Source organism: Labrus mixtus, chromosome 2, assembly GCF_963584025.1.
Source record: "Labrus mixtus chromosome 2, fLabMix1.1, whole genome shotgun sequence".
Classification (NCBI taxonomy): Eukaryota; Metazoa; Chordata; class Actinopteri; order Labriformes; family Labridae; genus Labrus; species Labrus mixtus.
In genome coordinates this window covers 30,639,499-30,702,975 of record NC_083613.1, presented here as the reverse complement: position 1 = coordinate 30,702,975, position 63,477 = coordinate 30,639,499, and the positions used below count along the sequence as shown (strand labels likewise).

Below are 63,477 nucleotides of genomic sequence, written 5' to 3'. Positions count from 1 at the left end.
ACAAGAGTTTTAAACAGGTAAAACTCAGGACGCGACGGTCCAACAAAGATAAAAATTACAGTTTCTGCTTCAATCAATCAATTGTTAAAAACACTCTCTAAAGCTAATTCTGCCCAGACCTAATTAAGCCTCACTTGTGAATCGCTTTGCCTGCGATCGGTGAAGGAAAAAGGAGTCCGGCGATAAAACAGATCTTCTGTCTGTCCTGGTGCAGAGGCGTCTGATGGCGGCGAGGGTCCCTTACGGCAAGAGCGGCTTTGTTGGTTCTCCGTCGAGGGGAAAGATGTCCGTTGATGTCCTTTCGTTGCAGGACGGAATAAGACCGTTATCTTTCTGATAATCTGTTATAGTCTGACGCTCTCCGAGAAACTGAGATGCGTTCACTGGACAATCCGAGCTCGGAATTTGGAACACTGCCGGCCGCGGATTACCTGCGCGCCAAAACTTAAAACAAAGGAAGATTGTTGCAGAAAACAGGAGGTGAGCTTTGGTCTCCGAGCACTTCAAGTCAGCGCGTGGTAAGAGGATGAACGAGGGGAGTCTCAGAGTTTTATCACCTGGCCGCCTTCCTGTGGGGTCTCCCTCAGGTTCCGGTCCCCCCTTTACGTCACACGTAGGTGTGAAGTGCCGCAGGGAATTCTGGGATAAAGAGTTCTTTTAGGCCATCTCAGTAAATAACTCAAAGTCCATGGTTTGACTGTCCTAAGCCTGCGTGGCCCAACAACTGAGTCAGATGAAGGTCTTTACTACTGTGGAACTGAAGAAAGCAAAGTGAAGGGAAAGGAACACATAACTTATAAAAATGTTTACAGCTACAGCAACATCACAACAAGGATCATATTCAGTAAGTACGCTCTGTCTTTGTGTGACTGTGATTTCAGTGGATTCAACCATTTGAATATTACAAATAAATCATTCACTGAAATAATGATGTCAGACCAAAACATCATCCGCTAAGTTCATCAGACATCAAACACATTCATTTTTTTGTAAAATTAATTATTAATTTGCAAAGAAAGTGTTGTACGGGATGATGATCACCAGATCATCAATGACCAATATGACTACAACTAACTCGAAAGAGAAGTGGCAGAAATACTATTAACTGAAATGTAATTAATATAGCTTAAATAAATGGGCGATCAGGAGGTATTTGAGAATTTAAAAATTATCAGAGTAAAAAATCAAATACTAAAAAAAAAAAAAAAAATTTGAACATTGACTTTCTCATGTTGTCGATTTTTTTTTGGTCAAAAAGTTGTCATGTTGTGTGAAAAGTAAACAAAACTGAATGTGATGAATTTAAAAATATTGAAACCCTGAATTTGTTTGAAATAAGCACAAGACAACATAACAGATGTTTACAGAAAATGATACGCCGTTTTGAATTTAATGCCAGCAACACTTTTCAAAAGTTGGGACAGGGTCATGTGTACCGCTCTGTTGCATCACACTTTTCTTTAAACAACACTTTAAAGTGTTTTGGGAACTGAGGAGACCAGTTTCTGTAACTTTAAGAGGGTAATGTTTTACCATTCTTGCTTAATGTAGGATTTAAAATGTTCAACAGTTCAAGGACTCCTTTTACACCTTTCATAATGCTCAAAAACACTTTCAATGGGTGACAAGTCAGGACTGCAGGAAGGCCAGTTTAGCACCCGGACTCTTTCTTACAGGGCAAGGCAAGTTTATTTATAGAGCACATTTCAACAACAATTCAAAGTGCTTCACACAAAACATCAAAGGCATCATGACAGAGGAAAGAAAAGAAATATTAAAATAGAAAATTTAAAAATCACTGAAATTATTAAATCTGAAAATATGTTCAAATAAAAATAATTCAAATAAAATTAATTGAAATCAATAAAGTAAAAATACAAAAAGAGTTTAAAAGTTACAGTGCAGAGTTAAGATTTCAAATCTTATTAAAATTGTTTATTGAAAGGCAGCTGTAAACAGGTGTGTCTTCAAGCTCGATTTAAAAGAGCTGAGAGTTTCAGCAGACCTTCAGTTTTCTGGGAGTTTGTTCCAGATGTAGGGAGCATACAAATTGAACGTGGCTGCTACGTGCTACATCAACAGTAGTTCAATCTGTACACTAGTGTGTTTATAATTAGATCAATCACACTTATAGTAATTATTTATTTAATAATAATAAACTATTTTCTGATATTTTCGGTCTACCCTACCACGGCCAAGATCCTTCTTCTCACTTACAAAGCTCTAAATGGCCAGGCACCATCTTATCTTAAGGAGCTACTAGTGCCGTACTACCCTTCGAGAACATTACGGTCCCAGAATGCAGGCCTGCTAGTGGTTCCTACAGTCTCTAAATGTACTATGGGGGGTAAAGCCTTCAGTTATCGGGCTCCTCTCCTCTGGAATCATCTTCCAGCCGGGGTCCGGGAGGCAGACACAGTCTGTATTTTTAAGAATAGACTTAAAACTTTCCTTTTTGATAAATCTTATAGTTATGGCTGGCGCTGGTGTAGACCAGCTCTTAGTTATTAAAAAGCTCTTAGTTAAACTGGGCATTTCATTTTCCAAAAACAATAAAATATCCCAGTTTCAACAATTGATACGTTGTCTTTGTGCTATTTTCATTCAAATATGGGGTTTCAATGTTTTTTGGATTCTACACATGTCCCAACTTTTTAGGAATTTTTCTGAGGATCAGAGTTAAATGAACGTAATCAACACAACTTTTTACACAACTTTCATTTAGATGCAGAACCGAATGCGACCTCTTGCCCCAAGATGCCACAGGACTGTAATGAGTGCTGGATTCTGCTCTTCTGTCTGTGTCCAGTTTTATCTATTGTCTCCTCTCTCCTCTCCTCACTTGTGGTCTATCACTGCTGTAAGAAGGGTAACTACCTCACTTTTTCTAGAATATGTATCCACTTAATTGTTTTTAATCACAAAGACACCTTAAAGTCTCTTCCACTGTGTGAGTTTCATTGTCCTGTACTGATGTTATATTTATTCCTGCAGCTGAAGAACATCCTGTTGATCAGCAAAGACCTGACACTAGAGGTCATCCAAGACAGAGCCAGGTATCTATCATTAAAGTGTAATGTCTCAAAGCATTAAATATGTTCAAGTTTGGGCTTCTAAATGACAAATATCCAATCTTAGGATGACGATGTGTGCTATGCTGCTGTGGAAATCCGTCAGAAATCAAAGAGACCAAAGAAGAAGAAGGAACCGCAGACTTCTGACTTCTGCACCTATTCTGCTATTAATGCATCTAGGATGTAACAGGCCTCAGACCAGAGGAACAAAATAATAATTTTGTAATGTTGACATAAACATCACACAAAAAGTAAGGACATTTGTGTTTGGTAGATTTATTACTTTGTTGTAACAATGCTTCTTGGCAATAAATCTTATACTGTTGGAAAGACTGTTTATTTCCCTTTTAAATGGTGCCACATTTGTAAGGAACATGCACTGTGGGATGAGTAGCAGAGCTGAGTATGTGGGTTGCACCCATGAAAAACTTGAAAAAACATTTTAAAAAAACAGCTTATTCGTTTATTGGATTGGATGATTTTTTTTTATTGAGTTTCTTTATTTTGAGACACAAACAGTAACAGCAAAACAGAAATTGAACCAAACAAAAAACCCACCCCAAGCTAACTGATGATTAAAATCTGAAGAAACAAGACACATTGGCAGTTTAACAATTTATTGATTTGACAAACAGGAGCCTCAGTATCGTGTGGAAGGCAAGGCTCTGTCTGCTCTGAGGTTGCCCAACTTAGATTTGACCATATTTTACCCACACTGTGTAAAAAATGACAACCTTGAATTAAGGTTCTCATGGAATCAATTAGAATTTCTGTTGAATTTTGTCATCAATCTTATCACTTTTTTGTGGCTCCTGTTGGGCTCAACCTTTCTTAGATCTGCTTGACCTTTTAACAGAGATACACCAACAACGTACTTTGATTAATTTGAATATTTATTACAAATAGATGGTGAAAATAATATCCGTGTCTTTGAATGTACTCTGTGACTCCACAAACTCTTCCCTAACAACGTGAATATGTCTGAAGACATTGACAAATTGGATCATAATCAGCCATCGAGCGTCGTAGTAGGATGATTAAGGTCATTGTGATAGTAAACAAGGGTCCTGAAAAGCTGCTTCTGCTGAACATCTGACGGAGAACTAATTGTTAATTCATGAGCACAGCTGACCTGGTGGTTGGGTTGCCCCGAATGTGAGAAAGCTCTGGTCCTCTGGGTGGACAGGTCTGGGTTCCTTTACCACATGTCATTCCCCCCTCTCTCTTTCCTGTTTACTACTCTATACATCGTCTTATCAAGTGAAAGCAAGAAGCCAGAAAACAAACAAACAAACAATTAATTCAACACCACTATCTGACTTTCTGCCACCATTTTGACTCCGCCCCCAAAACACATCATCACTGTGTACAAATATAACAGGTCTTTAAACTCGGACTCTAAAGACTTTGTGAGAAGTTTGAAGTGGAGCTTGTGTGATGTCCGCTCAGTCAAAGCCAATCTATTTGTTCCGTCCATCGGCAACCAAGAACACAACTCTGGTGAAACATGCGTCTTCATCCTGAAAGGTAATCAGACACAGTAACATGAGTGTCATTAGTACAGAGTCTCTACTGCTGCAAAGATCTCTAATGGTTCTGAGACCATGAAAATCCAAGAAAGTCCTTACCTGATTCACTGTACTTTCCTCTCCCATGTCAGGTCTTCTCTCAGTCATTTGATCTTTTTCATCTGTAGAAACATAAATAAAAGGTTTCTTGTTAGACAACGACTTAATTCTTTCAATGATCCATCACAATAAATATGATTCATTTGTATTTAAGACGTTTCAAAATGTCTATAATTAACAGGTAAAAAGTGATTGTAGTGTATTTACCTGCATTCTGACTGCAGAGATAAACAAAAGTCAGGCACAGGAAGGTGGAGAGGACCGTGATGGCTGGACTGAACACCATCAACCAAGATACACCAGGCTCAACATGGAGCGGACCAATGGAGTCACCAGAGTCACTGGAGGCTAGATCAAATATAGAATGTGGATTAGATGTTTAAAACGTTGGTTTTCAATGTATCAAATTTTTCTCTGGTGTGCAACCACAGCCTGTAACAATGAATGGACTAAGCCAGAGTGACATCACCCGTCTGTTACTGCAGGGGGCTTTGGAGTCCCATCAGTGGCATTATAACCACTGACAAAACATTGGAGCTTGTAATGATAGTCATACAAGTGATGAAGGAGAGAGCTACGAGTTTGATCAGATCTACTGCACGTTTTGATTAGCAGAAGAAAAATGAGCCACTGCACGGAAACATTTGACTTAATTCACAATGTGAAAAGTACTCAGATATTTAAACATATTTGTTCTTCTTATCTCAACATATCTGCATTAAATGTCTTTTTTAACTCATCTCTCAGGTACCTCCTGTTGCCCGCCCACTTATTTAGGCTTTCCACATTTCCTGTCTTTGCTGTTGTTGTAGTCACTTTGCTCATTGGTGATCATCTCTCTGCTTTACTCTGTCACATTGTACTTCTATAGCAGCATATAGAGTAATGAACACATACCACAGAATCTGTACATTTCTCCAACTTTCACATTTCTCTACCAAAACTCCATAGAGCACCTTTAAAAAAAACACAGTATAAGTGTGCTGATGATCTCAGCAGATGATGTTATGGTCTTACATGGGTGTTTCAGTATGCCGAGAGCCTCCCCTTGTGTTCTTTAGAGAGTGTTGCCTGTGGATAGACATTTTCTCTTATTTTATAAATCTTTTTTAATAAATATCTTTTTTCTTGTAAATGATGTGCAGTTTAAGCTCATTATTGCAACTACTACTTTGTGCAATCTTTACAATCTTTGTCTCCATAAACTCACGACACACTAAAATACAAATGTTGGTTGTTGGTCTAAGACCAATAAGAAGAAACTGCCTCATTAAAAGGCAGAAATCTTCGGCCTGATCCCCGGCTCATGACGAAACAGCCTTCACAGGCCTGGACTGCGCCGGGCTTGGAAAGGGATAGGGGGAGAGATGGGATAAAATGCAGGGAGAGGGATAGGGAGCAAGGGGGTGGGGGTTGGGGGGTGTTGTTCTGGCAGGCTGTCAACCAACAATCTTGAGGAGCCTAACCCCCAATTCACACATATTCCGTGCGTGCCGCGGTCCTTTAGCGCCACGGTTTTGCTCCGTCGGACGCCTCGCGCCCATTCACACTGGATCTGTTTCTGGGACGTCAGCACACCCATGACACATCACAGGAGAACTACAAGATTACAAGAGTAAAACATGCAAACAACATGTTGCTTTGTCTTTCTGAGGATGCATTGTGGTTAATTCGGTACCTGTTTTGACGTAATGTTGATAAAGTGATGAAAAATACGATCGCGAGTCCGTATATTGTGTTTTATTTTGAAATTGACCGGATGCTCTGTGCGGTTCCTTGTCTGACTTCCTGTCCGGGCTGTCATATTCTGTCCAGCTTGACGCGTGCCTGCAGCGTACTCCGGCGAAAACAGACTCGCTGCCAGAGGTGTAAAGAGTACTAATATATTCTACTCAAGTAAAAGTATCAGATTAAAAATGTACTCAAGTAAAAGTAAAAAGTAACTTGTTTAAAATGTACTTTAAGTAAAAGTTACTTAGTTACTTTTTTTAACAACGCATCTCTCGTGTCGTGAAAAAAGGACGAGAGGAAATTAATCTCAAAGTTTTTTTAATTAAAGGCAAATCTTAACAAAGATTTATCTTTTCAGATAAACATTTTCTTATAGCCTAAAAACAAAATATACATAATGATGGATAAATAATCAAGGATTATATGTTCAAGTAATCAGCTGTTTTATGAAGGGAAATGTTTAAACTATTTAAGAAAATACTAAAAGGGTCTTTGTCTCAATCATAAACAGTGTAAAGAGTATTTTAGTGTTTTTAGTTTTATTATTCTGAGGCTGGTTAGTCTCAAAGACAGCATCAATTGATGATTTAGCTGCAAATAAACCTGAGATGAAAGATAATCCATTTATTGTTTTAAAATGAGCCTTTATGAGCTTAAATATTAAATGTCTTAGTCACTGTTTGTTTACCTATTAGTTACTGAAGCTTCTAACTGAATCTGTTTGAAGTATTTATTTTCACACATCTCAGATGTGTTAAGTTGCAGCAGCTTATAACACCCACTTTCCTCATACGTCTGTTTCAAAATAAAAGCACATCACAGAGATGTCAATAAGGGACTTTTATTGTGAAACACTTTCCGGAACTAAATGTGTTCGCTCGGAGCTGCAGCGGCGATTGTAGTCGCGAACGCTGCAGTGAGAAAAAGCATTCACAGCCACTTCTTTGCCCAAGAGTAAGAACCACAGCCAACTTATTTAAATCATCTTGGACTCAAGACAACGAGACATCAGTTTATAAACACCTTCAGCAGGTAGACCCGCTAGTGGAGGAGCTTATCCGTGCTGCACTAACTGAAGTGACACCGAGCCAAGAAAAGGCTCTCTCTCTCTCTCTCTCTCTCTCTCTCTCTGTCTCTCTCTCTCTCTGTCTCTGTCTCTGTCTCTCTCTCTCTCTCTCTCTCTCTCTCTCTCTGTCTCTCTCTCTCTCTCTCTGTCTCTGTCTCTGTCTCTCTGTCTCTCTCTCTCTCTGTCTCTGTCTCTCTCTCTTTGTCTCTCTCTCTTTCTCTCTCTCTCTCCCCCACTCTCTCTCTCTCTCTGTCTCTGTCTCTCTCTCTCTCTCTCTGTCTCTCTCTCTCTGTCTCTCTCTCTTTCTCTCTCTCTATCCCCCCCCTCTCTCTCTCTCTCTGTCTCTCTCTCTCTTTCTCTCTCTCTCCCCCTCTCTCTCTCTCTCTCTCTCTGTCTCTCTCTCTCTCTCCCCCCCCTCTCTCTCTCTCTCTCTCTGTCTCTCTCCCCCCCTTTCTCTCTCTCTCTGCCTCTCTCTCTCTCTCTCTCTCTCTCTCTGTCTCTCTCTCTCTCCCCCCCTCTCTCTCTCTCTCTCTCTCTCTGTCTCTCTCCCCCCCTTTCTCTCTCTCTCTGCCTCTCTCTCTCTCTCTCTCTCTCTCTCTCTCTGTCTCTCTCGTCGCTCCGGTGCAATGAGGGAAAATCATTCATAGCAGGCCTTTTTTTTTTACTCAGTAACGGATGTGATTTAAAATGTAGCGAATTACAAGACTTAACAGAAAACCTACTTAAGTAAAAGTAAAAGTACAGGTTTTAAAAACGACTTAAAAAGTAGTAAGTACACCAAAAAACTACTCAATTACAGTAACGCCAGTAAATGTAATTCGTTACTTTACACCTCTGCTCGCTGCATATTTGAAACGGAGCAGAGCGTGGTGCCGTTGGTGGCGTGAAAAGAGAATTACAATAATCCAACCTGGAGGTAACAAATGCATGAACTAGTTTTTCTGCATCATTTTGCAACAGGATATTCCTGATCTTAGATAAGTCCAGGGCAGAGAACCTGAAAGGGTATGTTCTTTGGCCGCTAGGTCCGTCCGAGCCGACTCTAGTTTTGCTAAGAGCCATCGAGCGAGAGAAGAGGGCCGTGGTAGGGTAGACCGAAAATATCAGAAAATAGTTTATTATTATTAAATAAATAATTACTATAAGTGTGATTGATCTAATTATAAACACACTAGTGTACAGATTGAACTACTGTTGATGTAGCACGTAGCAGCCACGTTCAATTTGTATGCTCCCTACATCTGGAACAAACTCCCAGAAAACTGCAGGTCTGCTGAAACTCTCAGCTCTTTTAAATCGAGCTTGAAGACACACCTGTTTACAGCTGCCTTTCAATAAACAATTTTAATAAGATTTAAAACTCTGCACTGTAACTTTTAACTCTTTTTATATTTTTACTTTATTAATTTCAATTTAATTATTTTTATTTGAACATATTTTCAGATTTAATAATTTCAGTGATTTTTAAATTTTCTATTTTAATATTTCTTTTCTTTCCTCTGTCGTGATGCCTTTGATGTTTTGTGTGAAGCACTTTGAATTGTTGTTGAAATGTGCTCTATAAATAAACTTGCCTTGCCCTGTAAGAAAGAGTCCGGGTGCTAAACTGGCCTTCCTGCAGTCCTGACTTGTCACCCATTGAAAGTGTTTTTGAGCATTATGAAAGGTGTAAAAGGAGTCCTTGAACTGTTGAGCATTTTAAATCCTACATTAAGCAAGAATGGTGAAACATTACCCTCTTAAAGTTACAGAAACTGGTCTCCTCAGTTCCCAAAACGCTTTAAAGTGTTGTTTAAAGAAAAGTGTGATGCAACAGAGCGGTACACATGACCCTGTCCCAACTTTTGAAAAGTGTTGCTGGCATTAAATTCAAAACGGCGTATCATTTTCTGTAAACATCTGTTATGTTGTCTTGTGCTTATTTCAAACAAATTCAGGGTTTCAATATTTTTAAATTCATCACATTCAGTTTTGTTTACCTTTCACACAACATGACAACTTTTTGACCAAAAAAATCGACAACATGAGAAAGTCAATGTTCGAAAAAAAAAATTTTTTAGTATTTGATTTTGCAGACAGGTTTTTTACTCTGATAATTTTTAAATTCTCAAATACCTCCTGATCGCCCATTTATTTAAGCTATATTAATTACATTTCAGTTAATAGTATTTCTGCCACTTCTCTTTCGAGTTAGTTGTAGTCATATTGGTCATTGATGATCTGGTGATCACCTTTCTACGTTTCCCGTTCAAATTTTATGTAATGTTCCCTTTCAACACTTTCTTTGCAAATTAATAATTAATTTTTAAAAAAGTGCAAGTGTGTTGCCTGATGATCTTTGCAGATGATTTTTTGGTCTGACATCATTATTTCAGTACTCTGAGAGAGTTTCCTTGTGTTCTTTAGAGACATTCAACAGACAACAATACAAAGGTAGAGGTTGGTTGGGCGATCAAGACCGTCCTAAACACTCAGAATACACGAGGTCCTAGATGTTTTAGAATGATTTTGCTTATTGTTGGTTCATGCGTATTTTCAAACAGTATAAATAAACACATTTCTAGATGGTTCCTTTTTTTGGTCTTTTGTATAAAATTCTCGTACATGATTTATTTTTTATTCAAATGGTTGAATCCACTGAAATCACAGTCACACAAAGACAGAGCGTACTTACTGAATATGATCCTTGTTGTGATGTTGCTGTAGCTGTAGTAAATATATCTAGAAGTTCTGTTTCCCTTATCCTCCAGTCTTGGTTCTTCAGTTCCACAGTAGTAAAGACCTTCATCTGACTCAGTGATGTTCTGGATCAGCAGGTCGAAGGATTCAGAGGACTGGTTCTTCAATAAATGGAAATTAGGAGGATGCCTTTCTTCCCATAAATACGTATTTGCTTTAAGAACAAGTGAAGGCTGGTTCTCACGAGAACAGGTCTTGTACCACACGATGTAAACTCCAGATGATGTTTTGCAGTCACAGTAGAGAGTGATGTTGTCTCCTGGTCTGACCGTCACCTTCAACTCTGATCCACAAACACAGTCAGGACTCAAGGAAACCACTGCTGGAATTCAAACAAGATCATAACAGCAGTTTAAAATGTGCACAGCTAAACAGGAAGACAAAATGACAAGGGCACTAGAACGTTAGTATTCTTCTTCTTTTAATGTAAAAACATTCTTGTATTAAATCATCCAAACTATTAATCAAAAGAATTACCTGAGACCAGGAGCAGAACAACGTGACGACCCTCCATGAGTGACGAGGTCTGAGATGTGAAGACAGAGACACAGGTCTCACTGACATCACACCCGTTTAGATGTTTCCATTAAAGGAAGCAGACGCTGTGATTGGTCAGTGAGGTGGAACTTTTTTTTTTTTTTTTTTTTTTTGCAGATTCCACCCAATGTGACATTTTGGACTTTGATGTCTTATTCTCTCATTGTGTCTTTCCCTAACATCCTCTATTAACTTGTAATGCTTTTATTTATTTTCATTGAGTTGCTCTTATTACGTGTTTAGTTCTTGCACAGATTACAAGACACCATGGACAGTCAGAAGCCCTTCAGAATAAACTTAGAAGCAACTTCTAAGGAGACAAGTGTTGTTTAAGATGATGTTACATTAGCAGATGTGTTTTCTTGATGAAAGTGCGACCATGCCTGGTTTTGAATGTTGGTTTAGGCAGGAACCTGTTCTCCCCTCTTTCCAGTACTGCGTACTGCCACTGCATGTTTTACATTTAGACATGAGAATGCAGACGAAAACCCCACTGAACATGTGCTACACTCTGCTTCATAAGTGCAACCAGAGCTGACCTCATTTGATCTCACAAAGGTGGGACGTGGTCACCCATATGACATAGATTCAGATATATTGATTGACTGATAGAACGTTATTGTCAGAGAAAACTCTGAATAATGTTTTGCATATCTCAGGGGCTCCATTTACAATATAAATAATTAAAGACAAGATACAAATATGCAAACATCTGACCCAACATTCAAACACCAAACAAGTATTCAGAAGCCTTTAATGTGACTTGATCTGAGATTATTCTCTATTTTTAATTTTAGGATTGACTGGTGTAGTAAAGAGTGCACTGTTCATTCCTTAAAACTGACTGGTGAACTCCTGCATGTGTAACAGAGTTAGAATCTACCTCTATGTTGAATTTTTACAAAACAGATAAGGTCTGTCGCTACATGGTGGTTTAATAGAGCAACTGTGAGCTGTATTGGTAGGGTCACTAGCTGTTCACACGTAGCTCAGCAATGGAGAACTCTCCCCAGCTGAAGATGTGAGTCCTTTGCATTTGCATGACACAGTACTGATTACTGTGTTCTGATGATTTAAACACCAGAATAAAAAAGTGAACCAGAGTGAGAGCATGTCGTGAAACAACACTCACTACTATAATGAAAAGTTATGGATCCATTTCAATGAAGAAATGTGAATATAAAGCTGTTACATTTTAAGTGCCAGAAACATTTAAATTATAGACTGCCAAATAAATGACAGGCAGAAAAGTTAAATCTTTCTTTGTATAGCGCCAATTCATAACAAGTGTTATCTCCAGACACTTTACAAAAAGCTGATAAAAGACCTTACTCATTGCTATATTACAAACTAAGTCCCAATGTTAATCCACCATTAGCCTAGCACTTTAGCAACATTTTAGCAAAAGTTACAGCGGCAAGAAAACTTTCTTTTAATAGGCAGAAATCTTCATGAGCAAATCCAGGCTCAAGAAGAACAGCCATCCACCGAAACTGTGCCATGCTTGAAAATGGGATAGTGGACGATGGAATAAGATGCAGGAAGAAGGTTAGGGAACAAGGGGGTGTTGGTCGTTCAGGCAGGCCGTCCATCAAATGATCCAGAGCAACTTAAGAGAGCAGTTAAGAATGGTGGGAAGGAAAAATGTAAATTTGTTTCAATGCTTCAAAGGGAGACTGGACATTCATGCTAAAGCTAAGCTAATTTCCAATATTAGTCTCCCAGCAACCACTCTTGCACCAGCAGGAATTGGGAAATAGGAAGTGAACTGTTCCTGATTTAAAATTGGAGGATTAATTTCCCCTCCTTGGTTGTTGTATGTACAGTGTTTATAATACACAAGGGAAGACATGTTGGGCTCAGAGTCCAGACAGAAAGAGGGACCACTCTGATACTCAAGAGTTCAAGGTCAAACTTATTTATTAGACAAAGGTTTTACTATACTTTTGTCAGTAATGTTTGTGTGTGTGTGTGTGTGTGTGTGTGTGTGTGTGTGTGTGTGTGTGAGAGAGAGTTGATGATGGAAACAAAGTGTGGTTGCCGCTCTGACACAGGAAAAGGTACAACAAGACAAACCACAAACAAGCCACCAGCAGAATGGTAGGCGTTGTGACAACATTACAATCATACAATAAGTTATTTTGAAGTTCATCAGTAATGTTAAAAATATATATTACATATAAGTCACTGTGTGTGTGTGTGTGTGTGTGTGTGTGTGTGTGTGTGTGTGTGTGTGTGTGTGTGTGGATGAATGAGTATATGTCTACAACACATTACAATACAAACAATTGCTGACGGCAGCCTGGTGGCCAGGGAAGAGTTGAGAGGACTGAGCAGGTCTGCTTTATAGCATCCTGAAACCAGCATGCTCAGGTGTGCTGCATTACAGAGTCGTCTCAGACTCCACCCACATCTACCTGCAACAAGGAGAACACAGCAAGCAAAAGAGAGAACAAACAGGTAGAGAGGCCAACACTGAGGCCGTCAACATTTCTGTACTAAGGATCTCAAAAGAAGATTTCTAACCTTCTGTCAGCCATCTTGAGAAATGTCTGGTACACTTACAACTGCTGGCCAGTGGGTGGCAGTGTATGGATTGACTTACCAACGTCTGCTAAAGTGGCTGATGTGAAACCAATCTATTAAACTATATTAATTAATTAATTAATCCTCCATTTTTAAATAAGGAAAAGTTCCCATGTTTCCCCCAACAGTTTCCTCACGTTTCCTGATTCCTGCTGATTCAAGAGTGGTTGCTGGGATCATAACTTTAGCATACATATCTTTTTCTTTCTCACCATTCTCAACTTTTCTGCAAGTCATTTATTTGTCTGTCTGTAATTTAACTGTTTCTGGCACTTAACATGTAACAGCTTTTTATTCACGTCTCTTCATTGAAAGGGATCCATAACTTTTCATTATAGTAGTGAGTGTTGTTTACATGCAATTTCTTGTTTTCTCCACCACACAATTCCAAGAACGATCAGATTGGTTCACAGGAAACCCAAAGTGATGAACACACCCTCGTCTAACTTGACACTCTGCTGCAGAAAACGAGTCTGCTCAACACCCTTTGTTGAAGTGTTGTGTGTCTGGGTGTCTAAAGTCAAGCAAAACCTCAGTTGGACATTCAACTGCTCTGCAGACACCACAGCTACTTCTAGACAAGCAACTACACAGAAGTTGCTTCTGAATACTTGTTTGGTGTTTGAATGTTGGGTCAGATGTTTGCATATTTGTATCGTGTCTTTAATTATTTATATTGTAAATGGAGCCGCTGAGATATGCAAAACATTATTCAGAGTTTTCTCTGACAATAACGTTCTATCAGTCAATCAATATATCTGAATCTATGTCATATGGGTGACCACGTCCCACCTTTGTGAGATGAAATGAGGTCAGCTCTGGTTGCACTTATGAAGCAGAGTGTAGCACATGTTCAGTGGGGTTTTCGTCTGCATTCTCATGTCTAAATGTAAAACATGCAGTGGCAGTACGCAGTACTGGAAAGAGGGGAGAACAGGTTCCTGCCTAAACCAACATTCAAAACCAGGCATGGTCGCACTTTCATCAAGAAAACACATCTGCTAATGTAACATCATCTTAAACAACACTTGTCTCCTTAGAAGTTGCTTCTAAGTTATTCTGAACGGCTTCTGACCGTCCATGGTGTCTTGTAATCTGTGCAAGAACTAAACACGTAATAAGAGCAACTCAATGAAAATAAATAAAAGCATTACAAGTTAATAGAGGATGTTAGGGAAAGACACAATGAGAGAATAAGACATCAAAGTCCAAAATGTCACATTGGGTGACATCTGCAAAAAAAAAAAAATGTTCCACCTCACTGACCAATCACAGCGTCTGCTTCCTTTAATGGAAACATCTAAACGGGTGTGATGTCAGTGAGACCTGTGTCTCTGTCTTCACATCTCAGACCTCGTCACTCATGGAGGGTCGTCACGTTGTTCTGCTCCTGGTCTCAGGTAATTCTTTTGATTAATAGTTTGGATGATTTAATACAAGAATGTTTTTACATTAAAAGAGGAAGAATACTAACGTTCTAGTGCCCTTGTCATTTTGTCTTCCTGTTTAGCTGTGCACATTTTAAACTGCTGTTATGATCTTGTTTGAATTCCAGCAGTGGTTTCCTTGAGTCCTGACTGTGTTTGTGGATCAGAGTTGAAGGTGACGGTCAGACCAGGAGACAACATCACTCTCTACTGTGACTGCAAAACATCAACTGGAGTTTACATCGTGTGGTACAGGAACTGTTCTCATGAGAACCAGCCTTCACTTGTTCTGAAACGTAACAAGGGTTCATGGACAGAAAGTCTTCCTCCTAATTTCGACTTATTGAAGAACCAGTCCTCTGAATCCTACGACCTGCTGATCCTGAACATCACTGAGTCAGATGAAGGTCTTTACTACTGTGGAACTGAAGAAAGCAAAGTGAAGGGAAAGGAACACATAACTTATAAAAATGTTTACAGCTACAGCAACATCACAACAAGGATCATATTCAGTAAGTACGCTCTGTCTTTGTGTGACTGTGATTTCAGTGGATTCAACCATTTGAATATTACAAATAAATCATTCACTGAAATAATGATGTCAGACCAAAACATCATCCGCTAAGTTCATCAGACATCAAACACATTCATTTTTTTGTAAAATTAATTATTAATTTGCAAAGAAAGTGTTGTACGGGATGATGATCACCAGATCATCAATGACCAATATGACTACAACTAACTCGAAAGAGAAGTGGCAGAAATACTATTAACTGAAATGTAATTAATATAGCTTAAATAAATGGGCGATCAGGAGGTATTTGAGAATTTAAAAATTATCAGAGTAAAAAATCAAATACTAAAAAAAAAAAAAAAAATTTGAACATTGACTTTCTCATGTTGTCGATTTTTTTTTGGTCAAAAAGTTGTCATGTTGTGTGAAAAGTAAACAAAACTGAATGTGATGAATTTAAAAATATTGAAACCCTGAATTTGTTTGAAATAAGCACAAGACAACATAACAGATGTTTACAGAAAATGATACGCCGTTTTGAATTTAATGCCAGCAACACTTTTCAAAAGTTGGGACAGGGTCATGTGTACCGCTCTGTTGCATCACACTTTTCTTTAAACAACACTTTAAAGCGTTTTGGGAACTGAGGAGACCAGTTTCTGTAACTTTAAGAGGGTAATGTTTTACCATTCTTGCTTAATGTAGGATTTAAAATGTTCAACAGTTCAAGGACTCCTTTTACACCTTTCATAATGCTCAAAAACACTTTCAATGGGTGACAAGTCAAGACTGCAGGAAGGCCAGTTTAGCACCCGGACTCTTTCTTACAGGGCAAGGCAAGTTTATTTATAGAGCACATTTCAACAACAATTCAAAGTGCTTCACACAAAACATCAAAGGCATCATGACAGAGGAAAGAAAAGAAATATTAAAATAGAAAATTTAAAAATCACTGAAATTATTAAATCTGAAAATATGTTCAAATAAAAATAATTCAAATAAAATTAATTGAAATCAATAAAGTAAAAATACAAAAAGAGTTTAAAAGTTACAGTGCAGAGTTAAGATTTCAAATCTTATTAAAATTGTTTATTGAAAGGCAGCTGTAAACAGGTGTGTCTTCAAGCTCGATTTAAAAGAGCTGAGAGTTTCAGCAGACCTTCAGTTTTCTGGGAGTTTGTTCCAGATGTAGGGAGCATACAAATTGAACGTGGCTGCTACGTGCTACATCAACAGTAGTTCAATCTGTACACTAGTGTGTTTATAATTAGATCAATCACACTTATAGTAATTATTTATTTAATAATAATAAACTATTTTCTGATATTTTCGGTCTACCCTACCACGGCCAAGATCCTTCTTCTCACTTACAAAGCTCTAAATGGCCAGGCACCATCTTATCTTAAGGAGCTACTAGTGCCGTACTACCCTTCGAGAACATTACGGTCCCAGAATGCAGGCCTGCTAGTGGTTCCTACAGTCTCTAAATGTACTATGGGGGGTAAAGCCTTCAGTTATCGGGCTCCTCTCCTCTGGAATCATCTTCCAGCCGGGGTCCGGGAGGCAGACACAGTCTGTATTTTTAAGAATAGACTTAAAACTTTCCTTTTTGATAAATCTTATAGTTATGGCTGGCGCTGGTGTAGACCAGCTCTTAGTTATTAAAAAGCTCTTAGTTAAACTGGGCATTTCATTTTCCAAAAACAATAAAATATCCCAGTTTCAACAATTGATACGTTGTCTTTGTGCTATTTTCATTCAAATATGGGGTTTCAATGTTTTTTGGATTCTACACATGTCCCAACTTTTTAGGAATTTTTCTGAGGATCAGAGTTAAATGAACGTAATCAACACAACTTTCATTTAGATGCAGAACCGAATGCGACCTCTTGCCCCAAGATGCCACAGGACTGCTGGATTCTGATCTTCTGTCTGTGTCCAGTTTTATCTATTGTCTCCTCTCTCCTCTCCTCACTTGTGGTCTATCACTGCTGTAAGAAGGGTAACTACCTCACTTTTTCTAGAATATGTATCCACATGTTTGTTTTTAATCAAAAAGACACCTTAAAGTCTCTTCCACTGTGTGAGTTTCATTGTCCTGTACTGATGTTATATTTATTCCTGCAGCTGAAGAACATCCTGTTGATCAGCAAAGACCTGACACTAGAGGTCATCCAAGACAGAGCCAGGTATCTATCATTAAAGTGTAATGTCTCAAAGCATTAAATATGTTCAAAGTTGGGCTTCTAAATGACAAATATCCAATCTTAGGATGACGATGTGTGCTATGCTGCTGTGGAAATCCGCCAGAAATCAAAGAGACCAAAGAAGAAGAAGGAACCGCAGACTTCTGACTTCTGCACCTATTCTGCTATTAATGCATCTAGGATGTAACAGGCCTCAGACCAGAGGAACAAAATAATAATTTTGTAATGTTGACATAAACATCACACCAAAAGTAAGGACATTTGTGTTTGGTAGATTTATTACTTTGTTGTAACAATGCTTCTTGGCAATAAATCTTATACTGTTGGAAAGACTGTTTATTTCCCTTTTAAATGGTGCCACATTTGTAAGGAACATGCACTGTGGGATGAGTAGCAGAGCTGAGTATGTGGGTTGCACCCATGAAAAACTTGAAAAAACATTTTAAAAAAACAGCTTATTCGTTTATTGGATTGGATGATTTTTTTTTATTGAGTTTCTTTATTTTGAGACACAAACAGTAACAGCAAAACAGAAATTGAACCAAACAAAAAACCCACCCCAAGCTAACTGATGATTAAAATCTGAAGAAACAAGACACATTGGCAGTTTAACAATTTATTGATTTGACAAACAGGAGCCTCAGTATCGTGTGGAAGGCAAGGCTCTGTCTGCTCTGAGGTTGCCCAACTTAGATTTGACCATATTTTACCCAAACTGTGTAAAAAATGACAACCTTGAATTAAGGTTCTCATGGAATCAATTAGAATTTCTGTTGAATTTTGTCATCAATCTTATCACTTTTTTGTGGCTCCTGTTGGGCTCAACCTTTCTTAGATCTGCTTGACCTTTTAACAGAGATACACCAACAACGTACTTTGATTAATTTGAATATTTATTACAAATAGATGGTGAAAATAATATCCGTGTCTTTGAATGTACTCTGTGACTCCACAAACTCTTCCCTAACAACGTGAATATGTCTGAAGACACTGACAAATTGCATCATAATCGGCCATCGAGCGTCGTAGTAGGATGATTAACGTCATTGTGATAGTAAACAAGGGTCCTGAAAAGCTGCTTCTGCTGAACATCTGACGGAGAACTAATTGTTAATTCATGAGCACAGCTGACCTGGTGGTTGGGTTGCCCCGAATGTGAGAAAGCTCTGGTCCTCTGGGTGGACAGGTCTGGGTTCCTTTACCACATGTCATTCCCCCCTCTCTCTTTCCTGTTTACTACTCTATACATCGTCTTATCAAGTGAAGGCAAGAAGCCAGAAAACAAACAAACAAACAATTAATTCAACACCACTATCTGACTTTCTGCCACCATTTTGACTCCGCCCCCAAAACACATCATCACTGTGTACAAATATAACAGGTCTTTAAACTCGGACTCTAAAGACTTTGTGAGAAGTTTGAAGTGGAGCTTGTGTGATGTCCGCTCAGTCAAAGCCAATCTATTTGTTCCGTCCATCGGCAACCAAGAACACAACTCTTGTGAAACATGCGTCTTCATCCTGAAAGGTAATCAGACACAGTAACATGAGTGTCATTAGTACAGAGTCTCTACTGCTGCAAAGATCTCTAATGGTTCTGAGACCATGAAAATCCAAGAAAGTCCTTACCTGATTCACTGTACTTTCCTCTCCCATGTCAGGTCTTCTCTCAGTCATTTGATCTTTTTCATCTGTAGAATCATAAATAAAAGGTTTCTCGTTAGACAACGACTTAATTCTTTCAATGATCCATCACAATAAATATGATTCATTTGTATTTAAGACGTTTCAAAATGTCTATAATTAACAGGTAAAAAGTGATTGTAGTGTATTTACCTGCATTCTGACTGCAGAGATAAACAAAAGTCAGGCACAGGAAGGTGGAGAGGACCGTGATGGCTGGACTGAACACCATCAACCAAGATACACCAGGCTCAACATGGAGCGGACCAATGGAGTCACCGGAGTCACTGGAGGCTAGATCAAATATAGAATGTGGATTAGATGTTTAAAACGTTGGTTTTCAATGTATCTAATTTTTCTCTGGTGTGCAACCACAGCCTGTAACAATGAATGGACTAAGCCAGAGTGACATCACCCGTCTGTTACTGCAGGGGGCTTTGGAGTCCCATCAGTGGCATTATAACCACTGACAAAACATTGGAGCTTGTAATGATAGTCATACAAGTGATGAAGGAGAGAGCTACAAGTTTGATCAGATCTACTGCACGTTTTGATTAGCAGAAGAAAAATGAGCCGCTGCACGGAAACATTTGACTTAATTCACAATGTGAAAAGTACTCAGATATTTAAACATATTTGTTCTTCTTATCTCAACATATCTGCATTAAATGTCTTTTTCAACTCATCTCTCAGGTACCTCCTGTTGCCCGCCCACTTATTTAGGCTTTCCACATTTCCTGTCTTTGCTGTTGTTGTAGTCACTTTGCTCATTGGTGATCATCTCTCTGCTTTACTCTGTCACATTGTACTTCTATAGCAGCATATAGAGTAATGAACACATACCACAGAATCTGTACATTTCTCCAACTTTCACATTTCTGTACCAAAACTCCAAAGAGCACCTTTAAAAAAAACACAGTATAAGTGTGCTGATGATCTCAGCAGATGATGTTATAGTCTTACATGGGTGTTTCAGTATGCCGAGAGCCTCCCCTTGTGTTCTTTAGAGAGTGTTGCCTGTGGATAGACATTTTCTCTTATTTTAGAAATCTTTTTTAATAAATATCTTTTTTCTTGTAAATGATGTGCAGTTTAAGCTCATTATTGCAACTACTACTTTGTGCAATCTTTACAATCTTTGTCTCCATAAACTCACGACACACTAAAATACAAATGTTGGTTGTTGGTCTAAGACCAATAAGAAGAAACTGCCTCATTAAAAGGCAGAAATCTTCGGCCTGATCCCCGGCTCATGACGAAACAGCCTTCACAGGCCTGGACTGCGCCGGGCTTGGAAAGGGATAGGGGGAGAGATGGGATAAAATGCAGGGAGAGGGATAGGGAGCAAGGGGGTGGGGGTTGGGGGGTGTTGTTCTGGCAGGCTGTCAACCAACAATCTTGAGGAGCCTAACCCCCAATTCACACATATTCCGTGCGTGCCGCGGTCCATTAGCGCCACGGTTTTGCTCCGTCGGACGCCTCGCGCCCATTCACACTGGATCTGTTTCTGGGACGTCAGCACACCCATGACACATCACAGGAGAACTACAAGATTACAAGAGTAAAACATGCAAACAACATGTTGCTTTGTCTTTCTGAGGATGCATTGTGGTTAATTCGGTACCTGTTTTGACGTAATGTTGATAAAGTGATGAAAAATACGATCGCGAGTCCGTATATTGTGTTTTATTTTGAAATTGACCGGATGCTCTGTGCGGTTCCTTGTCTGACTTCCTGTCCGGGCTGTCATATTCATATTCCAGCTTGACGCGTGCCTGCAGCGTACTCCGGCGAAAACAGACTCGCTGCCAGAGGTGTAAAGAGTACTAATATATTCTACTCAAGTAAAAGTATCAGATTAAAAATGTACTCAAGTAAAAGTAAAAAGTAACTTGTTTAAAATGTACTTTAAGTAAAAGTTACTTAGTTACTTTTTTTTAACAACGCATCTCTCGTGTCGTGAAAAAAGGACGAGAGGAAATTAATCTCAAAGTTTTTTTAATTAAAGGCAAATCTTAACAAAGATTTATCTTTTCAGATAAACATTTTCTTATAGCCTAAAAACAAAATATACATAATGATGGATAAATAATCAAGGATTATATGTTCAAGTAATCAGCTGTTTTATGAAGGGAAATGTTTAAACTATTTAAGAAAATACTAAAAGGGTCTTTGTCTCAATCATAAACAGTGTAAAGAGTATTTTAGTGTTTTTAGTTTTATTATTCTGAGGCTGGTTAGTCTCAAAGACAGCATCAATTGATGATTTAGCTGCAAATAAACCTGAGATGAAAGATAATCCATTTATTGTTTTAAAATGAGCCTTTATGAGCTTAAATATTAAATGTCTTAGTCACTGTTTGTTTACCTATTAGTTACTGAAGCTTCTAACTGAATCTGTTTGAAGTATTTATTTTCACACATCTCAGATGTGTTAAGTTGCAGCAGCTTATAACACCCACTTTCCTCATACGTCTGTTTCAAAATAAAAGCACATCACAGAGATGTCAATAAGGGACTTTTATTGTGAAACACTTTCCGGAACTAAATGTGTTTATCGCTCGGAGCTGCAGCGGCGATTGTAGTCGCGAACGCTGCAGTGAGAAAAAGCATTCACAGCCACTTCTTTGCCCAAGAGTAAGAACCACAGTGTGACGGAGCGGCTCCGTCACTGACTGCAGTCAGCGCACACACGCTGACACACGCTGACACACACTGACACACGCTGACACACACACATCCGCCAAACTTTTCCCTCTGCCAGTGCGCCTATAATCATACAGTAAATCACACCATCATCCTCCTTTCCCTCTCAGTTTCATAGCGCGATTAAGGGTGCACACTTGAGAGCTCTATTTTTGGTTTCATACATATATATATATATAGTCATAGCGGTATTACCGTTGGTGCGTTTCATGCGCGCCGCTGTGTCCCGTTTGGGTGCCAAACAGAGTGGGCCCAGTTCCGCATTCTAAATAGGCGGATGGGGCGCACATTGGTAATCACGTGATTGATTGGGTAATTAAATGTTTGTTTGCAATGTATGCCACAGATACATTAGCGAGGTGTTAATAAAATATGGATGAAAATGGGTAATTTAGTGATGAGTAGACCATATGAATTTAACCAGTTATAAATTGCTCATTCATGAGAAAGTGTGTTTTGTGTAAAATGTTATGCAATTCATAACGCCCAGTGGGAGGGGCTTCTTGCTTTTAAAAGATGGCTGCTTACTGCTTTCAGGCAGTCGAGGATGGTTACAGGGAAGGTAACATGTTACAGCGAGAGTTCATTTTTTTTGGAAGTACCGTTTGTTTGGTTTTCTGTTTTTGCATTTTTTCATGTTTGTAAATATCTATCACTGCACTTTGGGAGGCCGGCAGAAAATAAAAACACTTCACTTCACAGTCTGCGACTACGCCTGTTTTTAAGTTTCGGGTGGATTGCCAGAGGACCCCGTCACGTATGGTGTCAGAAGTGGGATGGCTAGTCGCAAGAAGCTAATCCGGCCCCAAAAGCAGCGCACAGGACTACGGTCCCAGCGGCGAGAGCAGTTGGAGGAAGCAGCTGCCAAGGCTGACCCGGCTTGGGACACAGTGGCAACTTCGACAGAGGAGGACGATGAGGAGTACAGGCCTTGGCAGGTCCCAGCAGCTACTAAAGGCCCAGTGTCTGCAGGTGAAGCAGGAGGAGAACTGGTGGCTATGATGAGAGACTTTTTGGCATCACAGCAAAGGAGAGAGGAGGGCCTGTTGGCAGAGATCCAAGGCCTGAGGGCTTCTCTTCCAGGGCCCGAGCAGCCTTATCAACCAGGGCCCCAGTCCCGACAGACTCTTGCACCACGGGGGCAGAACAGGCCAGCCCATGTCACAACTCCAAGTACAGCCACTGCGAGCAGCCCAAGATTCGAGCTGCCTACCCCAGCACCCCGGCGAGGACATCAGGATTCAGCAGCTGAGTATCCTTCTTTTCCGTCGCAGGATACCAGCAGTCGACCTGAACAGCCGAGGCCAGAGTGGAGGCCCTACCAAGACCCCAAAATTCCACAATATCAGATGGGGGAAGACATTGAGAACTATCTGCTGAGATTTGAGCGAATTGCCAAGACCTGGAAATGGCCAGAGAGTGAGTGGGCCTGCCGCCTCGTTCCACTGCTGACTGGTAAGGCACTGGAGGCCTACACTGCGATGGATGAGGAGATGGCTCACTGCTACACTGACTTAAGAGCAGCCCTGCTCATAAAATTTGACATCTCTCCAGAGACGTACCGGCAGCAGTTCCGTGCCACCGCTGTGCCCTCTGGTGAGAACCCCACCGAGACCTACCACCGCCTGAAGGGACTCTACCGACGCTGGATCCGGCCCGAGCAGCACACCAAGGAGGAGATTGGGGAAGCCGTCGTCTTGGAGCAGCTACTCCGGGTACTTCCGACGGAGGTGAGGACCTGGGTGAAGGAGCACGAGCCAGTCGAGGGACTCTCAGCTGCCCGGCTGGCGCTACAGTACCTGAATGCCCGGAGAGGTGTACCAGCTCCACGTGTCTCCAATGCACCAGTGCCACGTTTCACCAGTCTACCCCACCGACCAGCTTTCCAGCATCCGCAGTCACGACCTACAAGGGGAGAGAGACACCAAGAACCTTCAGGTGACACTATCTCTGCCCCAAACCAACGAGGATCGGGTAAGGACCTTGTTTGCTTCTATTGCCAGCAGCCAGGCCACAAAGCTTCTGTGTGTCCCGTACGCAAAGCTAAGGTCACTGGTGCTTGTTATGCACCCCGGTCAGAAATGGGCCCCGAGGCGGACCTGGAGGTGAAAACGCGACATAAAACTGTTACCATCAGTGGTCAACGCGTGACAGCCCTGTTAGACTCAGGTAGCTACATGTCGCTGGTTAAAAGTGCTCTGGTGCCAGTAGGCAGTGTGGACTACCGCAGGCAGGCGGACATTTTGTGTGTTCATGGAGACAGGCACCTCTATCCCAAAACTGAACTAATGGTGATCATTGATGAACAATCTTACCTACTGACTGTTGGGGTTGTAGAGCATCTGCCTGTTGATGCCATCTTGGGTTGGGACTTGCCTGTGTTAATGGACTTGTTACAGGATAAAGAACTGTCAGAGCAAAGTGACTCTGGAAAAAAGGGAGAACTGAATGTGCAATTGTCTTGTCCTGTAATCACCAGAGCCCAAGCGAAAGCTGGTGTCCAACCACTCCCAGACCTCGACAGTAGTCTGTGTGAGGGTGGCACTAAGGGGCCAAGAAAATCCCGTTGCCAGCGACGCTTTGAGAAACAGCTAAAGCTAGCTCAACCAGACCGACAGATTGTGCTGTGTGATGACATGTGGAATGTGCCTGACAATATTTCAGTGTTACAAAGGGAAGATGCTACTTTGCAACCATTGTTTGCCAAAGTAGTCAAGGACACCAGTGGGGATTGTGTGGGGAAGGAGATGTTCATTGTTGACAATGATGTGCTGTATTGTGTTTGTAATGAAGACAAACGTCTTGTGATCCCAGCTAGTTGCAGGGTCCTTGTCATGCACCTAGCACACACACTCCCATGGGCAGGACACCTTGGTCGCCACAAAACCTACATCCGTGTCAGTTCACGGTTTTTTTGGCCTTCCATGTACACCGACATTCAGAAATATTGCACCACATGCCCTACATGCCAGAAAACATGCACTGCCCGCAAATCTGACCGAGCTTTTCTGCAGCCTCTCCCTGTCATCTCCACACCATTCCGCAGGATTGCCATGGACATCGTGGGCCCTCTGGTGAAAAGCAGCGGAGGTCATCAGTACATCCTGGTCATCTGTGATTATGCAACGCGGTTTCCAGAGGCTTTTCCCCTTCGCACCATCACTGCTCCAGCAGTAGTGCGTGCGTTGGTCCAGCTTTTCTCCAGGGTGGGAATACCAGACGAGATCCTCACTGATCAGGGGACCAACTTTACCTCCAGACTCATGCAGCTCCTCTATAAGCAGCTGGGCATTAATGCAATCAAGACCACGCCATACCACCCACAGACAGACGGTTTGGTTGAGAGGTTTAACCAGACGCTGAAGAGGATGCTCCGGAAGTTTGTTGACGACACAGGGAAGGACTGGGATCGCTGGCTGCCATTCCTGCTGTTTGCATACCGGGAGGTTCCTCAAGCTTCGACAGGTTTTTCTCCATTTGAGCTCCTGTATGGCTGGGATGTACAAGGACCCTTGGATCTACTTCGTAAGGGTTGGGAGGCTCCATCAACCACTACTAACGACAGAGGGGTGATCCAGTTTGTGCTGGAGATGAGGGAGCGACTCGTTAAATACCAGGAGGAGGCAGAGGTCAATCTGCGAGAGGCCCAGAAGAGTCAGAAGACTTGGTACGACCAACAGGCTCGACATCGGGAGTTCCAGCCTGACCAGAAAGTTCTGCTGCTTCTTCCTTCATCCAACAGCAAGCTCCTGGCAAAATGGCAAGGCCCATACACCATCTCCCGCAAGATGGGCCCGGTCACCTATGAGGTTTACCATCCTGAGAAGAAATGACCGAAACAGACCTACCATGTCAACCTTCTCAAAGAGTGGAAGGAGCGACCAGTGGCTTCTACAGGGATGGCTTTGCTGGTAAGAGAAGTGGACCTTGAGGAAGAAGAACAGACGGGTCCAGAAACTCAAGCAACACCTGTCTCCTGTATTGGTACACCTGGCCCCAGAACGAGCATCACAGCTGCTGCAGGTCTTCCAGGAGGCTTCTTCTCTGTTTGCTGCCAATCCAGGGAAAACCACTGTGGTTGAGCATGTCATCCGACTGAAAGAGGGACAAGCAATTCGCCAACGTCCCTACCGAGTCCCGCAAAATCTGGTGGAGAAACTGAAACAAGAGGTAGAAGAAATGCTCAGACTGGGTGTGATCGAGCCATCCAACTCCGAGTGGTGCAGTCCGGTGGTCATCGTCTTCAAAAAGGACGGGTCCCTCCGCATCTGCATTGACTTCAGGAAACTCAATTCCATCTCTCAGTTTGATGCCTACCCAATGCCAAGGATCGATGACCTGCTGGAACAGATTGGAGCAGCAAAGTTCATCACCACGTTGGACCTGTGTAAAGGGTACTGGCAAGTGCCCCTTGAAGAGTCGAGCCGACCGTACACAGCGTTCCGAACACCAGCTGGTCTCTTCCAGTTCACGGTGATGCCCTTCGGTCTTCATGGAGCTCCCGCCACCTTCCAGAGACTGATGGACAGAGTCCTCCAGGATTGTGGACATTGCAGCGCCGCCTATCTGGACGATGTGGTCATCTACAGCAATACCTGGGAAGATCATATACAACATCTGTCCCTGGTTCTTGGGAAAATCCAGCAGGCTGGGCTGACCCTCAATCCCTCAAAGTGTGAGTGGGCACGGCAAGAGACAAGGTACCTGGGTTACCTACTGGGCCGAGGAGAGGTGCGACCTCAAGTGGATAAGGTTGAAGCTATCCAGAAATGCCCTCGACCTCGCACCAAGAAGGAGGTACGGTCTTTCCTGGGTTTGGCTGGCTGGTACAGGAGATTTGTGCCCCAATTTGCAACGATTGCTGCACCGATCACGGCACTCACCAGCAAGGACCAGAGAAATCCTGTTACCTGGTCAGATGACTGCGAAACAGCTTTCAGCACCCTGAAAGCCCACCTGTGCTCTTCCCCTGTTCTCAAAAGTCCAGACTTCAACCGACGATTCCTGGTACAGGTGGATGCCTCTGCAGTTGGTCTTGGAGCAGTTCTGGCCCAAGGAGATCCAGGAGAAGAGCATCCAATTCTGTACCTGAGCCGCAAGCTTCAGCCACGGGAGACCAGGTATTCCACGGTGGAGAAGGAGGGCCTGGCCATTAAGTGGGGATTGGAAAGTCTGCGGTACTATCTACTTGGACGGGAGTTTGATCTTGAAACGGACCACAGAGCTCTGACCTGGATCAACTCAATGAAGGACCACAACAGTCGCCTGACCAGATGGTATCTTTCACTCCAGCCGTTCAAGTTCACCATCCGACACCGATCGGGAACGTCCAATGTGGTGGCTGACTACCTTTCCAGGTTGCCGCACATCGTCAACCTCCGGGAGGAGGGGGATGATGTGACGGAGCGGCTCCGTCACTGACTGCAGTCAGCGCACACACGCTGACACACGCTGACACACACTGACACACGCTGACACACACACATCCGCCAAACTTTTCCCTCTGCCAGTGCGCCTATAATCATACAGTAAATCACACCATCATCCTCCTTTCCCTCTCAGTTTCATAGCGCGATTAAGGGTGCACACTTGAGAGCTCTATTTTTGGTTTCATACATATATATATATATATATATATATATATATATAGTCATAGCGGTATTACCGTTGGTGCGTTTCATGCGCGCCGCTGTGTCCCGTTTGGGTGCCAAACAGAGTGGGCCCAGTTCCGCATTCTAAATAGGCGGATGGGGCGCACATTGGTAATCACGTGATTGATTGGGTAATTAAATGTTTGTTTGCAATGTATCGCCACAGATACATTAGCGAGGTGTTAATAAAATATGGATGAAAATGGGTAATTTAGTGATGAGTAGACCATATGAATTTAACCAGTTATAAATTGCTCATTCATGAGAGTGTGTTTTGTGTAAAATGTTATGCAATTCATAACGCCCAGTGGGAGGGGCTTCTTGCTTTTAAAAGATGGCTGCTTACTGCTTTCAGGCAGTCGAGGATGGTTACAGGGAAGGTAACATGTTACAGCGAGAGTTCATTTTTTTTGGAAGTACCGTTTGTTTGCTGTTTGTTTGGTTTTCTGTTTTTGCATTTTTTCATGTTTGTAAATATCTATCACTGCACTTTGGGAGGCCGGCAGAAAATAAAAACACTTCACTTACAGTCTGCGACTACGCCTGTTTTTAAGTTTCGGGTGGATTGCCAGAGGACCCCGTCACACACAGCCAACTTATTTAAATCATCTTGGACTTAAGACAACGAGACATCAGTTTATAAACACCTTCAGCAGGTAGACCCGCTAGTGGAGGAGCTTATCCGTGCTGCACTAACTGAAGTGACACCGAGCCAAGAAAAGGCTCTCTCTCTCTCTCTCTCTCTCTCTCTCTCTCTCTGTCTCTGTCTCTCTCTCGCTCTCTCTCTCTCTCTGTCTCTCTCTCTTTCTCTCTCTCTCTCTCCCCCCTCTCTGTCTCTCTCTCTCTCTGTCTCTCTCTCTGTCTCTCTCTTTCTCTCTCTCTCTCTCTCCCCCTCTCTCTCTCTCTCTCTGTCTCTCTCTCTCTCCCCCCCTTTCTCTCTCTCTGTCTCTCTCTCTCTGTCTCTCTCTCTCTCTGTCTCTCTCTCTCTCTCTCTCTCTGTCTCTCTCGTCGCTCCGGTGCAATGAGGGAAAATCATTCATAGCAGGCCTTTTTTTTTTACTCAGTAACGGATGTGATTTAAAATGTAGCGAATTACAAGACTTAACAGAAAACCTACTTAAGTAAAAGTAAAAGTACAGGTTTTAAAAACGACTTAAAAAGTAGTAAGTACACCAAAAAACTACTCAATTACAGTAACGCCAGTAAATGTAATTCGTTACTTTACACCTCTGCTCGCTGCATATTTGAAACGGAGCAGAGCGTGGTGCCGTTGGTGGCGTGAAAAGAGAATTACAATAATCCAACCTGGAGGTAACAAATGCATGAACTAGTTTTTCTGCATCATTTTGCAACAGGATATTCCTGATCTTAGATAAGTCCAGGGCAGAGAACCTGAAAGGGTATGTTCTTTGGCCGCTAGGTCCGTCCGAGCCGACTCTAGTTTTGCTAAGAGCCATCGAGCGAGAGAAGAGGGCTGTGGTAGGGTAGACTGAAAATATCAGAAAATAGTTTATTATTATTAAATAAATAATTACTATAAGTGTGATTGATCTAATTATAAACACACTAGTGTACAGATTGAACTACTGTTGATGTAGCACGTAGCAGCCACGTTCAATTTGTATGCTCCCTACATCTGGAACAAACTCCCAGAAAACTGCAGGTCTGCTGAAACTCTCAGCTCTTTTAAATCGAGCTTGAAGACACACCTGTTTACAGCTGCCTTTCAATAAACAATTTTAATAAGATTTAAAACTCTGCACTGTAACTTTTAACTCTTTTTATATTTTTACTTTATTGATTTCAATTTAATTATTTTTATTTGAACATATTTTCAGATTTAATAATTTCAGTGATTTTTAAATTTTCTATTTTAATATTTCTTTTCTTTCCTCTGTCATGATGCCTTTGATGTTTTGTGTGAAGCACTTTGAATTGTTGTTGAAATGTGCTCTATAAATAAACTTGCCTTGCCCTGTAAGAAAGAGTCCGGGTGCTAAACTGGCCTTCCTGCAGTCCTGACTTGTCACCCATTGAAAGTGTTTTTGAGCATTATGAAAGGTGTAAAAGGAGTCCTTGAACTGTTGAACATTTTAAATCCTACATTAAGCAAGAATGGTGAAACATTACCCTCTTAAAGTTACAGAAACTGGTCTCCTCAGTTCCCAAAACGCTTTAAAGTGTTGTTTAAAGAAAAGTGTGATGCAACAGAGCGGTACACATGACCCTGTCCCAACTTTTGAAAAGTGTTGCTGGCATTAAATTCAAAACGGCGTATCATTTTCTGTAAACATCTGTTATGTTGTCTTGTGCTTATTTCAAACAAATTCAGGGTTTCAATATTTTTAAATTCATCACATTCAGTTTTGTTTACTTTTCACACAACATGACAACTTTTTGACCAAAAAAATCGACAACATGAGAAAGTCAATGTTCGAAAAAAAAGAATTTTTAGTATTTGATTTTGCAGACAGGTTTTTTACTCTGATAATTTTTAAATTCTCAAATACCTCCTGATCGCCCATTTATTTAAGCTATATTAATTACATTTCAGTTAATAGTATTTCTGCCACTTCTCTTTCGAGTTAGTTGTAGTCATATTGGTCATTGATGATCTGGTGATCACCTTTCTACGTTTCCCGTTCAAATTTTATGTAATGTTCCCTTTCAACACTTTCTTTGCAAATGAATAATTAATTTTTAAAAAAGTGCAAGTGTGTTGCCTGATGATCTTAGCGGATGATTTTTTGGTCTGACATCATTATTTCAGTACTCTGAGAAAGTTTCCTTGTGTTCTTTAGAGACATTCAACAGACAACAATACAAAAGTAGAGGTTGGTTGGGCGATGAAGACCGTCCTAAACACTCAGAATACACGAGGTCCCAGATGTTTTAGAATGATTTTGCTTATTGTTGGTTCATGGGTTAATATTCAGTATAAATAAACACATTTCTAGATGGTTCCTTTTTTTGGTCTTTTGTGTAAAATTCTTGTACATGATTTATTTTTTATTCAAATGGTTGAATCCACTGAAATCACAGTCACACAAAGACAGAGCGTACTTACTGAATATGATCCTTGTTGTGATGTTGCCGTAGCTGTAAAAATCTTTAGAAGTTATGTGTTCATTATCCTCCACCTTTTGTTCTTCAGTTCCACAGTAGTAAAGACCTTCATCTGACTCAGTGATGTTCTGGATCAGCAGGTCGAAGGATTCAGAGGACTGGTTCTTCAATAAGTGGAAATTAGGAGGATGCCTTTCTTCCCATAAATAGTTCTTTGAATATGTCTTTACACTAATAACAAGTGAAGGCTGGTTCTCATGAGAACAGTTCCTGTACCACACGATGTAAACTCCAGTTGATGTTTTGCAGTCACAGTAGAGAGTGATGTTGTCTCCTGGTCTGACCGTCACCTTCAACTCTGATCCACAAACACAGTCAGGACTCAAGGAAACCACTGCTGGAATTCAAACAAGATCATAACAGCAGTTTAAAATGTGCACAGCTAAACAGGAAGACAAAATGACAAGGGCACTAGAACGTTAGTATTCTTCTTCTTTTAATGTAAAAACATTCTTGTATTAAATCATCCAAACTATTAATCAAAAGAATTACCTGAGACCAGGAGCAGAACAACGTGACGACCCTCCATGAGTGACGAGGTCTGAGATGTGAAGACAGAGACACAGGTCTCACTGACATCACACCCGTATAGATGTTTCCATTAAAGGAAGCAGACGCTGTGATTGGTCAGTGAGGTGGAACTTTTTTTTTTTTTTTTTTTTTTTTTTGCAGATGTCACCCAATGTGACATTTTGGACATTGATGTCTTATTCTCTCATTGTGTCTTTCCCTAACATCCTCTATTAACTTGTAATGCTTTTATTTATTTTCATTTAATTGCTCTTATTACGTGTTTAGTTCTTGCACAGATTACAAGACACCATGGACAGTCAGAAGCCCTTCAGAATAACTTAGAAGCAACTTCTAAGGAGACAAGTGTTGTTTAAGATGATGTTACATTAGCAGATGTGTTTTCTTGATGAAAGTGCGACCATGCCTGGTTTTGAATGTTGGTTTAGGCAGGAACCTGTTCTCCCCTCTTTCCAGTACTGCGTACTGCCACTGCATGTTTTACATTTAGACATGAGAATGCAGATGAAAACCCCACTGAACATGTGCTACACTCTGCTTCATAAGTGCAACCAGAGCTGACCTCATTTGATCTCACAAAGGTGGGACGTGGTCACCCATATGACATAGATTCAGATATATTGATTGACTGATAGAACGTTATTGTCAGAGAAAACTCTGAATAATGTTTTGCATATCTCAGCGGCTCCATTTACAATATAAATAATTAAAGACACGATACAAATATGCAAACATCTGACCCAACATTCAAACACCAAACAAGTATTCAGAAGCAACTTCTGTGTAGTTGCTTGTCTAGAAGTAGCTGTGGTGTCTGCAGAGCAGTTGAATGTCCAACTGAGGTTTTGCTTGACTTTAGACACCCAGACACACAACACTTCAACAAAGGGTGTTGAGCAGACTCGTTTTCTGCAGCAGAGTGTCAAGTTAGACGAGGGTGTGTTCATCACTTTGGGTTTCCTGTGAACCAATCTGATCGTTCTTGGAATTGTGTGGTGGAGAAAACAAGAAATTGCATGTAAACAACACTCACTACTATAATGAAAAGTTATGGATCCCTTTCAATGAAGAGACGTGAATAAAAAGCTGTTACATGTTAAGTGCCAGAAACAGTTAAATTACAGACAGACAAATAAATGACTTGCAGAAAAGTTGAGAATGGTGAGAAAGAAAAAAATATGTATGCTAAAGTTATGATCCCAGCAACCACTCTTGAATCAGCAGGAATCAGGAAACGTGAGGAAACTGTTGGGGGAAACATGGGAACTTTTCCTTATTTAAAAATGGAGGATTAATTAATTAATTAATATAGTTTAATAGATTGGTTTCACATCAGCCACTTTAGCAGACGTTGGTAAGTCAATCTATACACTGCCACCCACTGGCCAGCAGTTGTAAGTGTACCAGACATTTCTCAAGATGGCTGACAGAAGGTTAGAAATCTTCTTTTGAGATCCTTAGTACAGAAATGTTGACGGCCTCAGTGTTGGCCTCTCTACCTGTTTGTTCTCTCTTTTGCTTGCTGTGTTCTCCTTGTTGCAGGTAGATGTGGGTGGAGTCTGAGACGACTCTGTAATGCAGCACACCTGAGCATGCTGGTTTCAGGATGCTATAAAGCAGACCTGCTCAGTCCTCTCAACTCTTCCCTGGCCACCAGGCTGCCGTCAGCAATTGCTTGTATTGTAATGTGTTGTAGACATATACTAATTCATCCACACACACACACACACACACACACACACACAGTGACTTATATGTAATATATATTTTTCACATTACTGATGAACTTCAAAATAACTTATTGTATGATTGTAATGTTGTCACAACGCCTACCATTCTGCTGGTGGCTTGTTTGTGGTTTGTCTTGTTGTACCTTTTCCTGTGTCAGAGCGGCAACCACACTTTGTTTCCATCATCAACTCTCTCTCACACACACACACACACACACACACACACACACACACACACAAACATTACTGACAAAAGTATAGTAAAACCTTTGTCTAATAAATAAGTTTGACCTTGAACTCTTGAGTATCAGAGTGGTCCCTCTTTCTGTCTGGACTCTGAGCCCAACATGTCTTCCCTTGTGTATTATAAACACTGTACATACAACAACCAAGGAGGGGAAATGAATCCTCCAATTTTAAATCAGGAACAGTTCACTTCCTATTTCCCAATTCCTGCTGGTGCAAGAGTGGTTGCTGGGAGACTAATATTGGCAATTAGCTTAGCTTTAGCATGAATGTCCAGTCTCCCTTTGAAGCATTGAAACAAATTTACATTTTTCCTTCCCACCATTCTTAACTGCTCTCTTAAGTTGCTCTGGATCGTTTGATGGACGGCCTGCCTGAACGACCAACACCCCCTTGTTCCCTAACCTTCTTCCTGCATCTTATCCCATCGTCCACTATCCCATTTTCAAGCATGGCACAGTTTCGGTGGATGGCTGTTCTTCTTGAGCCTGGATTTGCTCATGAAGATTTCTGCCTATTAAAAGAAAGTTTTCTTGCCGCTGTAACTTTTGCTAAAATGTTGCTAAAGTGCTACGCTAATGGTGGATTAACATTGGGACTTAGTTTGTAATATAGCAATGAGTAAGGTCTTTTATCAGCTTTTTGTAAAGTGTCTGGAGATAACACTTGTTATGAGTTGGCGCTACACAAAGAAAGATTTAACTTTTCTGCCTGTCATTTATTTGGCAGTCTATAATTTAAATGTTTCTGGCACTTAAAATGTAACAGCTTTATATTCACATTTCTTCATTGAAATGGATCCATAACTTTTCATTATAGTAGTGAGTGTTGTTTCACGTGAGCTGTTTTCAGGCAAGTTCTTGTTTTTATCTCAAGTTATCCATCTGACCGTATACCCTCCACCGCACGATTCTAAGAACGATCAGATAGTTTCACAGTTAACCCGAAAGTGACGAACAGACCCTCATGCAACTTCACACACTCTGCTGAAGAAAACAAGTCTGCTCAACCCCCTTTGAAGCGTGTGGTGTCTAAAGTCAAGCAAAACCTCAGTTGGACATTCAACTGCTCTGCAGACACCACAGCTACTTCTAGACACGCAAATAGACATGGGTGACTGGTTGTGTGTCTGTGCATGTCCTGTGGAAGGAAGCCACAACTACACAGGAGTTGCTCTCACTCTGGTTCACTTTTTTATTCTGGTGTTTAAATCATCAGAACACAGTAATCAGTACTGTGTCATGCAAATGCAAAGGACTCACATCTTCAGCTGGGGAGAGTTCTCCATTGCTGAGCTACGTGTGAACAGCTAGTGACCCTACCAATACAGCTCACAGTTGCTCTATTAAACCACCATGTAGCGACAGCCTTATCTGTTTTGTAAAAATTCAACATAGAGGTAGATTCTAACTCTGTTACACATGCAGGAGTGCACCAGTCAGTTTTAAGGAATGAACAGTGCACTCTTTCCTACACCAGTCAATCCTAAAATTAAAAATAGAGAATAATCTCAGATCAAGACACATTAAAGGCTTCTGAATACTTGTTTGGTGTTTGAATGTTGGGTCAGATGTTTGCATATTTGTATCTTGTCTTTAATTATTTATATTGTAAATGGAGCCCCTGAGATATGCAAAACATTATTCAGAGTTTTCTCTGACAATAACGTTCTATCAGTCAATCAATATATCTGAATCTATGTCATATGGGTGACCACGTCCCACCTTTGTGAGATCAAATGAGGTCAGCTCTGGTTGCACTTATGAAGCAGAGTGTAGCACATGTTCAGTGGGGTTTTCGTCTGCATTCTCATGTCTAAATGTAAAACATGCAGTGGCAGTACGCAGTACTGGAAAGAGGGGAGAACAGGTTCCTGCCTAAACCAACATTCAAAACCAGGCATGGTCGCACTTTCATCAAGAAAACACATCTGCTAATGTAACATCATCTTAAACAACACTTGTCTCCTTAGAAGTTGCTTCTAAGTTTATTCTGAAGGGCTTCTGACTGTCCATGGTGTCTTGTAATCTGTGCAAGAACTAAACACGTAATAAGAGCAACTCAATGAAAATAAATAAAAGCATTACAAGTTAATAGAGGATGTTAGGGAAAGACACAATGAGAGAATAAGACATCAAAGTCCAAAATGTCACATTGGGTGGAATCTGCGAAAAAAAAAAAAAAAAAAGTTCCACCTCACTGACCAATCACAGCGTCTGCTTCCTTTAATGGAAACATCTATACGGGTGTGATGTCAGTGAGACCTGTGTCTCTGTCTTCACATCTCAGACCTCGTCACTCATGGAGGGTCGTCACGTTGTTCTGCTCCTGGTCTCAGGTAATTCTTTTGATTAATAGTTTGGATGATTTAATACAAGATGTTTTTACATTAAAAGAGGAAGAATACTAACGTTCTAGTGCCCTTGTCATTTTGTCTTCCTGTTTAGCTGTGCACATTTTAAACTGCTGTTATGATCTTGTTTGAATTCCAGCAGTGGTTTCCTTGAGTCCTGACTGTGTTTGTGGATCAGAGTTGAAGGTGACAGTCAGACCAGGAGACAACATCATTCTCTACTGTGACTGCAAAACATCAACTGGAGTTTACATCGTGTGGTACAGGAACTGTTCTCATGAAGACGAGCCTTCACCTGATCTCAAAGTAAAGAATATACTGACACAGAGTCTTCATCCCAATTTCCACTTATTGAAGAACCAGTCCTCTGAATCCTTCGACTTGCTGATCCTGAACATCACTGAGTCAGATGAAGGTCTTTACTACTGTGGAACTGAAGAACAAAAGGTGGAGGATAAGGAACACATAACTTCTAGATATATTTACAGCTACGGCAACATCACAACAAGAATCATATTCAGTAAGTACGCTCTGTCTTTGTGTGACTGTGATTTCAGTGGATTCAACCATTTGAATATTACAAATAAATCATTCACTGAAATAATGATGTCAGACCAAAACATCATCCGCTAAGTTCATCAGACATCAAACACATTAATTTTTTTGTAAAATTAATTATTAATTTGCAAAGAAAGTGTTGTACGGGATGATGATCACCAGATCATCAATGACCAATATGACTACAACTAACTCGAAAGAGAAGTGGCAGAAATACTATTAACTGAAATGTAATTAATATAGCTTAAATAAATGGGCGATCAGGAGGTATTTGAGAATTTAAAAATTATCAGAGTAAAAAACCTGTCTGCAAAATCAAATACTAAAAAAAAAAAAAAATTTGAACATTGACTTTCTCATGTTGTCGATTTTTTTTTGGTCAAAAAGTTGTCATGTTGTGTGAAAAGTAAACAAAACTGAATGTGATGAATTTAAAAATATTGAAACCCTGAATTTGTTTGAAATAAGCACAAGACAACATAACAGATGTTTACAGAAAATGATACGCCGTTTTGAATTTAATGCCAGCAACACTTTTCAAAAGTTGGGACAGGGTCATGTGTACCGCTCTGTTGCATCACACTTTTCTTTAAACAACACTTTAAAGCGTTTTGGGAACTGAGGAGACCAGTTTCTGTAACTTTAAGAGGGTAATGTTTCACCATTCTTGCTTAATGTAGGATTTAAAATGTTCAACAGTTCAAGGACTCCTTTTACACCTTTCATAATGCTCAAAAACACTTTCAATGGGTGACAAGTCAGGACTGCAGGAAGGCCAGTTTAGCACCCGGACTCTTTCTTACAGGGCAAGGCAAGTTTATTTATAGAGCACATTTCAACAACAATTCAAAGTGCTTCACACAAAACATCAAAGGCATCATGACAGAGGAAAGAAAAGAAATATTAAAATAGAAAATTTAAAAATCACTGAAATTATTAAATCTGAAAATATGTTCAAATAAAAATAATTCAAATGAAATTAATTGAAATCAATAAAGTAAAAATATAAAAAGAGTTTAAAAGTTACAGTGCAGAGTTAAGATTTCAAATCTTATTAAAATTGTTTATTGAAAGGCAGCTGTAAACAGGTGTGTCTTCAAGCTCGATTTAAAAGAGCTGAGAGTTTCAGCAGACCTGCAGTTTTCTGGGAGTTTGTTCCAGATGTAGGGAGCATACAAATTGAACGTGGCTGCTACGTGCTACATCGACAGTAGTTCAATCTGTACACTAGTGTGTTTATAATTAGATCAATCACACTTATAGTAATTATTTATTTAATAATAATAAACTATTTTCTGATATTTTCGGTCTACCCTACCACGGCCAAGATCCTTCTTCTCACTTACAAAGCTCTAAATGGCCAGGCACCATCTTATCTTAAGGAGCTACTAGTGCCGTACTACCCTTCGAGAACATTACGGTCCCAGAATACAGGCCTGCTAGTGGTTCCTACAGTCTCTAAATGTACTATGGGGGGTAAAGCCTTCAGTTATCGGGCTCCTCTCCTCTGGAATCATCTTCCAGCCGGGGTCCGGGAGGCAGACACAGTCTGTATTTTTAAGAATAGACTTAAAACTTTCCTTTTTGATAAATCTTATAGTTATGGCTGGCGCTGGTGTAGACCAGCTCTTAGTTATTAAAAAGCTCTTAGTTAAACTGGGCATTTCATTTTCCAAAAACAATAAAATATCCCAGTTTCAACAATTGATACGTTGTCTTTGTGCTATTTTCATTCAAATATGGGGTTTCAATGTTTTTTGGATTCTACACATGTCCCAACTTTTTAGGAATTTTTCTGAGGATCAGAGTTAAATGAACGTAATCAACACAACTTTCATTTAGATGCAGAACCGAATGCGACCTCTTGCCCCAAGATGCCACAGGACTGCTGGATTCTGATCTTCTGTCTGTGTCCAGTTTTATCTATTGTCTCCTCTCTCCTCTCCTCACTTGTGGTCTATCACTGCTGTAAGAAGGGTAACTACCTCACTTTTTCTAGAATATGTATCCACTTAATTGTTTTTAATCACAAAGACACCTTAAAGTCTCTTCCACTGTGTGAGTTTCATTGTCCTGTACTGATGTTATATTTATTCCTGCAGCTGAAGAACATCCTGTTGATCAGCAAAGACCTGACACTAGAGGTCATCCAAGACAGAGCCAGGTATCTATCATTAAAGTGTAATGTCTCAAAGCATTAAATATGTTCAAAGTTGGGCTTCTAAATGACAAATATCCAATCTTAGGATGACGATGTGTGCTATGCTGCTGTGGAAATCCGCCAGAAATCAAAGAGACCAAAGAAGAAGAAGGAACCGCAGACTTCTGACTTCTGCACCTATTCTGCTATTAATGCATCTAGGATGTAACAGGCCTCAGACCAGAGGAACAAAATAATAATTTTGTAATGTTGACATAAACATCACACCAAAAGTAAGGACATTTGTGTTTGGTAGATTTATTACTTTGTTGTAACAATGCTTCTTGGCAATAAATCTTATACTGTTGGAAAGACTGTTTATTTCCCTTTTAAATGGTGCCACATTTGTAAGGAACATGCACTGTGGGATGAGTAGCAGAGCTGAGTATGTGGGTTGCACCCATGAAAAACTTGAAAAAACATTTTTAAAAAAACAGCTTATTCGTTTATTGGATTGGATGATTTTTTTTTATTGAGTTTCTTTATTTTGAGACACAAACAGTAACAGCAAAACAGAAATTGAACCAAACAAAAAACCCACCCCAAGCTAACTGATGATTAAAATCTGAAGAAACAAGACACATTGGCAGTTTAACAATTTATTGATTTGACAAACAGGAGCCTCAGTATCGTGTGGAAGGCAAGGCTCTGTCTGCTCTGAGGTTGCCCAACTTAGATTTGACCATATTTTACCCAAACTGTGTAAAAAATGACAACCTTGAATTAAGGTTCTCATGGAATCAATTAGAATTTCTGTTGAATTTTGTCATCAATCTTATCACTTTTTTGTGGCTCCTGTTGGGCTCAACCTTTCTTAGATCTGCTTGACCTTTTAACAGAGATACACCAACAACGTACTTTGATTAATTTGAATATTTATTACAAATAGATGGTGAAAATAATATTCGTGTCTTTAAATGTACTCTGTGACTCCACAAACTCTTCCCTAACAACGTGAATATGTCTGAAGACATTGACAAATTGGATCATAATCGGCCATCGAGCGTCGTAGTAGGATGATTAACGTCATTGTGATAGTAAACAAGGGTCCTGAAAAGTTGCTTCTGCTGAACATCTGACGGAGAACTAATTGTTAATTCATGAGCACAGCTGACCTGGTGGTTGGGTTGTCCCGAATGTGAGAAAGCTCTGGTCCTCTGGGTGGACAGGTCTGGGTTCCTTTACCACATGTCATTCCCTCCTCTCTCTTTCCTGTTTACTACTCTATACATCGTCTTATCAAGTGAAGGCAAGAAGCCAGAAAACAAACAAACAAACAATTAATTCAACACCACTATCTGACTTTCTGCCACCATTTTGACTCCGCCCCCAAAACACATCATCACTGTGTACAAATATAACAGGTCTTTAAACTCGGACTCTAAAGACTTTGTGAGAAGTTTGAAGTGGAGCTTGTGTGATGTCCGCTTAGACAAAGCCAATCTATTTGTTCCGTCCATCGGCAACCAAGAACACAACTCTGGTGAAACATGCGTCTTCATCCTGAAAGGTAATCAGACACAGTAACATGAGTGTCATTAGTACAGAGTCTCTACTGCTGCAAAGATCTCTAATGGTTCTGAAACCATGAAAATCCAAGAAAGTCCTTACCTGATTCACTGTACTTTCCTCTCCCATGTCAGGTCTTCTCTCAGTCATTTGATCTTTTTCATCTGTAGAATCATAAATAAAAGGTTTCTTGTTAGACAACGACTTAATTCTTTCAATGATCCATCACAATAAATATGATTCATTTGTATTTAAGACGTTTCAAAATGTCTATACTTAACAGGTAAAAAGTGATTGTAGTGTATTTACCTGCATTCTGACTGCAGAGATAAACAAAAGTCAGGCACAGGAAGGTGGAGAGGACCGTGATGGCTGGACTGAACACCATCAACCAAGATACACCAGGCTCAACATGGAGCGGACCAATGGAGTCACCAGAGTCACTGGAGGCTAGATCAAATATAGAATGTGGATTAGATGTTTAAAACGTTGGTTTTCAATGTATCTAATTTTTCTCTGGTGTGCAACCAGAGCCTGTAAGAATGAATGGACTAAGCCAGAGTGACATCACCCATCTGTTACTGCAGGGGGCTTTGGAGTCCCATCAGTGGCATTATAACCACTGACAAAACATTGGAGCTTGTAATGATAGTCATACAAGTGATGAAGGAGAGAGCTACAAGTTTGATCAGATCTACTGCACGTTTTGATTAGCAGAAGAAAAATGAGCCGCTGCACGGAAACATTTGACTTAATTCACAATGTGAAAAGTACTCAGATATTTAAACATATTTGTTCTTCTTATCTCAACATATCTGCATTAAATGTCTTTTTTAACTCATCTCTCAGGTACCTCCTGTTGCCCGCCCACTTATTTAGGCTTTCCACATTTCCTGTCTTTGCTGTTGTTGTAGTCACTTTGCTCATTGGTGATCATCTCTCTGCTTTACTCTGTCACATTGTACTTCTATAGCAGCATATAGAGTAATGAACACATACCACAGAATCTGTACATTTCTCCAACTTTCACATTTCTCTACCAAAACTCCATAGAGCACCTTTAAAAAAAACACAGTATAAATGTGCTGATGATCTCAGCAGATGATGTTATGGTCTTACATGGGTGTTTCAGTATGCTGAGAGCCTCCCCTTGTGTTCTTTAGAGAGTGTTGCCTGTGGATAGACATTTTCTACTCTGCAAATTCTTTTCGAAATCTTTTTTAATAAATATATTTTTTTCCTGTAAATGATGTGATGTGTTGCAATAACTACTTTGTGCAATCTTTACAATCTTTGTCTCCATAAACTCACGACACACTACAATACAAATGTTGGTTGCTGGTCTTTTGTGTAAAATTGTTGTACATGATTTTTTTTTTTTTCAAATTATTGAATCCACTGAAATCACAGTCACACAAAGACAGAGCGTACTTACTGAATATGATCCTTGTTGTGATGTTGCCGTAGCTGTAAATATATCTAGAAGTTATGTGTTCATTATCCTCCACTTTTGGTTCTTCAGTTCCACAGTAGTAAAGACCTTCATCTGACTCAGTGATGTTCAGGATCAGCAGGTCGAAGGATTCAGAGGACTGGTTCTTCAATAAGTGGAAATTGGGATGAAGACTCTGTGTCAGTATATTCTTTACTTTGAGATCAGGTGAAGGCTCGTCTTCATGAGAACAGTTCCTGTACCACATGATGTAAACTCCAGTTGATGTTTTGCAGTCACAGTAGAGAATGATGTTGTCTCCTGGTCTGACCGTCACCTTCAACTCTGATCCACAAACACAGTCAGGACTCAAGGAAACCACTGCTGGAATTCAAACAAGATCATAACAGCAGTTTAAAATGTGCACAGCTAAACAGGAAGACAAAATGACAAGGGCACTAGAACGTTAGTATTCTTCTTCTTTTAATGTAAAAACATCTTGTATTAAATCATCCAAACTATTAATCAAAAGAATTACCTGAGACCAGGAGCAGAACAACGTGACGACCCTCCATGAGTGACGAGGTCTGAGATGTGAAGACAGAGACACAGGTCTCACTATAGACTGAACATAACTCTACTGAACATGATGAAAGCTAAGGTGTGAACTCAACGACCAGACCTCATGCAGCTCTCCCTTCCCCCAATGACATCAGAGCATTTGGTCTGATCTAAAGTGGAGCCTTCAGGAAGCAGGAAGTTCTGCCCCCACCCACCAGCCATGTTACAAAAAAAAATGACACATATGAGCTTCTGAAGTTGACAACTCATCTTCAACAGATTTTCCGACCATGAAAAACAACATTTTGGCCTTTTTTAGACAATGCTCCAAAAACCACAAAAGTTGACACTTTGTAGGATTTTTGTGTTCTCATACATTTAAAGCATGTTTGTTTCATGCAACACCTATGCGGCCTGACCTGAACATGTGTATCCTTATAAACAGCTCAGGCATATATCCTCTCCTCTATATAAATGTTGGCATTTGATGGTGTGATTCTATATTTAAGGTCGCCCGTACGATGGGGATAAAGGGTAAAGCTTGCGGCGGCTCTGGCTCCGTTGGTAGAGTCGGAAAGTCAGGGGTTCAATCCCCAGCTCCTGCAGCCACATGTCTGATATGACCTTAAGCAAGACACTCAACCCACAGTTGGTCCTGCTGTTTAATATCAGCATATATAGAATCTGCCAAAAAAAAAAAAAAAATGCGGATCGCTATGCACTTCATTGTTCAATGCTGTCTCTTTAGGTGACATGAGATTGGTGCAGTGGCAGACTTAACTAAACTAGCGTGGTGTGTTAATGTAAAGTAAGCACTTACATCAGCTGCTCTCCCACTATGTTGATGAGCAGGGAAGCACAACTTCTAAAATGAAATGGTCATTGCAGAGGTACAGCATGGCGAGAAAACGTTTGCACTTCAAGGACACTGTTGTCGTCTCCGAGTGAGCTGCTTCACCAACACACATAAGGACAGAGTGTAATGAGTACATCTGTCAGTGTTGTCAAAAGTGTGTTTTCGTGTTTTCATGTGGACGGAGATGTTTTCGATGTGTGTGGACGGCATTACTCGGAGGACGAAAACCTCCATTTAAAAAAAAAAAATTAAAAAAAAAAACGGTGTCAAGGTTGTATCATAATCCTTTTTTCTATTCTGTTCAAACTAACAACCCACATTTTAAAGTGTAATTTTATAATTGCACATCTTTATAAACCTTCACAAGACTAAGTCAACAACTGTGCAGCCATCTTTCAAGTTTCTCAACAGCATCTTTTGAAGGACGAGAAAGGAATTCTTATCTTTCTGGATCTGAACCTATACAACAACAGGACATCAAGATAGTAACAGCCAATCAAGGCACAGTATGTACATACAGTAGGCGATGTGTTGGGATGTTGGAGGCCCACCTAGCATGCTAAGGTCACCTTTATCCCTTCATAAAGTACCTTTCATTGGCCTGATTTGAAATCCACAGCCCTGCTATTGTATCACAGAGACGACACTGATCCACTGATCTACATCAGTGGCTTTGATTCAAATCCGTCCCCTGACCAAACAGTGAGTCCTCACAAAACTGGGACACACAGATGACGCTACTGGCCAAACTCCAAAGACAAATTCCTTTAATGAAGCTGCTGTGTGTTAACATAATAGACAGCTGGGTTTATGGATTCACAGAGTCAGCGTGTTCCAGTTCATCCACAAACGTAGTCATACCAGAATTATTTCATCATTATTTTCGAGGATATGAAAGCCACATCTGCCCAGTCCAAAGCCGTTAAAGTGACGGCTGATTTACTGTCTTGGCAGTTCATTTTGCCTACACCTGGTCTTCCTGCGTTAAAGGCAGCAAGTTATGCCAAGCCACATTTGTGGATGTCAGAATGGTGTCTAAAGTTGTTTTTTCATGACATACTGTTTCAATTTTTTTCAATTTTTGAATATTGCAATGACGATATGGAGTTTGCTTATCATTAAAAAATCCTGACCGCTGGGGCGCAGATGGCCTACTGGTTAGGTCACACCCCATGTACCTAGGCTATGGTCCTCTAGGCGGGCGGCCCAGGTTTGAGTCCGACCTTGCCATGGTATTGAAACAGGTATCAATATTGTATGATTTTTGCATTTATTTGATAGGACAGTGGATAGAGTAGGAAACTGGGGAGAGAGAGTGAGCAGTGACATTCGGGAAAAGGAGCCACAGGCCGGACCCCGCCCACTTTGGGGACTACATTCTCCGCACATGGGTCGCAACCTAACCACTAGGCCATCTGCGCCCCTCGAAATTGTTTGCTTTTCACTTGGATAGTATCAACGGTTAGACGTATCTGTCATAGTGACAACCGTATTTCACACAATCCCTTTGGACAACGGCTAAAAAATTATTATTTTTCATCACTTTGCCGCCAATTAATCTGAGGGTTGCTGATAGCTAGCTTGAGGTTCATCCAAGTGCATACAGATGCTGTGAGCATGGCCATTATCTCAAGTCTCCACCCAACAATTAAAACGTGCACATGCTGAGTGAAGCAGCATGGCGTTTCTACACGCAGTATTTGTTTTCTTTTTTATCTTTGTTTGACAATCAGCTTCTGTGCAAGCGGAGCACAGTTAAATGCACATCAACACAAGACGAGCACTAGCCAGACGTCTCTTAGCTGAAACACTTATTCACACTTTACACTGAGAGTAGACATGCACAGTTATCAGTTATTGACAACTAAATAACTGAACACTGATTATAACACCATTAACACACTTCCTACCCAGACAGTATCAGTCCCATGAGCCTTTGCTCCACATATCAGTCTTAACTCGATTGTCCTTTTTGGGTCACAACGATATTTATCGCTATTAATTCAGACTTTTGCAATGTGTTTATCACAGATTGCATGATAATGGTAAAATAGCGATTCAATGTGCAGCCTTACCTTACCGGTCAAGTTGGAGCTGATTGTGTAGGAAATATTACTAAAAAAACATTTGAAAGAATACAAAAACTACTGCACCAGGAAGCTCAAATCAGCTTAAACCAACTACTGAACAGACACATCTCTTACCCCCTCATCCCCTGACGCCAGCAGACCCTCCTGACAGATCAAACAGGTAGGTCAGAAATGTTCTCCTCCATCGTACTATGATGTCAAAGTGAAGTTGAGCTTTCAAATGTTGGGTGTATAATATCCCTATTAGACATTTGTGTGAAATAGTAATGTGTCGGTCTCAAATTAACCGGTGGTCTGTGGAGATGTGTTGCCTTGTACAAAAACGTTCCTGTAGCACAAAACAAAGTAGTATGAATGCCCCAAAAAAATATGCTACCAGAACAAATGACAAACTCTCTCCATATGCATTGGCAGAGTATGGGGAGCCTTTGTTATGCATGGTACTCTGTTATTCAAGATTTCATGGGGTAGCGTATCCCGATGGACAATTATCCCCGATCAAATAATGCTCCTGTTACAGAATCATTTCAAAACACCACTACTCTCTCGCTGCGTTTGCATCGTAAGGAAAACGAGAAGCATGTTTGGAAACTCTATAATTCAATGTTTATTTGACTTTTTAGAGGACGCATTTCTCGGTAGACCAAAAGCCCCTATATCTTATACTGCACAGAGCCGCATGGTTGCACATCTCAATCGGAAGCACGATTCAATAGAACACCAGCTCAATGTGAATAATGGGAGCCGGCTCCTGTTTGAGAGACTCTTTCCTTTTTCCCATCTTTTTTTGTTGATATTGAATACACAACAGAATACAGGGATGATCCTTTTTTACACAAAGCTCAGTCACAGGTACACCTAGTGCTCATTGGTATACCATTAATGTTTCCAACCAAACATCATTTAAAATAGTGTCATTCTGGGAGCTATACTCATTGGTACAATTAAAATGAATAATTTCTGTAAAATACTTACACACATTTCAATCACAGGTCAAACAATTGTTTCGTTTGGCTGATTTAATAAAGCCAAAATGGCACCAAATGAAGAGCCATGTGGGAGCCCAAAGAGCCAGCTCTTGTTGCTGAGCTGAGCCAAAACGATCCGGATCGTTAAAAAGAGCTGATGTCCCATCACTAGTGTGACATTATGTCATAATGATTGTTTGGATTGTTGAGATGTGTGGCCACATAAACCTGCTTTTGTCTTGTGACTTTGACAGCTCGAACACTACATTTTAGTTGGTTCATATTTACAGCCAAGTCGACATTTGTGCCAAACATGAGGAAAATCCCCCCCCCAGCTGTGTCACGCTTACAAGAACGAGACTGAACCTCCATACATGCAGACATATTAATAAAAGCAGAGGCAACCGGAAAAAAACCCATTATGCCTCCGGCCAGAACTGTTGCAGAAGCTGAGGCAACTTGAACTGCATATCAAGGGGAGTGGTAAACATAAATAGTGTACAACAGAGTGATGCCTAGAGACTTATTAGATGATGCTGATTGAAGTAAACATCACTGGGCCGAAAAATGAACACAAGTAAAATGCAAGGTAGGGTTGAACAGAAGCGATACAAAACTGCTTATTACTCTGTGTCTGCTCTAGCTCTGTGTTTCTGCAAAGCGCATGTGCATTTTTCTTTTCATGATACTGTGGCTATGCACGCTGGTGCAGATGTTATCCAGAGGATTTTCAGCTTTGCTGTTTTCAGCCTCACTGCAGCATCGAGGGGAGGGGCAAAGGGCCTGCAGAAACCACAACTGTTTCCATCCACTTCTGAAGCGTCAACTGCTTGGTCAACCACTGCAGCCGCTTCTTAGTTTGTGCAAATGTGTGTGTGTGTGTGTGTGTGTGTGTGTGTGTGTGTGTGTGAGAGAGTGCAAGTGCGTATGTGTTTCACATTTGTCTATGCAACTGCAACCGCACAGGAAGCTGTCCACGGGCCTCCAGGGCAGTGTGAACACTTAGATGTTCTGTCATGTTTGACACATGCAAACCATTACTGACCGAGTAACTTGTTAGTGTTATGATGCTGGTTCTAATATTGCACACTCTGTGTTTATTTAAATCTGTCATTAACCAGAATATTCTTGTAATTGCAATCATTTTTTGAGGGACAATTCAACCAAATGGCAGAAAAACGACAGATAAAAATTTGAACAAAGACTTCAAAAAAGAAAAAAAAGAGCCAAAAATAGATAACAAAAAGCACATTATTCCTTATAAAAGTATTCATTAAAAAGTGCTGATAAAACAATGCACTTGCCTATTTCAATAATTAGAAAAAAAAAGCGAATGGGTTCGTATTTAAAAGCATGAAAGGTCACTTGTGTCTGTAATTCCATTTCTTTGCAATTCACTCAAAGACAATGGAGCCATCCACATGAGAGCTCTTTTATGGTGCCAATCTGCATACAAAGCCTTTGCACAGACGAGAGTCATCTGACATTGGTATGGGGGGAGCGCACATAAGGAGAGATATTAAAGCGGGTGCTAAAGGAATACCATTATAACTGAAGAAGTGGCTGAAGGTGGATTTCTGATTTAAAGAAGGTCAACAACACTTTAGAATCTTGAAGGTTTAATTTGAGTTAAAGAAACGGATTCTTAGGTGCGAGCATAAAACGACCATCACGCACGAGGAAGCAGACGATCTTGGATTTCTTCTCTTCATATACCTTTCGAGTGTTTCCCTCCCTCCCTATAAGTATGCATTCATGGCTTTGCGCAATGACTCACTTTCATGTGAGCATGTGGAATCTGTGTGTTTGTGTGTGTGTGTGTGTGTGTGTGTGTGTGTGTGTGTGTGTGTGTGTGTGTGTGTGTGACATGTGCATTTGTTTGTACACCTTGCCTGCGCATAAAATACACCGATGGATGTTTGGATCCCCAATGACACACACAAGGTCAGCACCATCCTGCACTGAAGCAGCTGCTAATGCAAGTCAAAGTGAAAGCTTTCCTGCGTGCATTTCCTTACAGTGTCACTAGATGGCGGTGTGGTTGTTTATGAGGCCATTAGGAACAGACTGCCTGTTTAGTACATCTATTATACAGACTCATGGTGCTCATCTCCATTTAGCGCTGTGCAGGTTTTTTTTGGTTTTTTTTCTTCCAGCCTGTGGTGTGTATGGACTGTATTTGAGTGGTGACAATTTGTGAAAACTGTTAGTGTTATTCTGAAACTACCACTTAACACTAAGTGGTTTTAATTGTACTATAGGAAAAAATGGCTTGATAAAGCTTTAATTTTGTCTTATCTACTCTGCAATAACTCTTTGTCTCTATCACCACGTCTTCACTGATATCATTGATTATAGTCTGGGAACAATGCCATTGTATACTTGTATAATTCAGTTTCTCAAAGGACAGAGACAGAACACTTTTCTATTTTACTTGATTTAACCAGGAATATCCCGATTTGGCATACAGAATCACTTTGACAGGTGAATTATTGTAAAGACAGCAGCATATAGTTCCACAAGGGTAAGAAACGACAGACCATAACAAGCAGAAATGACACCAATCAGCTGCGAGCTGTGTCAGATGTGCTGACACTGCTACAAGTGATCCTTACAGATTCTAAATGTAGACTCTGTACACAGGGGTCTGGATTTTCAGCATGGGAAGCGTTCTCCTTTTCCCTTTGTTGTGCATTTGTAGTGCGAGCCGTATTGACCAATCGTGTTTCAGCAGCCTTTGGTATGTGCAGGAAAAACAACCCATGTGGACTTCACTGCAGATAACGGGCGTAATGTTATCCCCGCCTATGATATACCAGCTTACATTGGCAGTATTCTGATGATAGCTGTATAAAGGTTCAGCTAACAATTAATTACAGATTCAATATTTTAACTTAAAATCTGCTCGACGCTGTCAAGAAAGTCAATCAGCGTTTAGCTTCCCTGACTTCATGAAATGCATCAGAAGTGGTCGATCCAAACTCCATTCAACAAACAAGAATATTAATGGTTGTTTTCTTCTCCTCTTGATGACAGACCTGACAAAGCTTGACTTTCCACCTCCACAAATCTCTATCATGATGTTGTTATTTCTGCAAACTCAATTTCTGTGTAGTTGAAAGTAAATCACGAGATATTGAGCTTCTTTTTTCGGCCTAACACAGCTGAAATGAGGCAGAGTAAAGTTTTGCAAATACGTTTTATTCTGCTGTTGAACTGAGACTCAACAGACGCACAGGCACTGGTCAACAGGCACAAAAAGACTGCACTGAAGCTCGCAAGCTAGCTCCACCGGACATACGCAGAAATTCCCATTACCCGGAAAAATGTATCGTCTGTCAGATGATGATTGCCGATGGGTTCTGAGCTTGAATGGTCCTTAATCTTGGTTTTAAAATCGTCCAAGTAAATAAGGTACTCTAGTTTTTAAGGTGATTCTGTAGCTCAGACCAAGATGATGGCGCAAAACCATCTAAAAGCACTTTTTTACCAAAGACGGGCATGTTTATGGTCTGACCAGTGCTGGGAGTGACGTGTTACTCTGTAATGCATTTACAACTCCACAACTGTTCGCAGTAACTCAAGTAGCTAGTTACTTACTCCAAATTCAAAATCAATGAAGTTCATTAACATCTGATTTGGTGTGTGAGGTTAGGTCAGCACAGCAGGATCCATGGAGAAAGCAAACACACATTCAGACGTGAGCCTTCTGTCATGGAAATACCAAATATTATTTCAGTGAGTTTTTAGTGTATATGCAGCCAGGAAGGAAAACTTTGTCCACCGACAAGAATAGTAACTCTGATCTCATGAAGCACCTAACCAAATAACAGGCTTCTACTAAACCAGTTTCCAGAGGGCCCGGCGCTGCAAACACTAGTGACACAGGTGTCGCTTCAGTTAGCTTGGCGGGCCTCCATCCAAACAGAAAAGGCTTTATTTTTAAATCACATGTAATCCAGCAATGACTGAACAGACTGATGCGAGGTATATTGTTGACGACATGCGTCCCATATCAACTGTTGGATCTGTTGCCTTCAGAGAACTTGTGAGTAAAATGCCTTCATATTCGGGCGGCTGGGGTTCAGTTGGTAGAGTCGGTGGTGTCTCAACTGGAAGGTTGGTGGTTCAATCCCCAGCTCCTGCAGCCACACATCCGATGTGTCCTTAGGCAAGACACTTGACCCTAAGGTGCTCCCGCTGCTTCGTCTGCATCGTATAAATGTGTATGAATGGGATGAGTTAATACTGACGGTCACTTTCCATAGCAGCCTCTACCATCAGTGTGTGAATGGGGAGGTGTTGTCTGCGGTGTTAAAGCTCAAGTCCATCCATTGATAACGTGCAAGTTGTTTTGTCTCACACGGCTACAGCAACACTAAATAATGTGTACGTTTATATTAGTATTGAAGCATAAAGAAGTAACACCAAAGTTTACCTTCCTTAGTCAAGAAGTTACTTTTATAATGCAGAAACTCGTTAATGTAACTAGTGACTGATTTGAAGTAACTTGCCCAACACCAGGAATGACTTTTGAGTCCATGAGACCAAACGTTACAGCTACTGAGAGTTTTAAATCAACAGAAGGCAGTTCATGTGGTACGTCCTTAGAGAATAAAATGTACCAGTGCTCTGTTGTCCTTCTGTTGTATAAAAAAGCCTAACTGACTGTCTCAAACAGGACACAATGGTGTGTCTGGAAGCCCAGAGCAGAGGCAAATCACAAGGCAGCATGGTGCACAGGATCCAACATTTTCCTTGTGACGACGAGGTAGCATGCATATAAAGAAAAACACAGTGAGTGAACGAGTTGAATGAGTTTCTTCTTTGCAATGAAAGAAAAACAGCATTTGTTTCAGTGAAACAGTTTCACCCACAGTTTTGTTGTTGTTGTTAGATACTCGATATAACTTAAAGACAGATGCTCTATCTCGGGCTACATGTTAATTACAGGGATATACGTCCCAATTTGCATGTCTGCACAATGCATTGCAATCAAGCGGCCCTGCAATTATGAAGCTTTAATCATCCAATTTTCCCCTGATTCTTTTTCGAGGTGTGGACTCCAAGGGAAAAGACAAAAGATCTCGAACAAATTTAAAAACAACACATTTAACTTTACAAGGTTCGGCCTCAGAAATTCAAAAAGGACATTTTGAGGAAGTGCACAAATCACTTTCATTTGGTACCAAAGTGCATAAAAGTAAGCCAGCATTAGAATACCGATATCACCTCAATGGAGTGAATCTCTTTTCATTTTAGCAATTGGTTCAATCCTGCTAAGACAAACCAAAATGTCATCATCTGTAAAGGTCCATTATGACAGAATTCAAGGAGCAAAGAAAGTCAGGGATATTATTATGCAGGGTCAAAGGCTATGAAGAGAGATTTCATCATTCATGTCCCACAAAGGTAGTTTTTTTTTATTTGAAAGGAATAATGATGGTAACATCAGTGCCAGGGTACCGTAATGATTTTGGTCATAAGTAGAATAAATTCAGACGTAGAACTAAATCTTAAAAAAGGCAGGAGGATGAAAAGCAGCATTTACAAAGACACAGCCTGTGGGTGAAAAAATGTTTGTTTGAATGGAAACTGAAGCCTTTTAGTTAAAAGTAAAAAAAACATCCAGACATAAATATGTTGTTCCTTCCCAATTAAAGTCAAACAGATGTTCATCGATGTTTTTACTTTACTCTCATCATTGGATATCAACAGAGATATCTCCTTTCATGTCCTCTCATATATACTGAGTAGTGATAGAGAAGAAAAAAAAACCCAAGCCAGTGTTTGCCAGGTTCAATATATTTGATGAATACAAGACTTTACTACAAAGAATATTAAAAATAAAAAAGCTCAAAGTGGGACAGCCTGTAAGCTTGTATCCCAACATGAATAATCAATGGCTCATAGCATATCTTGGTATGAATATCATCTGATTGATTATTTTTATGCAGTTCTTAAAACCACTCGAACTTTAAGTCAATCTCCTTAGTGTGTGCATGAAGACATCACCCCGAATTATTGATAGAAGCAGCATGTTTAGATAATTTCATTGGCTACAAGAGATGTCAGTCATCGGCAAAGTCACTTGTGATTGGCCGTTGGAACAGGAGCAGGGCAACGCCTTTCAACTCAGGCTCTCATTGGCTGTTATAGGCTGTCATGAGGTGTCATCAAAAGGTCAGCAGAATAGCAGAGTTTCTGTAATCAATCAACCAATCGTGGATCGTTATGGATGGAATGTGTTTAGATTAAATCTTTCACTGGATTTCAATCCTGGGGACTCATTTTTTGGTGGAATAATATGATCAGGAGAGTTCAGTCAATCTTCAAATGGTCATCGGTGTGTGCGCCTTTTTTATTGGGCATGTGTAATATCGTTATAAGCTCACATTAAAGGCAGGGTTTGTAATTTTCTCCAGATCCACTTTTTAAGGTTTTGGTTGAAATTGTCTTTAGGTCCTGACAGAAATAAATAACTCATGTTCTCAGAAAAAGGAACAAAGAAAATCCGTCACCTGTATCAGTTGTAAGCCTGTAAAAACTTCGACCAATGTCTGCCGCGAGGCACCAATCTGATGAACCAATCAGACGCCTCCCTGTCTCCCTGCTCGTTCCCTACTCCTTACATGCACTAGCCCACACTCAAAACGCGTCACAGATGACGGAGTTTATACTGTGAGTTTGTCGTTGGCCGTTGTGAGTAGTAAAATAATCTTTTTTTATTTTTTTTCATGTATTATGATCAAGTTAAGAGTTTATTTATCGCTGACTGAGAAATGATACGTCGTAGTTTCTTCACAATGCAAGCGATGAGCTGAGGTCGGCTTCTGGAGCAACGGTGCTTGTGCAAGTGTAAGTGAGGAGCGTGGCTTTTGAGGTCTTAATATCATGCTAGTTTTCTAAAATAACTAACCCTGCCTTTAATGCAGATTTGATGAATGAGAAGAAGGATGGATCAAGTCCTATCATACAATACTTTTTTTTTTTTTACAAGTCTAGGAGACAAATACTTTCATGATGTGGTGAAACTCAAATTAAAATATGGATCAATGAGCGCAAAAAAAACAACAACAAAACTGTCAAGTATCAGTCGACCATAGACAAAATCTGACAAATCATGTTGGACTATGTAAATCCTTTGTTGGGGAAAAGGCCTAGCAGACTGAACAAACACTGTAAAAGAAGTGACGGCCTGGAAGTCCTTCAGTGCTAATTGCAGCTACACAGGAAGCCAGGAAAGGTAAGCCATAGCATCCAGAGGCTTTTGTGTCATTAAACGATTTACTGTGGGTAATGAGATGGTTTAGTCCAAATGATGTGATTTCATTGTTTCTTCTTTTTGACCAAGGTCAGTCAATTTCTACATTTTGAAAGGAGTGGTTTCTGTTTTTGTGTTCATGTGACCTGCACACTCTCCTTTCCCCCCTGCATGTTGGAGCTGCTATCTGTGCACTCGTCTTGCATGACTTCAGCCAACAACTTCTTTTCTCATTACAGATATGTTTTCAGAATACCCTCACTTCTAGTTTTGCCAGTGAGTGGAAGCAGGAAAAAAATAATTTCCGCTTAAAAATCTTCTCTCAGCAACTTAGCTAAACACACAGCTGGGCAACATATGTCACATTTGGTCTTTTCATCTTCAACAAATCTGAAGCAAATCTTTGTGGGCAAATCTGTTGTTAACAAGGCACTTATGTCTTCACTGATCTTCTAGCTGCCTCATCTCGGCTGAATCAAACAGCTTTGCTCTTTTTCGTTGACTTTTTCCACTTGCATTTTTGCTTTCAAGGCCTGTAAACAATATGTCTGTTGTGGCTTTAAAAACAGCCTGTTTCCCTGAAGAAAGGGTTATTTGTCCTTGCAAGATCCGTGCATTTCAAGTGCACACCTCAGTGAAACACTTTTAGGTGGAGGTTGTTCTTTGGATTTGGGTTTTGTTGCTCACAGAGGAGTTTGATGCACCCGTGGTTACTCCTAAAATGGGACAGCACGAATCAACAACGGCTCTACAAATTACTACACTTGAACAAAGCCACACTTTGGTATATTAAACCCAAAAAGTCCAATGATTGAGAAAAAGGTTTCAGCTCTTCAGTTGAAATTCTCCAATTTTCGTTTTGACTGACTTCGTTTCATCCTGCTTTTTATTTAATTTATCCAGTTTGCTATTTTGCAACGTCACACCTTCCTATATGAACAAACTACTCTAAGCTTGCCTTGCCTTGCGTCTGAACTTGAGCTGGTGACCCTCCGGTTCCCAACCCAAGGCCCACTGCCCCCCCCCCCCCCCCCTAAACATAGCCTTTCATCGATTTCATTCAGAGGCAACATTCCAGCTTACCTTGCGTTTCTGTAAATGAAATACTGCAATTGTGGACCACACAATATTGTATGTTCAAACTTCAGGACATTGAATTAAATGGTTTCCACCCAGACCATAGATTATTTATGGACAAGGCGTATCAACTTCTTCCTGTTGTACAAAGATGAAGCTGAAATATCCCGCGACGGGTGCTGACAAAGTGCGCATTTGGTGCAGGAGTCTGCGCAGTAAGGTTTGACTTGAAGAGCTGTGGGATTGACGTCGGATGCTGAACACATTTAAATTACAGATAAAACAGGTAGAGAACAGATTTCTGTGTTGGTTTGAAGCAGACACTTCCGGTTATGGAAATCAATCAATCAATCAACTTTTATTTGTATAGCATCAACTCAAGTGTTATCTCGAGACACTTTACAAGAAGCAGGTAAAAGACCTTACTCTTTGTCTGTTAACATTACAAAAGAGCAGGTAAAAGACCTTACTCATTGTTATGTTACAAAAAGCAGGTAAAAGACCTTACTTATTGCTATGTTACAAAGACCCGGCCTATCCATCATGAGCACTTTAGCAAAGCAGCAAAAGTTACAGTGGTAAGAAAAAACTGCCTTATTAAAAGGCAGAAATCTTCGGCCGGATCCCCGGCTCATGACGAAACAGTCTTCACAGGCCTAGACTGCGCCGGGCTTGGAAAGGGATAGGGGGAGAGATGGGATAAGATGCAGGAAGAGGGATAGAGAGCAAGGGGGTGGGGGGAGGTAGACCGTCCATCAGCAATCCGGTGGGGAGGGGAGGGGGTGTGGGGGGGTTGTTCTGGCAGGCCGCCAACCCACGATCCGGTGGGGAGGGGGTGTGGGGGGGTTGTTTTGGCAAGCCGTCAACCGACGATCTTGAGGAGCCTAGGAGAGCTCAAGAGCTCCCAGGAAAGTAGGTGGTTAGTGACTGAGATTTATAGATAGATACATGCAGTAATATGATGTACTGTATATGCAGAGAGAGAGAGACAGAGAGAGAGAGAGAGAGAGAGAGGAGCTCAAGGTGCCAGTTCCCCCGGTAGTCTAAGCCTATAGCAGCATAACTAAGAGCTGGTCTACACATCAAAAAGGAAAGTTTTAAGTCTATTCTTAAAAATACAGACTGTGTCTGCCTCCCGGACCCCGGCTGGAAGATGGTTCCAGAGGAGAGGAGCCCGATAACTGAAGGCTTTACCCCCCATAGTACACTTGGAGACTGTAGGTACCACCAGCAGACCTGCACTCCGGGACCGCAACGCTCTCGAGGGACAGTACGGCACTAGTAGCTCCTTCAGGTAAGATGGTGCCTGGCCATTTAGAGCTTTGTAAGTGAGAAGAAGGATCTTGAATTCTATTCTAGACTGTATAGGGAGCCAGTGCAGAGAAGCCAGGACAGGAGTAATGTGGTCCCATTTCCTGGTTCTGGTCAGTACACGAGCTGCAGCGTTCTGGACCCGTTGAAGAGTCTTTAGAGACTTACCAGAGCACCCTGACAAAAGAGAATTACAATAATCCAGTCTGGAGGTAACAAATGCATGAACTAGTTTTTCTGCATCATTTTGCGACAGGAAAGTGAGGAAAGTTCACTCTTGTGTTTACAATTGACGTAAAATAACTTGTGAATTACTTCATTAGCATGTACAGTATGTCCTTTGAAAGTTAGGCAATGTGAACATGTTCATGCTGGACATTTTTTTTATGGAAAAACCAATGTATGCAAAGTATTTATTTACAGTAATAAAAAAATAATAATGAGAAAAATAATCTATTTTAACTCAGCTTCTGTGGTGGCCAATCGATGTAATGGGGGTGCATGCCACCCCAGGCCTCAGGCTCTGGACACGCCCCTGTCTTCAGCCTGTCTTCCGTTTCTGACTGGATTTTCAGCCTTTTCTATTTGCATTTATTTTGTAAATATGTCTCGTTTTTACTTAATACCACTTTGTGTCATGTGTTTCATGTATTTGAAACGCTTTTGGTGTCCATGCAGTCTTTTTGCTGCACTTTTCTTTCATTCGCAGTGAGTTGCAGTTGTTGGACTTGATGCATTATATGCATCATTATCGTTCTTGAACGTTTTTCCTAATTTAAGTCTTTCTGGCCATTGCAGGTTGTTCGCCTTGTCAGCCGCCATGAATCTACACTAGAGAGCACACCCATTGAATGTGATTCGCGCTGAGCAACAACAAGCGTCCATGGGCACCTATAATGAGTCAAAGTACCACAAAATGATGTTCAAATGTTACTTTCAAACACTGCTGCAGATTGGTTCTGTATAAATGTCTTGGAGACAAGGTCAAGAACTTTAAAGTGCAATAGAAATTTCATTAGGAAGCAGGAATAAACAAACAAGTAGAGCATATGTATAAGACTGGCAAACACTAACATTACTCCAGAGGGAAAGATAAAGAAAAGGACCAAAAGGCAGCCTTCTCAAAACGACATCCCATCAAGGTCAATTTGTCCCGCTTTCTCATCTCCCCTCAAGTGCACTGCAAGCCTCGTCTCATGAATACACATTTTAACAACAGGGAATCTGTCAGTCAGTGAGACACATTCACTACTTATGGCTCTCTTGCTTTTGCAGTCCAGGACAAAAAGAGGACAGGACAGCTTTGATGCAGTAACGTCACCATGGAGCTGCACACACACGAGGCAAATTACCCCAAATCATTCCCTGGGCGACTCCTGCTTTGCTCCTTGCACACCCGAGCCAATTTGACCGAACACACAATTCACACAATCACACACGGACACACAAAGAGCCACAGACCCATGGCGTTACAATGAATACGAGCATCCACCCACACACAAACACAAACACAACCACAACCACAAACACAAACACTTGCTCACTCATACAGCTTTATCTCGGCATGCCAAAACTGGGGTCATAGCCACTCAGGGTGAATGAGTGCCAAACAGACTAGAGCAGATGAAGAGATGAGGGGCGCCCAAACACACACTCTCTCTCCCTCTCTCTCTCTCTCTCCCTCTGTGTGTGCGCTCCCTCGTGTCTGTTTGTCTCAGCGCTTCAGCCTAAACTGATGCTGCTTTTCACCCATTAGCCTTATTAATCTTTTTAATCAGCAGAGTGTTCACACTCGTTAGCATCAGGGTTAGCCGCACGCCGACCCGTCGGGGATTAACATTCCGCAGGTTAGTCATGATGTCAACCGCAGCCTCAAGAAGCTAAGCGCGGCCCATTAGCAGCCAATAGGTGACTTGTTCTCAATTACTGACCAATACAAGATAATCACACTTAGTGACATTTCAGAATGCAGCTCCGCATGTCGCGCACACACCGCGTACACACAATGCTCATACAAGCAACTGCACACGCACGCACACACACACACACACACACACAAAGTGGAGCATGTTAAATGAAGCGAGGGAGACAAGGAGGGATGAGTTAAATGAAGGAGAGAAGGGAAGCTTTCCCCTCCACCTCATTCTAATCTGTTGTGATTGTATCCATAGTCAGGTCTGTCTGTGGCCAGATGGTCCTCAACCCACACACACACACACACACACACACACACACACGCGCGCACACACACACACACGCACACACACACACACACACACACGCACACACACGCACATGTGCACAAAATGCACAAGGATGCCCAGAAGCCTCAATTCTCCCAGGAAAGCAATGGGAAATACAGTAATTTTGCTAAATCTCTTAAGGTAGCATATTACTTTTTTCAATAACAGTAAATTGGTTGAAATAAAAAAAAGGCTTAAAGATATTCAATTAGAAGAGGGAAAAATGTAGAGATGAAAGAGAAGAAAAGGCAGAGAGAGGCTAGTATAAAAGCAGAGTGGAGGGAAAATAAAGCACAAATAAGTCTTCTTTTTTATTTTTTTTATCTCCTCTTGTTGTGTTGTTGCAGCGTGTGACTGTTTCAACCCGCTGGCAAAAGGGTTTGTGTTCAATCACACTTTCCTCTGAGACGGAAATTAGAGTGCTCTCTTTGAGGCCTCACGGCAAACACAAACCACACACACATGCGCAAAAGGAAGCCGCCTCGGACTTGCACACATTCCCGCCCTCAGCACACAAGATTCACACGCATCCAAACACACACACACACACACACACACACATGTGGCTGTCTTTGAATAACCAGATAATGCTCGCCTGCCTAGCCGGCTGGCTCCCTGGCTGGCTGGCTGGCTGGCTACTTGCTCAGGGGCAACTCTGACATGAATCCCGTCTGATGCCTGTTTTTGCACTCCTATAATTCAATTAGGAAGGGAGGACGGCCCCGTGCGCTGCTGCTGCTGCTGCACACACACACACACACACACACACACACCCGCCAGAAGTTGAGCCAAAACCTCAGGCCATGGGGTAATAGTGAGAGGAGGGATGTATTACATGATGTTACCTGCATGCGCTGACAAGAAGAGACAAGGCGTGAACTATACGGGGCATCTTGTCCGGCTCAATATGACCAAACGTCTCTGCAGGAAGGCCGCTCAGATCCAATAAACCATAAACACGCACACTCGTACAACAACATTGTATAAGCAGAAAATGAAGCGGCGCTGGTTGAGAACTGTTTTCATGCACAAACATCGACCTTAAAAATACCTTCAGACTGAATCTAAAGCTACAGCTGCACATATTTGTTGGAATCACCTGCTAATATGAGTAAAACACATAACCAATGCTTAAGTGCAGCAGCTTAATTAATCACCTCCAGATGATCTACTCCCCCCCCCCCCCCCCATGTTGGACATTTTTCACAGCTGAGACATGACGACAATCACAATCAAGCATGGGAATGTGTATGAGAACTTGTGAAAATTTTCCTTGGAAGTGTAAGGAGTCGGGGATGGCAGATGTCGCAACAAAGTCAAGACGCTATAATGACACTTTTTTATATTTGTATCCGTGCTATATGGAGCGGTAATTGGCCGTGTGCAGTATCAACAAACTAGAGGAAAAGAGCAGACTGGCAGTGGGAAAACAATATATATATATATAAAACAGCTTCATTACATACATGACAAATCAAACTGATGATACACCAGTTGCTCGAACGTCATCATCGCTCAAGGTGAGTTTTTTCCTGAACCTGCTGCGTTCGCACATCAGCTCACCCTCCACCTCTCGTGGGTATTTGAGGGTTGTCAGGAAGGAATCTGAGAAAAGTGCAGCTCACTCCGAAAATGCCAGTACCTTTTTCAGGATGTGCATGTGTGAAAACACCTCAGAGTACCTCAGGCTTACCGAGGCATGAATGGATGACAGGGAGAGATTAAGCTCATTGACAGCTTGCAGTATATCAGTTTTTCCAACGTATTATTATTTTTTACATTATTTTCCTTAGTTTCTACTAGTTCTTCTACAAAAGGCACATGGTTTATTTGTATTTAACCATTCAACATCGAGGCATTTTAAAGGGATGTTTGTCGGCCATGAAATGACGTTATGATGAAGCATATAAAAACACAAGACTCCAAAATATTAAAGACACATCTCATCACATGACAAAGCCAAATGATTCATTCACATGATTACTTCTACATGAAATGGAGCCATAACTTTGTGATGATTTTTTTGGGGTTGCATTTTTCCCTTTATCACCTGGAAACAGCCTCGTTTACCACCACACCATTTTTTAACCACTCTGGTTTTAAGCTATTTACGGACACTCTTTGTTTGTTGTTAAAGCTTCTGTGAGGTGATTTTAGCCGGCTGTGAAAACAGACTGAAACTAAAACTGATGCCTCTTTATGAACTACAAAAAAACAAGCAAGACTTTCAGCAGGAAGACTGACCCTTACTGCCAATTCACACATCGTCTGTGCATGCAGCAGTCTGTCAGCGGCGTTTACTGCCACTCAACAGCGAGTGCCGCGGCCCATATCCGAAGCGGGCCAGCAGCAGCGCCACTACGCTCTGCTCCGTTTCAAACATGCTCAGAGTCTGCTGCAAGCACGCGTAAAGCTGGACAGAATATGCCAACCTGGACAGGAAGCCAGACAAGGAAACGAACAGACTTCTGATCGTATATTCCATCACTTTGTCAACATGATGTCAAAACAGGCGCAGAATCAACAAAGCAACCTCAGGAAGATAAAGCAAAATGTTGTATATGCACGTTTTTCTCCTTATTCCCGCGTGATCTTGTAGTTCTCCTGTGATCTTGTGAACCTGTGAGAACAGCTTCGCTCACCCTCCAGAAACCGACCCAGTGGGGTAGGGCGCGCAACATCGGGGGGGGGGGGATCAAAACGTGTATGGACTATGTGGAAAAACTGGATAGGACAGCTGAAGAGAGACAGGAAATGTTAGGAGCAGAGAGTGGGGGATGACATGCAGCAAAGGGCCGAGGTCGGATTCGAACCCACGGCCACTGCAGCGAGGACTGTAGACACAACCACTAGGTCAACAGTTAGCTATTTTTAAAGCCTGAAGCTGTAGTCAGACAAAATGAATTATATGTGACAAAGATTCTCAATGAGCGATACATTTCACTGTTCAAATAAACCAAGGATTTCTTTATCAACTAAAAGACAAATATTATAGGAGAGAGTCAACAAAGAGATAAGAGGGTAGTGCTTTGTCCACGCCAAACTGTTCCTCACAGGAGCTTTAACTACATCCTCATGAACACCATCCTCCCCTTCAAACCCATGTTGGTCCCTTTACTCAGGATGGGGAGGGGATGATCTTTGAGTCTATCGTTGTTGTTTTTTTAAACATTTCTAATGCTTGTATTTTGCCGCTCAAATCTGCAAAACAACCCCTCACATATTGCAATAAAAATGCTTTACTGTCCACACACAGAGAAGAAAAGCCTGCAGACACTTTAAAAACACAAGCATGCACACACTAGCAGATCACATATGGTCATCTCCATTGAAAGAGATAGCAGCGGAAAACTCACTCACCCATAAAACAAATCTTGTCTCTCCCCCTCCACCACCACCACCACCACTACCACCACCACTACCACGCACATACACACTCTCGTACACACACTTAATGCCTTGCCTTTTCTTGCCCTCCTTCTACTCGACTGCTCCACTAATGTCATTCTTGACATGACACCAATGTTTTCCCCTTCTTATACATGTTGAGCAGCGGTGAACATTGTGTCCTGCTAACTAGGGCAAGCAGAAGGCCAGCGTGGATGTTGATGTTCAGAAGATTTTTGTGCGCGTGTGTGTGCATGAACGTGTGTGTGTGTGTGTGTTTGTGTGTGTGTGTGTGCGTGCATGGATGTGCATGCTCGTGAGTTGTTCCTGGTATCTTTAAAAAGGAGCACTATTGTTAGAGTGGAGATTGCGCCTCTGAAAGCAAAATTCACTCAGTTGTTCCTGGAGGAGATGAGTAAGGAGATGAGTTGTTTTTCCTACCCTGACACACACACACACACACACACACACACACACACACACACACACACACACACACACACACACACACACACACACACACACACACAGACGAACAGACTTGGAGCTTAAACACACACTTACGCCCCTTTTGAGGCAGCGAGGGGGGGGGGAGATGAGTCGATGGAGGGTTGCAGGTATAGAGGCTGATATTAAGGGTGTCTTATTTTTAGAGGAGGATAGAAGAGAAGCAGAGAGCTTACTGGCTGCACCCCGGTTCACAGATGAAAACTACACAAGAGGCATGAAAAATAAATGAATGCAAAGCCCTCCTTCCCTGAAACCTGGGAGAGCTGGGAGGTACAGAAAGACAACAGAGGGGTAATGACTGAAGATGGAGGTTATTTATCCTTCCTCTGAGTGCTTCCACTGCGACCCCCTCAGGGCACTTTGCCTTCAAGCACGACTGAAGCCATGCACAGACACACACACACACACACACACACACACACAGACAAATACAGTTCACAGGTTCAACGGGACCCCTCTTAACATGTGAACTGATCACATATGGTGCTCTTTACAAGGTCAGGCACGCACTGTTGTAAGCCAGTAGCCTTTCTTTTAGCGGGGAATTCCCACTGTGACGAGGAGGAAAACCAAGCGGTGAACAAAGCAGGACGTACAGATAATGCAAAGACATATACAGCTCTCGTCAGAAGACTAGAAAAGCGCTATACAAGCTCAAGTCCATTTTCCCTTTACCATTATTGGACGTCTGAAAAATACGGCATCTTTTTGTTATCCTAAACAGTTGTCATTTTCCTCTGATAAAAGACTGACACGAGGATATTTTATTTTGAAGTTGTGGAAAGTGTTGTATACAATAAAGCAAAAAAAATGTTCATTTCACTGGAACACAAACTCATAAATAGAAGAACCAGAGAAACATGCCAGAGAGATAACACAGAAACAAACCATTTGGAAGAGCGAGCGAGTGAGACGGAGCGAGAGAGGGGTCGAAGGGTAGCACAATCTTAAACGCCAAACAGACAGAAAGTAATTCAAAGCCGTAACAACTCCCAATAGAATCATCTCTCATAGTTGTATGAAACGCTTTGAACCCGCAGCGAGAAGAGATCCTTCTTTAAATCTCGACTCTTCCCCGCAGGCTTTTTTTTTTTTCTTTTCCTCCTCCGTGCGAGGGCAGACGTGGAGCGATAGATTTTTCTCGCCCATATTTGTTGACAAAGCTTTGGGGACAGTCGGCAGAAGGGGATCTTGGGAGCTCCTTGCTGTAGCCACCTCTTACACTTTTCTGTAATCTAAATCTACATAAATAAGGCAGAGTACAGACTGCATGGCTTCATGAATAAATATAAGATAGTGACTGAGCGTTCACATGGCTGAAGAAAAATGTGTGCTGAGTTTATTTTTTCCGAACAAATCCCAGAACACTTTGATAAATAGCATCTAATATGCAGAGACACTGAGCAAATGTGCATACCCAAAAGGGACCACATAATCACTGTGCTCAAAGGCTTCTTCCAAATACAAAGGCAGAGCAAACAGAAATCTGCTGACCTTTAACCTCGTCTTTAAAGGTATGACGATCTCCACTTTCCCTTTTCAAGCGCTGATAAAGATTACCTTGATGACAGAATGCTGCTTCTGTTTTCAAGGCACTTTTCAAAAAAGGCCAAAGTTATTTGTAAAGCTTGACATCAAAAGACAAACTTCCTTTTTTTAACAGCTTGTTTGAGTACAGATGTGCAGCGCTGGGTCCAAAGCGGCGCCCATTTCTAAGGCGATTAAAATAGATTAGTTGCATCATTTGAATGAGAAAGGTAAACTGTGGAGTCTTACTCGGGGATTCAGGAGACTCACACACAAGTGCAGCTCTTCTTTAGAAAAACAAAAAAGAAAGAACTACATCATCAGCATAAAAATGTTTAATTCTGCTCACTGCCGTCCTGACATCAGCCTGAGATCTTCATTTTTTTTATTCACTCCATTTCAAATGACTTATTGGAAAGTGAGCACGGTGAGAGAGTTGGTTCTGATTTT

At 41.1% G+C, this 63,477-nt stretch overlaps 4 protein-coding genes across 6 annotated transcripts; 2 read left to right on the top strand and 2 right to left on the bottom strand.

Annotated features, from left to right (window-relative positions):
* Nucleotides 1-3,525: 3,525 nt before the first annotated feature.
* Nucleotides 3,526-10,820, bottom strand: LOC132992027 (uncharacterized). Its single transcript, XM_061061114.1, has 5 exons — nucleotides 10,716-10,820; nucleotides 10,174-10,560; nucleotides 4,910-5,050; nucleotides 4,703-4,764; nucleotides 3,526-4,594 (listed from the first exon to the last, which is right to left on the bottom strand). Exons 1-5 carry the CDS (start codon nucleotides 10,750-10,752, stop codon nucleotides 4,535-4,537), a joined length of 687 nt encoding a protein of 228 aa, XP_060917097.1. The 5' UTR covers nucleotides 10,753-10,820; the 3' UTR covers nucleotides 3,526-4,534.
* Nucleotides 10,821-14,616: 3,796 nt separating this feature from the next.
* LOC132954823 (uncharacterized) lies at nucleotides 14,617-17,917 on the top strand. Of its 2 annotated transcripts, none has more exons than XM_061027424.1 (5): nucleotides 14,617-14,761; nucleotides 14,920-15,300; nucleotides 17,170-17,304; nucleotides 17,430-17,491; nucleotides 17,574-17,917. In XM_061027424.1, exons 1-5 carry the CDS (start codon nucleotides 14,725-14,727, stop codon nucleotides 17,694-17,696), a joined length of 738 nt encoding a protein of 245 aa, XP_060883407.1. In that variant the 5' UTR covers nucleotides 14,617-14,724; the 3' UTR covers nucleotides 17,697-17,917. The 2 variants fall into 2 exon arrangements, with proteins under 2 accessions (XP_060883407.1, XP_060883406.1); XM_061027423.1 differs by having other exon boundaries at nucleotides 14,619-14,761; nucleotides 14,917-15,300.
* A 43-nt stretch (nucleotides 17,918-17,960) lies between these two features.
* LOC132995425 (uncharacterized) lies at nucleotides 17,961-41,839 on the bottom strand. 2 transcript variants are annotated; one of them, XM_061065413.1, is made up of 5 exons: nucleotides 41,772-41,839; nucleotides 41,237-41,617; nucleotides 19,345-19,485; nucleotides 19,138-19,199; nucleotides 17,961-19,029 (listed from the first exon to the last, which is right to left on the bottom strand). In XM_061065413.1, the coding sequence occupies exons 1-5, from the start codon at nucleotides 41,806-41,808 to the stop codon at nucleotides 18,970-18,972; spliced, it is 681 nt and encodes a 226-aa protein (XP_060921396.1). In that variant the 5' UTR covers nucleotides 41,809-41,839; the 3' UTR covers nucleotides 17,961-18,969. The 2 variants fall into 2 exon arrangements, with proteins under 2 accessions (XP_060921396.1, XP_060921385.1); XM_061065402.1 differs by lacking the exons at nucleotides 17,961-19,029; nucleotides 19,138-19,199; nucleotides 19,345-19,485 and adding exons at nucleotides 38,727-39,795; nucleotides 39,904-39,965; nucleotides 40,111-40,251.
* LOC132995408 (uncharacterized) lies at nucleotides 35,268-38,682 on the top strand. Its single transcript, XM_061065378.1, has 5 exons — nucleotides 35,268-35,519; nucleotides 35,674-36,054; nucleotides 37,935-38,069; nucleotides 38,195-38,256; nucleotides 38,339-38,682. The coding sequence occupies exons 1-5, from the start codon at nucleotides 35,483-35,485 to the stop codon at nucleotides 38,459-38,461; spliced, it is 738 nt and encodes a 245-aa protein (XP_060921361.1). The 5' UTR covers nucleotides 35,268-35,482; the 3' UTR covers nucleotides 38,462-38,682.
* Nucleotides 41,840-63,477: the final 21,638 nt, after the last annotated feature.

Coding starts and splice junctions, on each gene's coding strand:
- LOC132954823 (XM_061027423.1), top strand. CDS start 14,725: ATGGAGGGTCGTCACGTTGTTCTGCTCCTGGTCTCAG. Junction 15,301..17,169: donor CACAACAAGGATCATATTCA/GTAAGTACGCTC, acceptor ACTTTCATTTAG/ATGCAGAACCGAATGCGACC. Junction 17,305..17,429: donor CTATCACTGCTGTAAGAAGG/GTAACTACCTCA, acceptor TTATTCCTGCAG/CTGAAGAACATCCTGTTGAT.
- LOC132992027 (XM_061061114.1), bottom strand. CDS start 10,752: ATGGAGGGTCGTCACGTTGTTCTGCTCCTGGTCTCAG. Junction 10,561..10,715: donor TGTTCTGCTCCTGGTCTCAG/GTAATTCTTTTG, acceptor TTTGAATTCCAG/CAGTGGTTTCCTTGAGTCCT. Junction 4,765..4,909: donor TCTCTGCAGTCAGAATGCAG/GTAAATACACTA, acceptor ATGTTTCTACAG/ATGAAAAAGATCAAATGACT.
- LOC132995425 (XM_061065413.1), bottom strand. CDS start 41,808: ATGGAGGGTCGTCACGTTGTTCTGCTCCTGGTCTCAG. Junction 19,200..19,344: donor TCTCTGCAGTCAGAATGCAG/GTAAATACACTA, acceptor ATGATTCTACAG/ATGAAAAAGATCAAATGACT. Junction 19,030..19,137: donor AGGAAAGTACAGTGAATCAG/GTAAGGACTTTC, acceptor ATTACCTTTCAG/GATGAAGACGCATGTTTCAC.
- LOC132995408 (XM_061065378.1), top strand. CDS start 35,483: ATGGAGGGTCGTCACGTTGTTCTGCTCCTGGTCTCAG. Junction 35,520..35,673: donor TGTTCTGCTCCTGGTCTCAG/GTAATTCTTTTG, acceptor TTTGAATTCCAG/CAGTGGTTTCCTTGAGTCCT. Junction 38,070..38,194: donor CTATCACTGCTGTAAGAAGG/GTAACTACCTCA, acceptor TTATTCCTGCAG/CTGAAGAACATCCTGTTGAT.